Source organism: Melanotaenia boesemani, chromosome 3, assembly GCF_017639745.1.
Source record: "Melanotaenia boesemani isolate fMelBoe1 chromosome 3, fMelBoe1.pri, whole genome shotgun sequence".
In the NCBI taxonomy this organism is placed as follows: Eukaryota; Metazoa; Chordata; class Actinopteri; order Atheriniformes; family Melanotaeniidae; genus Melanotaenia; species Melanotaenia boesemani.
The window spans coordinates 39,952,924-40,013,871 of record NC_055684.1 but is presented as its reverse complement, the minus strand read 5'-3'; the positions used below and the strand labels follow the sequence as shown (position 1 = coordinate 40,013,871).

Genomic DNA, 60,948 nt, shown 5'->3' with positions numbered 1-60,948 from the left:
TGTATGCCAAATATGTTGCACAGTTGTATTTAGAAAGAGATGCATCAGCATTTCAAACTTTCTTATACATGATGATAGGTTTTTATTCAAAGTGACTTTTTAGTTTCACACCATAGAAGTAAAAGTATATGTAACGTGCAGCATACAGAATGTATCCAAGTGATTACACAAATGTCAGGAATACTATTGATGTTTCTCAGTAAACACTCAGGAACTGACGGCTGAAAGTGTCTGAAGTGATCCTGGAATTTGCCCTGAAGTCATTCATGTTTATACAGCTATGCACTCTGCAGGGGACAAAGACAAGTTGCAGGATTTTTTAATCTTCTTAAACCAAATAAATAGCTGTTAAAGACAAAGTGAGGTAGGCTAAGACAGACACACACTTTGATACAAATACAAACAAATTTCATACAAACAGTGTGAGTTTAAATTTAACGACAAAATAAAATGGTAATGAGTGCTGGGAGAGTAAAGTCATTCAGTTTGAGCCCACGGAGATAAGCAACAAACAAACTGGGCTGGAAATGGTTCATCAATTTGTCTTTGGTGTTATGTATTAAAGACTAATCAGAGAATTTAAACACAGGATTTAAGTCAGTGGAAACAAATCATGCGTAAATATTCCCACAATTTCTCCTGAAGAAATGTGTTGCTGCACAACCTCAATCAGCTGAAACTGCCTCCAAACCTACTGACTGCGTAACTGCAGGCCTGGGTTTGGTTTCATGCTGTTGTGAGAACACTTTCAGCTCTGAGCCCAGTCTAACCAGTTTTCAAAACAGCTCAGTGAGATGATTACACCAGGACTATTTATCTAACTCTGAAAGGAGGAAAAAACTTCCACCGGCTGCACAACTGTTTAAAATGACCAGTAATTCATTAACAGAGTTTTTGATCTTTGTGTTGATTGTTGTAAAATTATGTAATTTTGTACAGATTACTTAGTCTGCTTTCTATAAGTTGTAGTTCAAAAATGTAATTTCTCAAACAAAATATAAACCCACATTTTCTGGTACCCTCATGAGATGATCGTCTTCATTGGTGCAAAAAAGGAGTCACATTTTCAGCCAGCAAAGCAGGTGTTGCCTTACAATTACACAAAACACATGTGATGGCACGTGATGAGAAATTAGAGGGAAATGCTCCTCCCTTGCCTCTGTGGCATCCTCTAAATACTCTTCTGTATATAAAGCCATTCCAGGCAGTAATCGCAAGAGAAAAGAAAGAGGAAAAAAAAACCTTACACGGTCTCCTCATACCCGCAGCTTTCAGTCATCAGAGCTAGAATGGGAAAAGTTCATCAGGGTGATTACGATGGAAAAGAAAAAAAGACCGCAGAGTTCAGTTTAGTGCGGGTCAAAGGGACATGGAAGAGCAAACTGGGGAAGAAGGTCAATAAGGCTGCAGTTGACTGTGTCTCAGCTGCAAAAATGTAAGTAAAACTTTATCTTCATACTCAGAAAATACAGCTGGATAGCTCAGTTGGCAGGGCAACTGTCCCAAGTGGGAAACCTGAGTTTGAATCCCACAGTGGACACATTAACACCTTCCAGCTGGGTCCTTGAGCGAGACCCTTAACACCACTGCCGACCTAAGCTTAGGTGTAAGACGCTTTGGAGAAAAGCATCTGCTAAATGACTATAACATATATTAATATTATAATTTAAATTACAAATAAAAATAAGAGAGTGATCATTTATTTTTATTTGCAGACATATGTGAGTTTTATTCATTTATCCAAAGAAAATGTGACTGTGGTTCTCAAGACCTGAAAGCTTTAAATGGAATAGTTACCAAACAGGAACTGTCTGCAGAGTCAATACGCAGAAAGCATACAAACGTTTCACAATATCTGCTTCATGCATGATGAAGGCAGGTTTAAAATGAACTGACGCTAAAAAGTCACAATAAAAACTCATGCAAAAGTATGACTTAGAGAAAAGTTTTCTAAATGAAATGGATAGAAATGTGCTGGCTTCGAAATTCTAATTAAAGTCAGATAATGAATGGCTGTCAGAGAAAGCCGGGGACTTCCAGACCATACCCATCCTGGAGAACAGTTTATGTGTAAATACCAGATGCAAACAAAAGTATAAAAAAAACTCAAAACTCTAGTTAATTTAATTTAGATCTTAGCCACTCACCTTAGCATAGAGTCACCTGTATGACTCTACCGGACACTGCTATGTCCCATAAAGTTGTGATAATGACTGAACAAGAGATAGAAACCTTCCAAAAGTTTAATTAAAATGTGTGTGTTTGTGACTCATCAGCAAAATGCAGTCCTGGAGACGCATACGATAGCTGGAAGAATGGGTGTGGGTTTTTCAGTGAATCTTCTGGTTAGAAACACACTGAAGAGTAGTCTAGATTTCCTTTCCAGGAATTGCACACACACCAGGGAATTCAAGTGTTACCTTATAAGTTTTCAGAAGTACAAATGTATTTCTGCGAACCTGAAATTCAAGATTCAGTAGCATATAATTCATCTAAATGCATTTCTTATCGCTGCAGTGCAACCATGGCTCCAGTTCACTTTAGTCATTCATTACTGAATATTAATAATTAATCCATTCATTTTAATAGCTTATGATATGGATCAAATTTTCCTACTCATGCATCACACGGACTTGTGCTGTTGAGGTAGTTCTTAGAAATCCTGCTGCTTGCATCTCAACAACCTTTCTGGTGACTCGGAGGAAGAATACTACATGCTTGTGCTGCATCCAGCTGTAAGCAGCCATCAACGTTAATTTAGAAAAACTAGAAAACAGCATTTCATATGTAAGCTTGATGAGACAGTGCATGTGAGGCTGCTTGGTGACGGAGGCTGATCAGTGTTTTCAGCCCAGCAGCGGATGCCAGAGGATGGGAGGGGATGCTTCACCACTGCTGACTCACATTTACTTCCTTGTGTTAGGGGCTGTGCGTTGGAAACTTGGAGATAATTTAGCATATATTCACATATTTGGAGAGTGAATAAAGATCCTGTGATGAGGAAAAAAGATCACCTCTTATTCGATGCATATGGCCACTCCTTTTTAAAGACAAAGACCTAAAGGTTGCTGCTGGGTTCATAGTGAGGCGAGACATGGAGGTGAGGAGCTAGGGGTGGGGTGTTACATAAGCTACAGGATATGACAGAAAAAACCCATTATCATATAATTCTAATTTTGAATGGAGGGGGGGTCATTCATTCAAGCTGCCGTGACTTGGTCTTAGAGGGATCCAAACTGCCTCAAGTTGCCCTCAGATTATTTCTCTGGTGCCTCTTTAGGATCACAGAAAGCTTACCATCATGGTTATGCAAACCAGGAAATTTCACTCATTCCATCCCATGTTTGTTATGTGAGCCGTCCACTTCGACCTGCAACCTTTCACCTTTGTGCTGGTCATTGTTTACACTCTGCAAACAGAAGAGAGGCTTGCTCTGAGCCCCCGCTCAAGAACAAATAACCAGGGATCTCAAACATAAGCTAGGCCGAATTTGGTTAAACATTCAATCTAATAAATCACTTTAAATAAAAAACTGTTTTTGAAGTTAGAAAAACTTGTTTTTTTTTAAACCTTATTTACCTTTTAACTGATTATGAGAAATGATCATTTATAGCCGTGTTTCCCAATCCAGGTCCTTAAATGAATGACTCGTTAACAGGCTGCAAAGAACTGGATGAGGAGGTTCATTAATTTCAATCTGGTGTGTTGGAGTAGGAACACGTCTAAGACATGCAGGGCAGGGGGTCCCGAGGACCTGGATTGGGAAACACTGCTTTATAGTAAATAAATTCATGATGTGTCTTGTGCTGCAGCTATGAAAGCATCACAGAACAGGGCACCTCTTGGACCGTGGTCAGCCCCATCACCTTTACCTACAAGGTGACCGAGACTTGTGGCTTGCTGGATCCAAGCAACGACACCCTCCTGCTGGGCCACATCACAGACCTGCAGCAACTAGAGGACATTAAACAATCTAACAAGCCAATCAGGCGATTCGTAGTGATTGACCAGGAAGTCTACCAGATCTACGGTCCCAAGCTAGCTGAATACTTAGAGGCTAACGATGTGGTCTACAAGATCCTGGCCCTTCCAACCACCGAGGAGAACAAATCCATGGAAACAGCCCTGAAGATCCTTGATGAGATCAACAACTTTGCCCTCGACCGCCGCACAGAGCCCATCATCGCCATCGGTGGGGGAGTGTGTCTCGACATTGTGGGACTGGCTGCTTCACTTTACCGGAGGCGCACCCCTTACATCAGGGTCCCAACCACGCTTCTTTCCTACATTGATGCCAGTGTAGGGGCGAAGACCGGGGTTAACTTTGCAAACTGCAAGAACAAGCTGGGTACCTACATTCCACCTGTTGCTGCCCTGCTCGACCTGTCATTCATACAAACTGTTCCTCGAAGACACATCTCCAATGGGCTAGCAGAGATGCTAAAGGTAGAGTTCTTGCACATACAAGGCTGATGAAATGCTAAGAAACAAAGAACTTGTCCCATTTAAGCCTACCAGAGTGGTTTAGAAAGTTTTTTTCTAGGCTCAAACCTTCTTTAAATGTTGGCCTTGTATCTTCTGCCCATTTGCAGATGGCTTTGATGAAGCACAGGGGCCTCTTCGAGCTTCTGGAGGAACATGGCTGTATGCTGTTAGACACTAAATTCCAAGCAGACAACACTGTATATGGGCACAGCAGGTTAAAGGCGGCATCACAGGCAACACGTATAGCCATCACTACCATGCTGGAGGAGTTGGCCCCAAACCTCTGGGAGGACGACCTTAACAGACTTGTTGACTTTGGCCACCTTATAAGTCCGGCATTAGAGATGGTAAGTTATCCATCACAGCAGGTGTGCCTACCAGCTTCCTGTGAAACAAACCTCATACAACCTCATTTTTCCATGTCCCATTCAGAAAGTTCTTCCATCTCTGCTGCACGGCGAGGCAGTGAACATCGATATGTCTTACATGGTATACGTGTCCCAGGAGAGTGGTCTATTGACAGAAGAAGAGAAGAAAAGGATCATCAGCTGCATGGTGGGCCTGGAGCTCCCTGTCTGGCATGAGGAGTTTACAATGGAGCTGATACAGAAATCCCTTCAGGACAGGCTGAAACATTCGGGGGGTCTGGTCCGAATGCCTCTACCTGTTGGTCTTGGGGAAGCTGGTAAAAATCATAACTGATTGCACCAAAAAAAGGTTTTGTGCTTATGTTCAGTAGAACCTCAAACATGCTGTCTTTGCTCTCCTTTCTTTGCAGACATTTTTAACAACACATCATACGACATCCTGCACAGAGCTTACACGAAGTGGTGTGAAGAGCTGAGCGTTTCCTCTGACAGCACCTGCGACGTCTAGTCCTCCTTCATCTGCCACAGTGCAATTTTAAAAGAATTCTGTTTATATTTAGCTAACTGCATCTAGTATAAGGGGTTGCATGGTTCACATGGATGGGGAAAACTGTTGTAGTTACAGGCTGAACTAAAAAATGCTCATATGGTATTTTCAGGAGTACAGCCGCCGAGCCCAGGAAGGTGGCAGCTGTATTTACACTGGCAGTATTTCCAGAGAAAAGCTTGTGGTTGGATAGAAAAGCCTGATTTCTGGAAAAAATCTGTCAGCTTGAGTTCTTATGATGATTTCTCTGTGAATGGTGGTTAAAACGGTGCTAATACCATCTTTATTTTACATGGTTGCCAAACAGATTGAATATATTTTTTAATAGTTCAGAACCTGCTGAACTGGTTTTTAATCATGAAAATGCATCAGCAGCAAGCAGGTAGGTGAGACACGGCTCGCTTGCTGCATGCTTCTTACTTACGACTGTCAAATATGCTGAGTGTACTCTATTAAAGATTTTTATTGATGATCATGAAGTGTGTGTTTTTAATAAAATGACAACTGCTTTTTTAACATTTAGTACATCCACACACTAATAAAATGTAATTTAACACGACAAACTATAAAAATGAAAACATATGTTGAGTTTCAACGACAAACTTGATACATTTAAGAACATAAACACTTCCCCGTTTCTCATTAAAAGGTAAATGTGTAATGAGCGACAGCCTTTAGCAGTCAGAGGGCTCTCAATTTGGAGAATCAGATGCTTTCATGGTAGTTGAGCTCAAGCTAACCAAAACAGAGCTAAATGAATCAATTAGGAGCAACACTGGATTTTTAAACCATATCACTTCTTCATCGGACATTTTTCTGCAACAGCGTCTGCAGCATGTTGTGGCAACGTGACAAACTGTCTGATGAATAATTCAGTAAAACAGGCAAGAAAACGTAAACTTCTCAAACCCCATTACAAATAATAAAAACAACCCAAAATTCCTTTTTAAAACAACAGATCTTTTAACAACCAGATTTGAACAAGTCCTCCATGCCTTCCTCAAGCGCTCTGTGAGGACTTTGCAGACCACTTTAGAAGTGAAATCAGTGCTATCAGATCCAGTCTTTTATCTCAACAACATGTTGATTTTAACAGATCTGAAGCTTTGATTTTAAGCTTTGAAAGATGCTTGGTCCAATTTTCTCCCAACTAAAACCACAACCTGCCTTTTAGACCCAATTCCCACATCACTTTTAAAAACATTTTATGCTTTCTTTCAGCTGGACACATAGAGTGTGTCTCAAACCGCGCACTTATATGAGTGCACTGGAAGGTAGTGTGTAGTGCGCACTAAGCACTACCTTCTGTAGTGACACTATCGTGGGTAAGTCCTGATCCAAATTGAGCACTAACGTTTTGCACTTACCGGTAGTGACGTACCAGCTTAGCAGTGCCGCTCCGTTAATATACCTTTATTTTCTCCAAAATCCAAAATCACGTCAACATACGTGTTTGCATGTCATACTTTTATGCTATTAAACGCCTTTTAAAAGGCCTCATTAGTGAAACAAAGAACCGTGGCCTCCACTGTATTAATCTATCTCAGTAGATAACAATAGAAACCATCAGCACACGTTTATGTGTCTTTGCATGTCTCCCACATACCTTTTAGTATAAAGTCCATTTTAAAACACTAAAAAAACAGCTTTTAAATAAGCAAAGATATCTTAACTGAATTAAAGTACTTTACATTATACATGTGTTTTAATTGGTGTTTACACTGATACGTTCACGTCTGGCAACAGGAAACCGATTTTACTAGAAACCATCATTTAAAATATGAAATGCAGTAATAAAGACGCTAAAACAGGGATGCAGAAAACATTTTATTTAAACTTTTTATAAAAACATTTCTCTTTTGCCGCCACCTCATCTCCACAGCAGTGTCCTAGCCTGCACGTGGTAAATGCCTCAGTGCCACTGCTGGCTCAGTAGTTTGATGCCACAGTGGCCTACGGTGAACACAGAATGGCAGGTTATATAAAAGCAAACATTATTATTATTATTAAAGTGATGTACAATCAGCTACGGCTTCGTCAGCGGTACCATGGAAACGGGCCGGTTCTCTAAACCAGCGGTGTTTCTTAATCAGTTTTCAGATCAAGGACCATTTCGTTTACGCCAGAGACCCCGCAGTGCTTCATCTGGAGGTTCAACAATCATGAATAAACATACGGAACATATAGTATTAATCATTTTTAACTCTTATAGCCCATCTACATCCGCGAAATCGGCTATAAAACTGCTAACATTTACGTTGCTAACTCTACTGCAGCCTCCAACAAATGATCAGATCCATAACTGTCATCAGGGATAGAAGAGATAAGAAGCATGCTGCAGTTTATATTAGAATTATGATCAAATATCTTCGTACTTACAACAGTAGAAAACACCCTCCCCCTGCATCGGTACCGCTGAGTCGGTGGCTGCCAGCTCTGAAAAACTGGTTGAAAGTCCCTCCCCTTCCGCTACGTCAGCAAGATGGCGTCCGTTTAGTGCGTGTAGTGTCCATCGTTTCGCACTAGATTTTTGGCCGAGTTTAGGGCAGCATCCGGGTACTTTCAGTGCACTGAGTTTTTACTGAAATTTCTGTGTCAGCGCACTAAGCACTTAAATGTAGTGTTCGAAGTATAGAAGTGCGCGGTTTGGGACACACCCATAGTAAATGACTCTCTTCAGACGGGTGTTTTCCCTGCAGCCTTTAAAACAGCAGTGGTGAGGCTCCTTCTGAAGAAGAGTCATTTAGATCCAAACATTCTTGATAATTACTGACCTGTATCCAACTTACCGTTTTTAAGTAAAATGACAGAAAAAGCTGTTTTTATTCAACTTCATGAGTTTTTGAATAAACACACGATTTTAGAAAAATATCAGTCTGGTTTAAGGACAAACCACAGTACCAAAACGCCCTTCTAAAGATTATTAATGACCCCAGATTTAACTTTGACTTACAGAAACTGTCTGTCCTGGTTCTACTGGATCTTAGTGCCGCCTTTGATACAGTAGATCACCAGATTTTATTAGACAGACTCAGAAGTCTCGTGGGCCTCTTAGGTACTGTTCTTAAATGGTTTTACTCCTATCTCACAGATCAAAAATTCTTTGTAAGTATGGAAACCTGCTCCTCAAGAATCCATGAAGTCAAGTGTGGGGTTCCCCAAGGATCGATTTTAAGGATCGATTTTAGGCCCAATACTTAATTTGTACATGGGGATGTCATCAGGAGACACGGCATTGACTACCACAAGTATGCTGATGACACAAAGCTTTACATTGCTGTCTCCTCATGACCTGAGCCAGTTAACGTCCTTTTAAACTGGATTTTGGATATAAAGTCATGAATGGCAGAGAACTTCTTACAGCTCAATCAGGACAAAACTCAAGTTTTAATTATCGGTCCTGAAGACAAGAGAGAGATCACTTTAACAAAACTACATAATTTCAATCCCTCTGTGTGAAAAACCTAGGTGTTCTTTTCGACTCTGAGCTGGATTTTATTCCAAACATCAGAAATGTCACAAAGACAGAATTTTATCATCTTAAAAACATCAGCAGAGTCCGCTGGTCTTCCCAGAAAGTCCATTTCTAACCTGCAACTACTCCAGAACTCAGCAGCAGAGTTCTGATGAGGACCAGAGGGAACAGTTCACACCAGGTTTGAAATCGCTGCATTAGCTCCCTGTGTGTTTCAGGATTGATTTTAAGGTTCTTTTAGTAGTTTATAAATGTCTTAATGATCTTGGGCCTCTTATTTATCTGACTTGCTTTTAAATTATGAACGGACCCTGAGGTACTCTGGTACCGGACACTTAGTTGTTCCAAGGGTGAGGACCAAGGCATACAGCGAGATTATATAATCTTTGTTTCAACTCCAGTGTTTTCCTCATGGGGATCTTCCACGCTGGGGGTTTTGCCTGCTTAGTCTGGGGGTTGTTGCTGCGGTGATCGCCCTTGTCTGGGTGGCTGGGGCCCCGCAGTGCAGCCCTATGACTGTGGTGTGGTGTGGTCCACGGTCTGCCCTGATTGGGGTGGTTGCTGTGGGAGCGGCAACTGTAGGACATGGGTGGACTGGCTCCTGGTGTGGATGGATCCCCATGAGATTGTTTCCTCACAGCGGCATCAAGACAGATGTTTATCACTTTTAGTGTTTTGTACATGCGTGTGACTGTGTGAAAGATTTTAATGAGTGTTTTTTTTTTTTATTATTGTTATGTAATTCTATCTGATGTATGTAAAGGCTTGTTTTATTTTTAATATGCATGAATGAAATAGGCTTGAACTTTCATGTAAAGCACTTTGTGTTACCTTTAGCATGAAAAGCGCTTTATAAATAAAGTTGAATTTCATTTGATGTAGACTACAGCTTAAAGCTAGATTTATACTTGTGTGACATCTGCATACTGTAGGGTCAGTTTAGCTGATGGTGGTGACATGTGCTCTTGGACTTGAGTATAGTCGTGTTGCAGTTTCTCTCCTGCGGTTACCTCACAAATTCAGCAAGACACTCCAGAAATCCAGAAAAACGTAATCCCAAACCGACCAGTCACAAGTAAGTACTGCCGTGTAATCGTGCTGCAAGCAGGGGTGCAAACCCGGTCTGGAAGAGTTGCATCAAGCCTCCATGGACCCACACGGAGCAAACAGCAGTGACGCCGTAACCGACCTCACGCAGACGCTGACGAGTATAACTCAAGATTAAGAGCAATCTAACTGCTGTACAGCCCGCAAGGCAGTGACTTCACATGAGCACAACACCACTTTACAACTAAGAAAGACAAAAAAGAAAAAGAAGGAACATCACTTTAATATCTTGAAGCTCAGAACATCACCAAAGACCCCACACACCCCCACCATGGTCTGTTCCACCTGCTGCCCCCTGGGAAGAAGTTCTGCCAGGGTCTGCAGCACTTTCATTTTCCTGCCATTGGACTCGGTAAATCGGCCATCCTCCTCTTTTCTGCCCGCTCCTGTATTATACTTCACTGGACTATCATCTCAATGTTACTGTACAACATTATTTATTTCATATTAAAAAACACGCAAAAATGCTTTAGTTCATGTTTTTACACTGTACATATTTTTCTTTTTTCTATTTTAGTATCTTGTTATATTTCATGTTGTTCCAGTTCGAGGCAAGTTAATGCACCAAAATTTCTTTCTCAACATGCACTAACCCAGTGGTTCCCAAACTTGTTCTGCAGGGCCTCCCTGCCCCAAGTGGGTTCATACTGTCAGATGCTGACATTTTGAGACTTTAGACACACTGAGGTCTCTCTTCATTACCCACCAATATACTGGTCAGGCCCAGGACAAGATAGGTCTCGTCATATTTTCTTGTTGATTCATCATAGTTTTTTTATTGACACTTTCACAAATTTCTCCATGTTTTGCTAGAAGTGTGTTAGTCTAGGGGTGAAAGGGTAGTAACACACAGTGGAATCAGGATACTTATAATAAAACTAATTTATCTACAACACTAAAATAAAATATACAATGTAAACCAAACAGGAAATAAGGAATTCAGTATACACAAAAGAAAAGAAGTGTCCCCAAAAAATGTAACTCAAGGTGTCCTGCACACAGGTTTAAAGCTCCTACTGGCGATTAACAGTTACCCAAAAGAACCCAAAAAAGAAAGACAGCTGGGGTAACGTACCGCATCTTACAAAATACAACCAAAAAGTTTTCAGCCAACCAAAAAGACTACTAGTCACTGTAATTAGTCTACAACAGCCAACAATACCCACACAGGGTAGCACACAGCAATACAGCTAAGAGTTCAGTCCCAAGTGGCAAACTGTCTCAAAGGTACACAGCTGCCTTAAATGATGACAGTCCACAGTATATGAAGGCAACGAGTCATCCTGAATGGCCAGGCACCAATAGGTCCGAAACAGCTGGCGACCAATCCCAATGGAGGAGGGCGGATCCAAAGTCACAAGTCCCATAGCCAATTGTTTGGAAGCACTGACACAGTCATATTTGCATAAACTGCTTCAGGCTGAGAGGCCGGGGGCCGTAACACTCCTTCCCTTAAAACATGGACTCCCATCCATGTTCTATTCTACAGCTCCTTCAAATACTGAAAAAGAAAACATTTATTTCAACAAACAGTTTAAACTTGACACAGGGCATTGGCGAACAAATTATCGGACCCTTTTTATGCTTGATTTCTAAGTTGTACTCTTGCACAAAGAGAGCCCAACGCATCAACCTCTGATTGTGGTTGTACATGTGTGCAAGGAATGTCAACGGATTATGATCTGTGAACACCAGGGTGGGCGCAGGAGTAGATCCACGTATATATTGAGGTGTTGTAGTGCAAATAACAACGTTAGCGTCTCCTTTTCAATGGTGGCATAATGTAGCTGATGCACATATTAAAAGATATTACAAGAGTGATATAAAAGCTTTTATTTATTTATTTATTTATTTATTTATTTGAGAGCATAGTAGGGCAGCAGTTGGCGCATCGTGGGACCTGGTTGTGACCAAGGCCCCATCATCCTCCCTGTGCTATGGCAGAGGAGCTGCAAGTTATCCGGGCGAGGGTCCAGCAGTAGGAGCAGGACACTGCACGCGCTGGGTTTAGTGCATGTGAAGCTGCAGAAGCTGGATCAAGTACTCGCAGGGTGTCGGAGAACAATGGGACAATTGATCGTATCATCTATCTGCCCAGGGAGCAGAAATGTCCCATCTTCAGAGGAACTCATGGTATTGGGGTTGAGGAGTGGGAAGAGGAGGTCCGCGCCAGCATGCGAATCAAGCATGTTGGGCCCACAGATCAAGCTGTCTTCCTCTTTGATCATCTCGAAGGTGAGGCACGGGATGAGATTAAATATAGACCAGTAGACCAAAAGGACCACGAACTGTATGGTTGTCAGGACTTATATGTTTCCTTACAGAAAGATTTTTTTTTCGAGGAGACAATTAGATGGTGAAACTTTGCAGGAATTTTCTCACTCGTTTTGCTTAATGGACAAAGTTAAAGCTAATTCGCCCCATGCCATAGCAAACTCTGATATTCTGCTGCAAGACCAGTTTACCCAGAATTTACATAATTCTGATCTGCGTAGGGAGTTAAAGCACTATGTTCGTGAAAATCCTGTATGTACTCTTTTGGATGTTAGAGCTGAGGCAATTACATGGGAGCGTGAATGTGGGATAGGAAACAAAAATGTTGTACCTTCATTTTGTGCAGTACAGAGTGCCACTGTACCTCCTCAGGTTGTTCTACTGCTTCACAACTTGCCACTCTGATTGAACAGATCACTAAAGCCCTGGCGGCTATACAGTAGTCTCCCATGCCCAGGTCTTCTAGTTCCAGTAGCATAATTTTCATAGGTGTCAGCAACCCGGCCACATTGCCCATCACTGCGCTGTCCACTATAGGTCTCCACGTCCAAGTAGCTCCTCTCAGATGCGAGCCAGCATTAGCCCTCTGTTGTCGGAAAACTAACCCCCCCCCCAATGTTAGGAGCCAGACATTAGGAGGAGTTGGTCCAGGTTCATTGGGTCCGAAAATGGATGAAGAATCAAGGGAGAGTTTAACTGCGCCTTGCCCCCAGGTTACTGTCAAATTATCTGGGGTGCCTGTCATGTGTGTTCTTGATGCAGGTTCTATGGTTTCCACTATTTCTGAGAGCTTTTTCAGAGAACATTTACCAGATTAGCTGAAGGCGTGTCATCGGTTGGAGTTGAGGGCTGCCAATGGTTTAAGTATCCCTTATCTATTACCTTGAGCCGGATGTATCTCACCTGTGGATACAACCAGGTTCCAGTGGAGGAAAGTGACCGGCCGGAGACCACTTTCTGCATGTCGTTTGGCCTCCTCAAATTTAACCGCATGCCATTTGGGTTGTGCAATGCCCCAAGGACATTTCAGTGGCTGATGGAGAGGATGTTCACTTATCAAGTCCTCAAGTCCAACTTTCTGTTCTATCCAGCTGTTCTATCATATAGTATCTCCAATCATGTAATGTTGTCACGCTTCAGCAGACTGGACCCAGAAAAGTCAGAGACCCAAGGATCGGTGTAAAGAAAGTTTTTATTGGGATAATAGACTGTAGTCTGGCTGGAAGCGTCTGGTTCCTTTCTGGCACCTTGTCGGAGGAAGTGAAGGGGTCCACGCGGCAGCTTTCTCTGGGAGAGAGGACAGGAGCAGCCAGAAGGATTCCCACCACGAATCTGTCAAACAGCTGAACTTAGAGAAAGTTAGAATGGGACCAGGTTGTTGGTTGCTTTGTAAGAGCTCCAGATAGATCCTTCCAAAAGGTAATCCAGAGGGGTCCTTCCAGAAACAGAGGTTAGGTCCGTAATCCAAAATCCAAATCCTAGAGACAATCCAAAGAGTCAGAGTTCCAGAATAATCCAAATGACAGAGCAGAATTACCAGACTGGGGCAGGCAGAATCAGAATATCCAGGTCAGAAACAGGTCGAAGGTCAAAACAGGCAGGCAGGCAGAAGAACAGGGCTGGAAACGTGCAGGGAATAAACCAAGACGATATGGCAGAGAGAAGTTGTCACACACAGGTATATAAAGGGCATAGCACAGGTGGAGCGCATTAGCAATCAGAGCAGAGCTAGAGGGAGGATGCCTTCAGGAGTAGCTGGCAGCATCTGCTTTGGCTGCTCTTGTGTCTGTTCGGACATGCATGATGTTTTAGCAGAGCAGCTTGCTAATCGTTTGCCTGCCTTGATTATTTGATTAAAACAAAAGTGAAATTAAGTAAAATCCAGAGTTTTCTTCAGAAATATGAGCTAATATGGAGCAAAGTGAGCTAACTTATATGAACAAAGTTTAGGAGAGACAACAAGCTGATGTTCAACAACTTTCCATCAGATGAGCTAACTGACCACCTCGCCTCTGAAACAACTGGGTGACGTACTGTCCACCCCTCTGTTCTCTCTCCAGTCTCAGCTTTTTCTTTTCTTTTTAAACTTCCCTATTTTTGGAGCATCCTGCCGTCTTACCATCCACTCGCTTTCTGTCTGTTGCGCTGCTCCGCAGCTGAAGGAGCAGGTGGACTGAACCATTTAAGTGAAATATAGAGGGGGGGAAGGTGTTCAGAAATGTTTCCAAAACAAAGAAACTTAGTGATACTATTGCATTGTAACTAAAATGTTTGTGTGACTGTAGGTTTATCATTGCGTATTAGATAATTTTGTTAGTATTACAATTGCACTAGGGGACCTTCTGGGCCCCCTGTCAGTCATGGGCCCCGAGAATCCTTCCCCTTTACCCCCCCTTTTCGGCGCCCCAGCCTGTATGCCACACCACACCTCCCGAGTGTTGTTGCTGGACAGGTGGGACTCTATGCGCATCCTGTGGTCCGCCTTGGCTCTTTTTATGCCTCTTTTCAGGTCAGCTCGAGCAGCACTATACAGTGTTCTGTCCCCTGACCTGAAGGCAGCGTCCCGGGCTCTGAGGAGTGCGCAGACCTGGCTGGTCATCCAGGGTTTCTGGTTAGGGAAAGCCCTGATGGTTTTGTCCACAGTCACATTCCCGATGCAGAACTGAATATAGTCCAGTACCGTTCCTGTGAGTGTCTCCAGCTCCTGTTGTTCAAACATGTCCCAGTCTGTCTGTTGGAAACAGTCTTGGAGTTTGGCGAGGGCATCTTCAGGCCAGGTTGTTACAGTTTTTGTGGTGGGCCTGTTCCTACGTCTGAGGGGGGTGTAGGCTGAGGGAAGCAGGAGGGAAAGATGGTCTGACTGTCCAAGGTGGGGGAGGAGTACAGTCCTGTATGCATGCTTGATGTTAGTGTAGACATGATCCAGGGTGTTCTCCCCCCTTGTAGCACACTTAACATGCTGGTAGAACTTCAGGAGTACAGTCTCTAAGTTGGCCTTATTAAAGTCCCCTGCAATAATGTGAACATCGTTGGGATGGGCCCGCTGTTTTTCGTTTATGGTGTTTAGCAAGAGAGAGAGCGCCGTGTTTACACTGACGTCGGGTGGAATATACACAGCTGTGACGATAACAACAGTCAGCTCTCTCTGCAGAAAAAAAGGCCGACATCTAACAGACATGTACTCTATGTCCGGACAACAGTGTTGGCCTATGATTGTCCCGTTGTTACACCAGTTGTCATGCACATAGATACAGAGCCCCCCTCCTCTGCTCTTACCAGAGTCCTCAGTCCTGTCCCAGCGTAGCAGAGTTCGGCCTGCGAGCTGCACGCTAGCATCGGGTATGTCCAGGCGAAGCCAGGTTTCAGTGATAATCAGTACACAACAATCCTGGACATAGCGGTTTCCAGCGAGTAGTAATTCCAGGTCGCCCGTTTTATGTACCAGGGATCTGGCGTTGGAGAGATACAGGGGTGGCTTGTGAGGTTGTTTTCTTAGCCGTAGCATAACGCCGGACCAGCAGCCCCGCTTCTGCTTCCTCTCCCTCCTCCGTCTGCACCGCCTTCCAGGCCCGATGACAATCCACGGAGAGTCCGGTGGTCTCGCTATGTCGTCTGGAATGTTGTGCGTGTGGTGAAAGTCACTCGAAATAGATATCTGGTGTTGGTTTCCGATATCCAAAAGCATCTGGCGGGTGTACGGGATGTTCGCATGACCAGTTGTGCACAAAAGAAAGAAAAACGACAGAAAAAGGAAGAGAAAAGAGCACTGGAATGGGGAGCCGTTAGCCGCTGCATCCATGCTCGCCACCATTATGGCTGTGGGTTTTCCGACCTGATGCGCAGCCGTGAAGGCATCGCAGGTTGTATTTCTGCTTCCGCTCCTCTGCTTAGGCTCATCAGGAAGAGTATAAACAGGTGCGGTTGGTAGACAGTCTTCCTCTACCTTTGGCTGTGTTGGCAGCGTTACGGCATGTGTCGTCACGAGCTGGTCACCATGGTTTGTTTGCTGGAGCCAGGTGGGCTGGATTCAATGGGTCACGGTTTTTCCCCAAGGCTTGCTGGTGAAGGTAAATGCTAGCATGATATTGTAGGATGCATATTATGTATACACCAGGCTAATGTGTATTCTTCCACACTAGACTTCCACACTAGACTGTCCTGCTGGTGTTTCCAGGGTGGTGTTCGAGTAGAGCTACGTTGCTCAGGACGGAGCTATGGATAAGTCTGTAGGAGATAATGGCTGGCTTACTGGTTAGCATGTATTTTGGCTAACTCTGTGTTCTCTCTGTGAAACAGATTGCCTCTGCTCCCTATTGTGCTCTCAGTTAGTCTCGATTTTGCCCTCATTTATCTTATGCGCTCTGCCTTTGTTTTCATTGCTCCCTACCTAGTTTCAACCCTCCCATTAAGGTCACTTTAATTGTCTGCACAATGCGTTTTTAGGGTTTGGTAATTTGGGATTTATTTTGTTGGCTTAGTTTTGTTATTATTTTAATAACCTTTGGTTTGTTTGGTTATTATTTTTGGTTGCAGTGGGTTTTGTGTTAATGCCAAATTACTCAAACATGTTTTATTGTTGTGTTGTTTTATAAATTGTTTTATAAAGTACAGCTAATTTTCTTTTTTTTTTTTTTTTTTTTAACTTGTCCTGTTCAGCATCATAGGAAGCAAAATGATAATCTGTTTGCTGTATCGTGCTGAACAAATTTGCTCTGCCAAGGGGAGGCCTATGGGTAAGGCTCCTCTTGATAATCTGATTCATTTATTTATTTATTTACTTTGAATCACGGAATCTATGTAATCTTGCTGAACCTGACCGGAGGGGACAGAAAAAGATGGAAAATAGCAAAAAGAGCAAAAGGGAAAGAAGAAAGGAGACAAAAAGATCACAGACAGAAGGAAACGACCCTTCAATCCACACCATCACCAGACAACAAACTGTTACACCTGTACATGAACACACCAGAAAATTTCCTACAACTTTTACAAAAGCAGAAACACACACACAGAAAAAACAGGGCTGCTAGTCATTAAGAGTTTTTAAATAATAACCAAATCAAAAAGACATAACAGCGACCAGATACTAACTCACAGGAAAAATAAAAAAATAAAAAATAATAATTATCGCTTAGTATTAAAACCCACTGGACAACTCAGTGACTGTGTCAGCATGCAGAACATGAGAAACAAGGAGTGATCAGTGAGGAAGAGTGGTGAGTGAGATCATGCAAATGCGACCACGCCTCCACGGAGGCCAGAGACAGACCAAGGCCTGGGCCGAGCCCTCAGCAGCAGACCCGGAGCACCAACCCAAGCCACCCCACCACAAAGACGACTCCAGCCCCACCCGAAGGGCGGCAGAGGAGAGCCCCAGCAAGAGCCCCCCACGGTCCCGGGGCACAGACCCCAGTGGGCCAAGATCAGGAGCCGCCGGCCCCGCCAGGGACCCGCCACCCAGGGCAGCCCAAGCGAAGTGCCCAGGGCCCCAGGAGCCCAGAGGCAGCCGCCCCACCCCCCAAAGGCAGAGGGCCCGCAACATGCCTAGGAGGACCAGGCCCCCCAGACAGCCACCCGGCGCAGGCCAGCACACACCCCGATGTTCCAGCCGCACACCCCGTGAACCAGGGTGCTATCGGCCCCCTCCCCCCACTCCCCACCTACCTCAATCTGCACCCCACATAACCCCACACTCACACCCTCCCCCACAACCACCCACCACCACACAGCCACGCCACACACAACCCACCCACCATGCCCCGTGGGGGACACCCCAGGCGGACCAGCGGACAGCGAGCCCCAAGCACCCCCCTTGACCCAACCCCCACAGAGCCAGCAGCCCACCAGCGCAGCCACCCCGGAACCCGGCCCCGGGGCAACCACCCCCCTCCCCCCCGCCCGCCCCCAGCCACACACAGGGGGAGCAGGGGTGTGAGAGGACCCCAATACCCTCTCCCTCCCCGCTCCTGACTGTTTATGTAGTGTGTGTTGTGTGCAATTAAAATTGAGGGGCAGTGACTGCAATGAGCCCGCCATGCACCGCATGCCATGCCCCCCAGGTGTTGTTTGTGTGTTGTGTTTCTTGTGTTTTGGTGTCTCGGTGCAATTAAAACTGAGAGGCGAGTCGCCACGGGGTACATCCAAGGAGACCACTGAATGGTCTCCTCCGTTCCACCCCGCATGGCTTCACGCCTCCCAACTCCCTACGTGTGTGTGTGTGAGACAGAGAGAGTGGGAAGTAAGAGGAGTCCGGGGATGTACGTCCAGAGGGAAGCAAACTTCCCTCCGGATGATGAGCCTTTAGTGGCATTAGGCACCCCTGCTCCCCAGGAGGCCCCCCAGGGCAAGACAGGCCAGGAGAGGCCGCCCCCCCACGACCGGGCCACCCAGGGAGCACAGCCAGTGAGCCATCACCCACCCCAGAAAATACCCACCCTCCCACACCCCTAATGAGAGGATGGGGACAGCGGCAGACCCACGGCCCACCACCCCCAGGCCCACCCAGGTCCCCCCCCACAAGTGCACTTAACCCCGCCCCAACCACACACAGAAACACATGCACACACCTATTTCCTTGCACACTCCTGCTCATCCTAATTCATATACGCCCTCTCAGCCCCACCCAAAAAATATAAACACTCACACAGCATCCAGCCCTCCCACTCTCACTCCCCAGACACACCCCCACTCATTCTAACACATGCATACACACACAAACATACCCCCCCCATCCACACAAACATCATTCAAAGTATAGACACACACAACATACAAGCATCCCTGTCTCACACCCCAGCACCTCCCCCTATAATCCCCTGAATCCCACTCAGCCCTCCTTCAAACCCCCACACCCCCCCTGCCCCCGGGCCATACCCTGGGTCCCAGGGTGTCAACCAAACACCAGGGCATTCACCAACCCACACCACGGCAGCATATCCGGGCAGGCCCAGACCCCTGGCACATACGGAGCCCACCACCCCGGAGGGAGGAGGACCACCCCCGGGCACCAGAGCCCAGAACCCCAGCCCAGCCCGCCCCGGAATAGCGCGGCCGCCCGGCCCAGGACCGACGCCCACCAACCCAGGCACCACCAGTGGCCTCACCCCCCGCCACGAGGCGACTCCAACCTCTGGCCCCCACAGCTCCCGACGGGGCCAGATCCAGAGCCACCCCCACCGCAGAGCAGCCCGGTCCAGCACTACGGGCAATAGTGATGCGCGGGTCGGGTTTTTTTCTGACCCGCGGGTCCCGCTCTTTTAAAAAAATTGGACCGCACCAAACCGCCCCGCACCTCCGCTTCTATTTTTTTAACCCGACCCGACCCGCCCCGCCCCATTAAAACACATGTTATGATATTGACGAATGCTTTTATTTAGTCTGAGAAAGGTGCATATGGTCTCCTAAATTGGCACTGGAAACTGGCAACACAAAATGTATTTTCATTTGAACGTTAAGCCTATAAACATAAATAGGCAAATAAATAAAGTGTTTTAAAGCGTTTAAGTGTTATAAAGCACATAGCCAATGCTGCTGTTGTTGTCTGCACTGATTACCTCGTTGAACCTGTCCCAAACCTGTGATTTAGCCATTTGACCCTCTTTCTTCTTTTCAAGGACGTAAACTCCCGAACGAATGCTATTCAACACTTCTTCTTCCATCTTTTGTTGCTTGTCTGCTTGGCGCTTTCTGCACGTAGCCTGCGTAGCCTACTACGCACCTACGTGGACATTACGTTACAAAACGTGACCTGTGTTTAAATAACTGATAAATATTTTGTCTTACATATTATAGTAACAAAATGTAGACACTGATTAAGGTCTTTATTTTCAGTTTGACAAAAAATAAAATTAATAGATAGAACTAGATATTTCAGAATAGTAAACCACACCAAACCGCCCCGCAGTGAAGCGAAAATTCTTTGACCCGCCCCAACCCGACCCGCGGGTAACCCGCGGGACCCGCAGGTTAGGAGGTGGCCCGCGCATCACTAACGGGCAACCACAAAGAACCCGCAACCACCAGTCACTCCCGGCCATTTCTCAAACCCCCATAGCAACGAGGTCACAGTCCTTCACCTACACTAAGTGATGGAACTAAGCACAGGGGACCAGAAGGAATGAGATTCAGCCAAATAGTTCTTTGAGGAGGCAGACATTGTCTCACTACTGATGTGGTCAACTAAGAGATTCCTAAACTGCTGAATACACCGATTATTTTTGTTTTTCCAGTTCACAAGGATAGTTTTCTTTGCGATGCACAATGCTGTGCGTATCATGTGTGCAGAGTTAATTGCCATATTAATATCACCCAAGTCACCTAGTAGACATAGTGCAGGGATTGTAGGAATATTACATTTAAACCATGTTGACATGTCCACACATACCTGAAGCCAGAACCTGCGGACAGGTGTGCAGGACCACAAGGCATGGAGATAGTTGTCTGGTGTGTTTTCATTGCAGTGTGTGCAGATGTTTGATTGTGACAGACCCATCCTGAACATCCTTTGTCCTGTATAATGAGTTCTATGCAGAATTTTGAATTGTATTAGTTGCATATTTGAATTTTTAGTCATTTTAAAGGTGTTTAAACATATTTGTGACCATTTATCTTTATTAAAGTTACTGGATAAATCACCCTCCCATTTTGAAGTTGGAAGACAGATTGAGTCTTCTAGTTTAGATAATAGTCTATATGTTTTTGATAATAGCTTTGGGGCATTGAGATTCATGAATTCTGCCACCCTGATAGGTAGCTGTAAGTTTAATTGATTAATGGTATATTTTTTACATATAATAGATTTAAGCTGGTGATATTCTAAAAGTGTTTTGCTACTGATTCCATATTGTGAAGTGAGAATATTAAATGATACGAAGTTTCCATTTTCTATTATATGTTCTAACTGTTTTATTCCTTTATTTTTCCATTGAGTAAAATTGATAAGCTTTTTGTTTTGCAGGATGTCAGGGTTGTTCCAGAGGGGTGTAAACTTACATGGAAAAAGTGAGGATTTGGTTATTTTTAGGAAATCCCACCAAGCCACTAAGGAGGAACTGATATTGATGCTTTTAAAACACTTATGTGTTTTCATGGTTGAGCTGATGAATGGCAGATCAGAGATAAACACATCCTCACACAATGCTTGCTCTACATCTAACCATGATTCATCCAGACTGCTAGGTTTAAGCCATTTGGAGATATACTGCAGCTTGTTAGCTAAGAAAACATGATTAAAGTTGGGTAGCTCCAATCCGCCTCTATCTTTAGTCTGTTGTAAAGTCTTTAGACTGATACGTGATGGCTTATTTTTCCATAAAAATTTAGATATATGTGAGTCCAGTGACTTAAACCAACTGGAGGATGGTTTAGTGGGTATCATTGAAAACAGGTAGTTTACTTTAGATAGAACCATCATTTTAACTGTGGCAACCCTCCCCATGAGTGATATGGGTAAGCGCCTCCACCGTGAGAGATCATCCTCTATTGCTTTAAGTAGCTGGACATAATTTAGCTTTGTTAGTTCTGATAACCTGGGGGAAATGTTTATGCCTAGATATCTAATGTTTCCAGACTGTATTGTAGTATTGGGTGTGTTTTGTAGGTCACAGTTGATGGGCATAATAATAGTCTTAGACCAGTTAATAGAGTATTCAGATATTGATGAGAATGTGTTAATAAGTGTGATTGTCTGGGGGAGAGACGTCGGTGAGTTCTGGAGAAAAAGTAATACGTCATCAGCATAAAGACTTATCCTATGTTCTACATTTTTGGCATGGATTCCTTTAATCTCTTTATTTTGTCTTATGGCAGCAGCTAGGGGTTCAATAAAAATAGCAAAGAGTGATGGAGAAAGCGGGCAGCCCTGTCTGGTTCCTCTCTGCAAACAGAAGCTTGGAGAAGTTTGATCATTGGTCTTCACACATGCATTTGGGTTGTTATATAATATTTTTATCCAATCTATGAAAGAAAAGAAAGAAAGTATAGCTAATTTTCCCACTGTCTCGCTTCTATCAATCTGTAGCCAGATATAATCTGCATACTCTGTAATAGGGAGCCCTAGACCATTCTTTGAGAATTGGGTTGGTCTACCAGTGGGCTCTCGTGGTCCCGTCCTCAGTTACGATCCTGGCCACATCCCCCGTGTTACACTAGAAAGCTCTGAATGGTTTAGGACCAACATACATCAGAGACCTCTTGACCCAGTATGAACCTACCAGAACCCTCAGGTCATCTGGATCCAGTTTCTTATCAGTTCCAGAGTCAGAACCAGACATGGAGAAGCTTCATTCAGCTTCTATGCTCCACATGTCTGGAACAAACTCCCAGAAAGCTTCAGATCAGCTGAAACACTCAGTTTATTTAGATCCAGGTTAAAGACCCACCTGTTCTCTGCTGCATGGAGCTAGTTTTTATTTACAGTCCAGATCTGCAGCTGGTTCTTTTATGATGAAATCCTAACTTTATTTCTTTATCTGAGCTTTTTCTTTCTGTTTTTATGTAATCAATTTCATCTTTTTTCATCTTAGTTTTTCTAATGCACTTGTATTTTTTTTCTGCACCTTGCTGTAATGTTTTTATGTTTTATGTAAAGCACTTTGAATTGTCTTGTACATGAAATGTGCTATACAAATAAACTTGCCTTGCCTTCTGTGTCCAGATGAATGCATGTAGGCTATTGGCTGTGCAGGTATTTGTCACAATGCTAGTAGCATGCACGGCAAAAGCCATGAAAATGAACAAAAATACAGAAAATATAGTCACCACATTTGGTCTGAAGAAGGATGTTTGAGTTGAAAAAAAGAGGTAAAAGACCAACATATGACACAGGAGGCAGGTTTGATGAGCAATAGATGACCTTAAACTCATCAGATGGGACTAAAGTCAAACAGAATAACAAAATCATGAGAAATGGGGTGAGGCAGGTATCCTGGTCAAAGTTTCCAAGGCAAAGTTCCAAAATGAGCTGACAACTAACATGGAAATGTCACCGGGGTTAAGCTGCTCCTCCAGTAATAGTGGGCTGTTAAATAATTACAAGGTCGACAGTTCGATTTCCAGGCCACACACATGCAGAACTGACCTTGGACAAGACGTTGAACTCTAAGTTGCCCCCTGTGGCAGCTGATCACCTTACATAATGGATTTTACATGCATACACATTTTTATCTTAAAGTCAAAAACCCTCCTGATGACCCAAGAACAAAGCAGCCAACGAAAATAAACACTGATGTTTCTTTCATAATATGTGACATTTAACTGTTTCCACAAATATGTAGTTTACTATTTAAGGACATTACTGTCAGGAATATAGCTTCATCTCCAAACTATGGCACTATTTCTCATTTGAACATAGAGAAACATACTGTCAGATGCTGACCTGCATGGAGACACGTGGGAGAGGGGACAGCTCCATATGTTGACATAAAAGACTGCTAAATGTGACAGAAAAAGGCAAATGTTTAATGGACAGACAATAACATGGAAAACCTGTTTTTGTCCAAGAGCACGTACAGCGGTGAAGTTTAAAAGTTAAACTGTTTCCCGTTGCCAGCAGCGTACTCAGCTTTGTTTTTGGGTGGAGCTCTTTTAATGAAATACTGATGCATCCTCTTCTTCTGCAGATGGAAGAATAGCACCACCTGCTGTTTATCTGCAATATTACACACTAACGCTTGCACATTTTCTGGAAACTTGATTCAAATATCTGATGTATTAAAAGCGATGAAATAAATAAAGAGAGAGCTAACATAAAAACTGAAATAAAACATAACTATAATACTACTACAACTACTACCAATGATATTTATAAAAAAATTGAAATAATTCTGATAATAAATGAGGAAATGAATATAAAACAGCTACACCTAACTGAATATCAATTTGATGTAACCAACGTAGAAAATGTGCATTTTGGTTGGCGTGATGACACAAAGCAAACGTTTAAGCTTTGCAGAGAGGAGCTCACGTGGAGGCTGAACCTCGACCCCTCATCACAGTCAAAGCAGCCTTTCCTTAGACCGTAACCTTTTTCTTTTAGAAATTTTGTTGTTGCAGTTTTGTTTAGTTCAGGCAACAAACCAGCTGATCAGACATAATTTGGATTACAAAGACAGACTTCCTGGAAAGAAAAAGGCTGCATAATATAAAAGTTGCTCCCAGAAAAACATTTACTGCATTCTGACCAAGGACTATAGTGACTTCTCAAGTTTCCTTAGAAGTGATCGTTGAAGAAATCTTACATGTTTTAGTTCATTATGTGGGCCTGTTTCTTTAGAGTAAAATGTTTCTGGTTGAAATAAACTTCCCAACATGAACCGTGTGGGTCAGAAAGCTGCCAGCAGAGCGAACACCTCCGGGCCTCGGCGACAGAGTCTGAAAGCAACTCCATTAGCCAGGTCTTCTTTCTGAGCTCCATATCACTCTGTCAGGGTTCTGCTTGAAAATTATACATCTCTGCAAAATATTTCAATCAAAGGATTATATCTGAACTTCATCCCTGCACAGACCAGAGAACAGAGTCAGAGAAGTTTTACTTCCCAAAAAGTTCATTTTGCTCCAGTTCGTTCTCGCAGTCCCGCGATGAAAAGTCTGACGTACACGTTGGCTTTAAAAAATAAATAAATGAGAGAATAAAAATAAGTAAATAGTAGAATAAATAAATGAAATCTCCCTGTGGTACAAAACAGTCTCTATTGTTAAATTAAAAAACAAAAAAAAAAAAAAAAAAAAGAATGAAAAGGAATCTGTGTTGAATATTTATTCATCTTTACATTTTATAAACGAAGTAACATAAATCATGTTAGTATAAAGTTAAGCAAGCAGGACATATCTATCTATCTATCTATCTATCTATCTATCTATCTATCTATCTATCTATCTATCTATCTATCTATCTATCTATCTATTTATCTATCCATCCATTCATCCATCCATAATAATAATAATAATATTAATAATAATAATAACGATAAGCTCAGTAGTAAATCTTCTATTGTTTCTGAGTGTATTAGGAGTATGGAGCAATAAATAATATGAATTTAATATAATTATAACTTTAAGTTATATGAAAACATTTCGTCTGCAGTTACCTGCTGCCTGAACATAAAGTGGCATGGATTAATTTGTACATACAGCGTTGTAGTTTATTTAGTGCTTAACAGACTAAACTCTAAACACCAAATAAAGTTATAAATGGTCTGTACTTATATTGCTCTTTTATCTAAAGCGCTTTACATGTACGTCACATTCACACACTGATGGTGGAAGCTGCCATGCAAGGTGCTCAACCACAACCCATCAGGAGCAATCAGGGGTTTGGTGTCTTGCTCAGGGACACCTCAACATGAGCTCAACCGGGTCAGGATCGAACTGGCAACCATTGGGCTACAGAACAACCATTCTACCCACTGAGCCATGCCGCCCCATAAGTTATGAAGATGCTCCTTATGTTTTTCTGATCTGTCCATCTAGAAGCCTTGAAGGTAGAAGGACTGCATAAACACAACGTACAGACGGGAACTCGAGTGTTCAGCAATGAAATGACCAATAATATGAAAAAAAATGCAATGAAAATAACTTGAGAGTTCGTTCTTCCACTGGTCACGAGGAAAACTTTAAATGTTGGTGTAAAAGGAAGTGTCAGTGCTAACAGCCGTGGTCTTTCTCTTCCATGCTGGAGCTGGAACTGTGGTGGCTGCTGACGCTGTTGGAGACGTCTGGAGACATGGAGGACAGCAGGGGGTCGCTTGGGGAAAGCGGCCCGAGGGTGTTGTCCCTCACCAACTCCTTCATTTTACAGGTCCTGGAGTTTCCGTAGAGGCCAGGGTCCCTGCTTCCGTCTACAGGAATCTGGTCAAAGGTGATGGTGCCGTTGTTAAGGTCCAGCGTGGTTGGAGGAGACATGTCAGGAGCTGAGCAGTGCTGGTAGAGCTCAGACGGGCAGTCGCCGAGGATGGGCTCCTGTTTAATGGCTCGAGCCATCAGCTCAGATGTGCAGACAGATGTGGATGGAACCACTGTCAGACCATGAGCCCGGGCTTGGATCTCCAGCTCCTATGTAAATATAAAACATGAAGCATATCACTTTTTAGAGAGATGGAATGACATGCATTAATAAATTTCCAGTAATGAAAGCAGGAACTAATTTTTGCAAGCTTTTTCCTGCTACAGAAATGTGCCCAAATAACTCAGCTAACAGCTCTGATCATGTGCAGATAACTTTATAGTTAGCTTAGCCAAGTAGCAACACTGGAAGCACTGGAAAACATTGTTTAGAGAGAAGAAAATCTGCCTACAAACAAAGAAACTCATTAAATATTGTTACTAAATGCTGCTAGATTTACACCCTCTTGATTAAATCTGTACAAATATGAAGGACTGAATCTGGCAAAGTTAAACACTGCAAACACCACAACACTAAAGGTGCAGATTGACCAACAAACACCCAGAACATCAAAGCCCTGCAGGGTTACAGGGAAGGTTTGAGTTACGGGGAGAGTGAATCTAGCTGCTCACGGCAGTTAAATCTGTTGATGTTAAACGCTCATATGGGAACGAGGATGTTAAAACGAGGCCACTGCAAAAGAACAGGAGGTTAATGTTTGAAAGCTTCTGATCATCAGCTTCCTTGTTGGGATTTGCCATTTGGGGCTGAAATTTTGAGGAATCGTGACAGGTGATCTGGTAGAAAAGGTCTTGATCCGTCTCTGCAGTGGTTCAGTGCAGTGCTGCATCCCAGCTCATATTAAGTAGACTGACTGCAGAAATCTTTTTGGCATTGATTACCTTTAAGTGTAAAATAATAGCCTCTTCATCACCAGTCCACATCCCCACACTGTGACCTACACTGGCCAGTGGACAGGAATGACCCACCTGTATCCGAAGCAAGAGATGGCGGTTTGCATGCTCCAGCTTCCTCTGTCTGCATTCCAGCTCCTTGGCTCTCTGCTGCTCCTGCTGCAGCTTCCTGATGTAGTCCACTGAGGCTTTGAGAATGGTGCCTTTATTCCAGCGCATGTCTCTGGGGAATACAGGAGACAAAGGTCTGCAGTCAGAGACCACTGACCAGCTGACCAGAACAACACCGGATTCTTTACGGCTCATCTGAGCTAATAAGTCATGCACCTAAAGGATGCACATGAAGAGGAGGACGTTAAAAATGAAGTTAATGATTAAATAACTCAGGCGGCAGACGAAGAAGAGGTATGCTTTCTTTCTCACTTCATTAGTTTCTCATCTGAAAATGATAAATATCTTATGAAATATCATCGCTTTAACTGTAAAGGCATGAAGGTAGAAATTTCATGCTTATTTTATTGAGCAAAAACGGTTAAAAATGACTATGGATCATAGAAATAATTTTATTAAAAATACCTCAATTTAAAGGCCAAGAAAAATGTACAAATAAAAAATGAACCCGGTTGCAACCTGATATGTAAAATTCAGGCTTCACTCCAACAATTAAAGATGAAATTGTTAGAACAGATTAGTCTTTAAATAACCTCACATATTCCAAAGCAGAGAGTCAACACGTCTCTCTCTCCGAACAGAACATTTTCGTTCTCCACTGCAGGGTTTTACTTTCAACATTAGAAAAATGCAGGAACACTCACGGATCGTTTGACTTGGGTATTAAAGTTCCCAGCTCTTTAATGCGATCGTTGATGTTGAACCTTCGTCTTCGTTCGACTAACATTTGAGAAAAAAGAGAGAAAACATTAACCGGGTAATTAATTTAATAAAGTTTTTTGTTATTATGACTAAGAAAATAAATTTTAAGTGACGTTTGATGCACACACAGAAAACAGGAATAAAGCTGACGGACTTACTTAAGTTGTGATTGTCCTTTTTCTGCCTCTCTTTAGCAAGAGCGCGAACTTCCGCCTCTGTGAAGCCAGAAGGATTCATTAGGCCCGAGCACCGAAGGCGGTGCGAAGGCCTATTGTAATGCAAGCGTTTATTCTTATTAGGCCCGAGCACCGAAGGCGGTGCGAAGGCCTATTGAAATGCAAGCGTTTATTATTAGGCCCGAGCACCGAAGGCGGTGCGAAGGCCTATTGTAATGCAAGCGTTTTTTCTTCTTCTTCTTCTTATTAGGCCCGAGCACCGAAGGCGGTGCGAAGGCCTATTGTAATGCAAGCGTTTTTTCTTCTTCTTCTTCTTCTTCTTATTCTTATTATTCTTCTCAAAACTCAAACACATTTTTGGGGTACTGCCCATGCTCGAAAACTCACCAAATTTTGCCTACCCCCCCAAAGGAATGCGTAAATTTACATATGGTGGGGTGCTCGGGACTGTTCGGGCAAAATTGAACGAGAGCGCCACCTATTTATGGTGCCCCGCCACTGCATGTCATCAATCTTCATGAAACTCACTACACATGTTCTAAATGCTCAGGCGAACAAAAAATCCTCTTGGAGAACTGCTCTAAAAAAAACAGGAAGGCGGCCATTTTGGGTCAAAGTCGCCATTTTGGCGTTTTACTGACCTCGCATTTGAACGAACTCCTCCTAGAGATATTATCGTATTGACACCAAAATGGCTGAGGATGTTCAGAAGCCATGTGTGATCAAAAGTTATGCAAAACTCTCTCAAAGGAGTAACGGCGTACAGGGGGCGTGGCCTCAAAGTTTGATGTCTCGCCATGAAAGACGAAATTGATATAACTCCCACATAAAACAACTTTTCTGACCCAAAATGGCCTCGTATGATACTAGTCCCATCCTCAACACATCTATGTGGTCATTATGGGATTATGAATAGGCCACGCCCCCTGGCAACAGGAAGTCATGTTTTTTACTCGAAGACCCACTTCTCTGACGTTTTGAACACAACCGGAGTCAAACTGCATCAGACACCTGAAAACAAGTTGGGGATGATATCCGGTGAAGACTGTTGCTCTACACTGCAAAGCAAGACCGTGGCGCCATGGCGAACTTCGATAAGACGCCATGACATCATCAATCAGTATAACTCCCTCATTTTTCACCCAATCACCATCAAACTCACAGGGCTTAGTCATGGTCCGGTCCCGAACAGACCCATATGACCACTTCCGGTCTAGCCCTAAGCCCCGCCCACTTTCAACAGGAAGTGCTTTTTTGCAGTTGTCGTGGTCCTTCTCCTCAGGCATGAACCCCAGACACTTGAAAGTGCTTCACAACAGGTCAAACCCTTTCATGATACTACAATAAAAATCTCAAGTTCCTTCGCCAAACGTAACCATGGCGAATCTTGGTCCGACGCCATCAAACAGGAAGTACTTGTAACTCACCCGGTGTATCATCGATCTCCACCAAACTCGGCAAGAAGGATCGTATTCAGACGTGGAACTGAGCCAAATTGACATATGCTGGAATAGTGACATAGTGGCTCTATAGCGCCCCCTACAATATTTTGATCAACCAGCCTCGCCCCCTACGTGGACCGACATGCATGAAATTCACCACATTGATTTACTATGCCAGGATGCACAAAACTGTCCATTACACCTTTTTGCTAATTTCAACAGGAAGTCGGCCATTTTGTAAAACGTGTCATTTTCAGGGTCATTTTGGCCTGTTTCTTGCCATTGCATTTGAACGAACTCCTCCTACAGATTATATCGTATTTACCTCAAAATCACTCTGAAGCTTCCAGAGGCATGTGTGATCAAAAGTTATGCAAAACTTTCTCAAAGGAGAAAGGGCATGGCGGGGGCGTGGCCTCAAACTTTGATATCTCGCCATGACAGACGAAACTGACATAACTTACATATAAAACAACCTATCTTGACCAAAATGGCCCCGTTTGATGTCATTTCCATGCTGACCACATCTACATGTCCAGATGTTGTCACCTGGACATTGCTCAACGCTGCATGGCCAGACGGTGGCGTCATGACAAACTTGGATAAAACGCCATGACATCATTAATCAGTATAAATCCCTCAATTTTCATCCAATCACCATCACACTCACAGTAATTACTCAGGGTCTGTTCCTGAACAGATACATTGAACTACTTCTGGTCTTGGTCTAAGCCCCGCCCACTTTCAACAGGAAGTGTCTTTTTCAGACACTGGGGTCCCTCTCCTCAGGAATGAACTCCACACACTCAAAAGTGCTTCAGATCAGGTCAAACTCTTTCGTGATACTACCGAAAACAATCCTCAAGTTCCTTCCTCAAGCAAAACCATGGCGAATGGCGTTCATCGCCATGAAACAGGAAGTATTTGCAACTGACCCATAGTACTCCCGATCTCCACCAAACTCGGCAGGAAGGACAGTGGTCAGGCCTGGAACTGATTTAAATAGACATATGCTGGTTATGTGGCTCTATAGCGCCCCCTATAATTATTTATTCTATCAGCTCCAACCACTGCTTTGACTGACATTCATGAAATGTGGCATATTTATATAACATGCCAGTACAAACCAAAAAGCCTCTTCATGTCCTGATGTTTTCAACGCCATAGCCCCGCCCCCTGGAAACAGGAAGTACCCCTTTTATCCCATTGAAAACCCTACACACCTACTCAAACTCATCAATATTATCCTTGATGAACACATGACTCACAATATAACAAACTGCTTACACCATCATGAATAAAATGGCTGCCTGTGAGGTTTCTGTCCCTCGCCATCAAACAGGAAGTGGCTATAACTCTGGACTCGGTTGACCCAATGACGTGATACTTGGCAGTTGTCATTAAAGTCCGAACCTCAACATGTTAGTACAAGATCAAACACTATAGCTCCACCTACTGGCCATGTTGATATCTGCAGATCTTAAAAGCATGATTGTGTTTGGATTTGTTTCACACTATTGGTCAGAACAAGGTCATGACCACTTCTGATGTCATTATTAGGCCCATTGATGTATGAGATGATGGTCAGAGAGAGACAATGACCACACGAGGCAGAAACATGGGGACGACTGAGCGTACGGCTGCCAGCCAGAGCGAGCTTGCTTGGGGAGGGAGGTTGCAGGCCGAGGGGGCGGTGCAATAGGCCAGAGCGGCGCCAGAGGTGCGAGGGCCTTCATCGCTGCTTGCAGCTTTAATTAGGCCCGAGCACCGAAGGCGGTGCGAAGGCCTATTGTAATGCAAGCGTTTATTATTATTCTTATTCTTTTTCTTCCGTCAAATGAATTGCATTTTTGGGGGTCTCAACATACCCCAAAACTCACCAAATTTTGCGTACCCCCCCAAAGGAATGTGAAAAATTTCATATTTTGGGGTGCTCGGGACTGTTCGGGCAAAATTGAACAAGAGCGCCACCTATTTATGGTGCCCCGCCACTGCACGTCATCAATCTTTATGAAACTCACTACACATGTTCTAAATGCTCAGGCGAACAAAAAATCCTCTTGGAGAACTGCTCTAAAAAAAACAGGAAGGCGGCCATTTTGGGTCAAAGTCGCCATTTTGGCGTTTTACTGACCTCGCATTTGAACGAACTCCTCCTAGAGATATTATCGTATTGACACCAAAATGGCTGAGGATGTTCAGAAGCCATGTGTGATCAAAAGTTATGCAAAACTCTCTCAAAGGAGTAACGGCGTACAGGGGGCGTGGCCTCAAAGTTTGATGTCTCGCCATGACAGACGAAATTGATATAACTCCCACATAAAACAACTTTTCTGACCCAAAATGGCCTCGTATGATACTAGTCCCATCCTCAACACATCTATGTGGTCATTATGGGATTATGAATAGGCCACGCCCCCTGGCAACAGGAAGTCATGTTTTTTACTCGAAGACCCACTTCTCTGACGTTTTGAACACAACCGGGGTCAAACTGCATCAGACACCTGAAAACAAGTTGGGGATGATATCCGGTGAAGACTGTTGCTCTACACTGCAAAGCAAGACCGTGGCGCCATGGCGAACTTTGATAAGACGCCATGACATCATCAATCAGTATAACTCCCTCATTTTTCACCCAATCACCATCAAACTCACAGGGCTTAGTCATGGTCCGGTCCCGAACACACCCATATGACCACTTCCGGTCTAGCCCTAAGCCCCGCCCACTTTCAACAGGAAGTGCTTTTTAGCAGTTGTCTTGGTCCTTCTCCTCAGGCATGAACCCCAGACACTTGAAAGTGCTTCACAACAGGTCAAACCCTTTCATGATACTACAATAAAAATCTCAAGTTCCTTCGCCAAACGTAACCATGGCGAATCTTGGTCCGACGCCATCAAACAGGAAGTACTTGTAACTCACCCGGTGTATCATCGATCTCCACCAAACTCGGCAGGAAGGATCGTATTCAGACGTGGAACTGAGCCAAATTGACATATGCTGGAATAGTGACATAGTGGCTCTATAGCGCCCCCTACAATATTTTGATCAACCAGCCTCGCCCCCTACGTGGACCGACATGCATGAAATTCACCACATTGATTTACTATGCCAGGATGCACAAAACTGTCCATTACACCTTTTTGCTAATTTCAACAGGAAGTCGGCCATTTTGTAAAACGTGTCATTTTCAGGGTCATTTTGGCCTGTTTCTTGCCATTGCATTTGAACGAACTCCTCCTACAGATTATATCGTATTTACCTCAAAATCACTCTGAAGCTTCCAGAGGCATGTGTGATCAAAAGTTATGCAAAACTTTCTCAAAGGAGAAAGGGCATGGCGGGGGCGTGGCCTCAAACTTTGATATCTCGCCATGACAGACGAAACTGACATAACTTACATATAAAACAACCTATCTTGACCAAAATGGCCCCGTTTGATGTCATTTCCATGCTGACCACATCTACATGTCCAGATGTTGTCACCTGGACATTGCTCAACGCTGCATGGCCAGACGGTGGCGTCATGACAAACTTGGATAAAACGCCATGACATCATTAATCAGTATAAATCCCTCAATTTTCATCCAATCACCATCACACTCACAGTAATTACTCAGGGTCTGTTCCTGAACAGATACATTGAACTACTTCTGGTCTTGGTCTAAGCCCCGCCCACTTTCAACAGGAAGTGTCTTTTTCAGACACTGGGGTCCCTCTCCTCAGGAATGAACTCCACACACTCAAAAGTGCTTCAGATCAGGTCAAACTCTTTCGTGATACTACCGAAAACAATCCTCAAGTTCCTTCCTCAAGCAAAACCATGGCGAATGGCGTTCATCGCCATGAAACAGGAAGTATTTGCAACTGACCCATAGTACTCCCGATCTCCACCAAACTCGGCAGGAAGGACAGTGGTCAGGCCTGAAACTGATTTAAATAGACATATGCTGGTTATGTGGCTCTATAGCGCCCCCTATAATTATTTATTCTATCAGCTCCAACCACTGCTTTGACTGACATTCATGAAATGTGGCATATTTATATAACATGCCAGTACAAACCAAAAAGCCTCTTCATGTCCTGATGTTTTCAACGCCATAGCCCCGCCCCCTGGAAACAGGAAGTACCCCTTTTATCCCATTGAAAACCCTACACACCTACTCAAACTCATCAATATTATCCTTGATGAACACATGACTCACAATATAACAAACTGCTTACACCATCATGAATAAAATGGCTGCCTGTGAGGTTTCTGTCCCTCGCCATCAAACAGGAAGTGGCTATAACTCTGGACTCGGTTGACCCAATGACGTGATACTTGGCAGTTGTCATTAAAGTCCGAACCTCAACATGTTAGTACAAGATCAAACACTATAGCTCCACCTACTGGCCATGTTGATATCTGCAGATCTTAAAAGCATGATTGTGTTTGGATTTGTTTCACACTATTGGTCAGAACAAGGTCATGACCACTTCTGATGTCATTATTAGGCCCATTGATGTATGAGATGATGGTCAGAGAGAGACAATGACCACACGAGGCAGAAACATGGGGACGACTGAGCGTACGGCTGCCAGCCAGAGCGAGCTTGCTTGGGGAGGGAGGTTGCAGGCCGAGGGGGCGGTGCAATAGGCCAGAGCGGCGCCAGAGGTGCGAGGGCCTTCATCGCTGCTTGCAGCTTTAATTAGGCCCGAGCACCGAAGGCGGTGCGAAGGCCTATTGAAATGCAAGCGTTTATTATTATTCTTATTATTCTCCCGTCAAATGAATTGCATTTTTGGGGGTCTCAACATACCCCAAAACTCACCAAATTTTGCGTACCCCCCCAAAGGAATGTGAAAAATTTCATATTTTGGGGTGCTCGGGACTGTTCGGGCAAAATTGAACAAGAGCGCCACCTATTTATGGTGCCCCGCCACTGCACGTCATCAATCTTGATGAAACTCACTACACATGTTCTAAATGCTCAGGCGAACAAAAAATCCTGTTGGAGAACTGCTCTAAAAAAAACAGGAAGGCGGCCATTTTGGGTCAAAGTCGCCATTTTGGCGTTTTACTGACCTCGCATTTGAACGAACTCCTCCTAGAGATATTATCGTATTGACACCAAAATGGCTGAGGATGTTCAGAAGGCATGTGTGATCAAAAGTTATGCAAAACTCTCTCAAAGGAGTAACGGCGTACAGGGGGCGTGGCCTCAAAGTTTGATGTCTCGCCATGAAAGACGAAATTGATATAACTCCCACATAAAACAACTTTTCTGACCCAAAATGGCCTCGTATGATACTAGTCCCATCCTCAACACATCTATGTGGTCATTATTGGATTATGAATAGGCCACGCCCCCTGGCAACAGGAAGTCATGTTTTTTACTCGAAGACCCACTTCTCTGACGTTTTGAACACAACCGGGGTCAAACTGCATCAGACACCTGAAAACAAGTTGGGGATGATATCCGGTGAAGACTGTTGCTCTACACTGCAAAGCAAGACCGTGGCGCCATGGCGAACTTCGATAAGACGCCATGACATCATCAATCACTATAACTCCCTCATTTTTCACCCAATCACCATCAAACTCACAGGGCTTAGTCATGGTCCGGTCCCGAACAGACCCATATGACCACTTCCGGTCTAGCCCTAAGCCCCGCCCACTTTCAACAGGAAGTGCTACTTTGCAGTTGTCGTGGTCCTTCTCCTCAGGCATGAACCCCAGACACTTGAAAGTGCTTCACAACAGGTCAAACCCTTTCATGATACCACAATAAAAATCTCAAGTTCCTTCGCCAAACGTAACCATGGCGAATATTGGTCCGACGCCACCAAACAGGAAGTACTTGTAACTCACCCTGTGTACCATCGATCTCCACCAAACTCGGCAGGAAGGATCGTATTCAGACGTGGAACTGAGCCAAATTGACATATGCTGGAATAGTGACATAGTGGCTCTATAGCGCCCCCTACAATATTTTGATCAACCAGCCCCGCCCCCTACGTGGACCGACATGCATGAAATTCACCACATTGATTTACTATGCCAGGATGCACAAAACTGTCCATTAGACCTATAGGCTAATTTCAACAGGAAGTCGGCCATTTTGTAAAACGTGTCATTTTCAGGGTCATTTTGGCCTGTTTCTTGCCATTGCATTTGAACGAACTCCTCCTACAGATTATATCGTATTTACCTCAAAATCACTCTGAAGCTTCCAGAGGCATGTGTGATCAAAAGTTATGCAAAACTTTCTCAAAGGAGAAAGGGCATGGCGGGGGCGTGGCCTCAAACTTTGATATCTCGCCATGAGAGACGAAACTGACATAACTTACATATAAAACAACCTATCTTGACCAAAATGGCCCCGTTTGATGTCATTTCCATGCTGACCACATCTACATGTCCAGATGTTGTCACCTGGACATTGCTCAACGCTGCATGGCCAGACGGTGGCGTAATGACAAACTTGGATAAAACGCCATGACATCATTAATCAGTATAAATCCCTCAATTTTCATCCAATCACCATCACACTCACAGTAATTACTCAGGGTCTGTTCCTGAACAGATACATTGAACTACTTCTGGTCTTGGTCTAAGCCCCGCCCACTTTCAACAGGAAGTGTCTTTTTCAGACACTGGGGTCCCTCTCCTCAGGAATGAACTCCACACACTCAAAAGTGCTTCAGATCAGGTCAAACTCTTTCGTGATACTACCGAAAACAATCCTCAAGTTCCTTCCTCAAGCAAAACCATGGCGAATGGCGTTCATCGCCATGAAACAGGAAGTATTTGCAACTGACCCATAGTACTCCCGATCTCCACCAAACTCGGCAGGAAGGACAGTGGTCAGGCCTGGAACTGATTTAAATAGACATATGCTGGTTATGTGGCTCTATAGCGCCCCCTATAATTATTTATTCTATCAGCTCCAACCACTGCTTTGACTGACATTCATGAAATGTGGCATATTTATATAACATGCCAGTACAAACCAAAAAGCCTCTTCATGTCCTGATGTTTTCAACGCCATAGCCCCGCCCCCTGGAAACAGGAAGTACCCCTATTATCCCATTGAAAACCCTACACACCTACTCAAACTCATCAATATTATCCTTGATGAACACATGACTCACAATATAACAAACTGCTTACACCATCATGAATAAAATGGCTGCCTGTGAGGTTTCTGTCCCTCGCCATCAAACAGGAAGTGGCTATAACTCTGGACTCGGTTGACCCAATGACGTGATACTTGGCAGTTGTCATTAAAGTCCGAACCTCAACATGTTAGTACAAGATCAAACACTATAGCTCCACCTACTGGCCATGTTGATATCTGCAGATCTTAAAAGCATGATTGTGTTTGGATTTGTTTCACACTATTGGTCAGAACAAGGTCATGACCACTTCTGATGTCATTATTAGGCCCATTGATGTATGAGATGATGGTCAGAGAGAGACAATGACCACACGAGGCAGAAACATGGGGACGACTGAGTGTACGGCTGCCAGCCAGAGCGAGCTTGCTTGGGGAGGGAGGTTGCAGGCCGAGGGGGCGGTGCAATAGGCCAGAGCGGCGCCAGAGGTGCGAGGGCCTTCATCGCTGCTTGCAGCTTTAATTCTTATTATTCTTCTCAAAACTCAAACACATTTTTGGGGTACTGCCCATGCTCGAAAACTCACCAAATTTTGCCTACCCCCCCAAAGGAATGCGTAAATTTACATATGGTGGGGTGCTCGGGACTGTTCGGGCAAAATTGAACGAGAGCGCCACCTATTTATGATGCCCCGCCACTGCATGTCATCAATCTTCATGAAACTCACTACACTTGTTCTAAATGCTCAGGCGAACAAAAAATCCTCTTGGAGAACTGCTCTAAAAAAAACAGGAAGGCGGCCATTTTGGGTCAAAGTCGCCATTTTGGCGTTTTACTGACCTCGCATTTGAACGAACTCCTCCTAGAGATATTATCGTATTGACACCAAAATGGCTGAGGATGTTCAGAAGCCATGTGTGATCAAAAGTTATGCAAAACTCTCTCAAAGGAGTAACGGCGTACAGGGGGCGTGGCCTCAAAGTTTGATGTCTCGCCATGAAAGACGAAATTGATATAACTCCCACATAAAACAACTTTTCTGACCCAAAATGGCCTCGTATGATACTAGTCCCATCCTCAACACATCTATGTGGTCATTATTGGATTATGAATAGGCCACGCCCCCTGGCAACAGGAAGTCATGTTTTTTACTCGAAGACCCACTTCTCTGACATTTTGAACACAACCGCAGTCAAACTGCATCAGACACCTGAAAACAAGTTGGGGATGATATCCGGTGAAGACTGTTGCTCTACACTGCAAAGCAAGACCGTGGCGCCATGGCGAACTTCGATAACACGCCATGACATCATCAATCAGTATAACTCCCTCATTTTTCACCCAATCACCATCAAACTCACAGGGCTTAGTCATGGTCCGGTCCCGAACACACCCATATGACCACTTCCGGTCTAGCCCTAAGCCCCGCCCACTTTCAACAGGAAGTGCTTTTTAGCAGTTGTCTTGGTCCTTCTCCTCAGGCATGAACCCCAGACACTTGAAAGTGCTTCACAACAGGTCAAACCCTTTCATGATACTACAATAAAAATCTCAAGTTCCTTCGCCAAACGTAACCATGGCGAATCTTGGTCCGACGCCATCAAACAGGAAGTACTTGTAACTTACCCGGTGTATCATCGATCTCCACCAAACTCGGCAGGAAGGATCGTATTCAGACGTGGAACTGAGCCAAATTGACATATGCTGGAATAGTGACATAGTGGCTCTATAGCGCCCCCTACAATATTTTGATCAACCAGCCTCGCCCCCTACGTGGACCGACATGCATGAAATTCACCACATTGATTTACTATGCCAGGATGCACAAAACTGTCCATTAGACCTATAGGCTAATTTCAACAGGAAGTCGGCCATTTTGTAAAACGTGTCATTTTCAGCGTCATTTTGCCCTGTTTCTTGCCATTGCATTTGAACGAACTCCTCCTACAGACTTTATCGTATTTACCTCAAAATCACTCTGAAGCTTCCAGAGGCATGTGTGATCAAAAGTTATGCAAAACTTTCTCAAAGGAGAAAGGGCATGGCGGGGGCGTGGCCTCAAACTTTGATATCTCGCCATGACAGACGAAACTGACATAACTTACATATAAAACAACCTATCTTGACCAAAATGGCCCCGTTTGATGTCATTTCCATGCTGACCACATCTACATGTCCAGATGTTGTCACCTGGACATTGCTCAACGCTGCATGGCCAGACGGTGGCGTCATGACAAACTTGGATAAAACGCCATGACATCATTAATCAGTATAAATCCCTCAATTTTCATCCAATCACCATCACACTCACAGTAATTACTCAGGGTCTGTTCCTGAACAGATACATTGAACTACTTCTGGTCTTGGTCTAAGCCCCGCCCACTTTCAACAGGAAGTGTCTTTTTCAGACACTGGGGTCCCTCTCCTCAGGAATGAACTCCACACACTCAAAAGTGCTTCAGATCAGGTCAAACTCTTTCGTGATACTACCGAAAACAATCCTCAAGTTCCTTCCTCAAGCAAAACCATGGCGAATGGCGTTCATCGCCATGAAACAGGAAGTATTTGCAACTGACCCATAGTACTCCCGATCTCCACCAAACTCGGCAGGAAGGACAGTGGTCAGGCCTGGAACTGATTTAAATAGACATATGCTGGTTATGTGGCTCTATAGCGCCCCCTATAATTATTTATTCTATCAGCTCCAACCACTGCTTTGACTGACATTCATGAAATGTGGCATATTTATATAACATGCCAGTACAAACCAAAAAGCCTCTTCATGTCCTGATGTTTTCAACGCCATAGCCCCGCCCCCTGGAAACAGGAAGTACCCCTTTTTTCCCATTGAAAACCCTACACACCTACTCAAACTCATCAATATTATCCTTGATGAACACATGACTCACAATATAACAAACTGCTTACACCATCATGAATAAAATGGCTGCCTGTGAGGTTTCTGTCCCTCGCCATCAAACAGGAAGTGGCTATAACTCTGGACTCGGTTGACCCAATGACGTGATACTTGGCAGTTGTCATTAAAGTCCGAACCTCAACATGTTAGTACAAGATCAAACACTATAGCTCCACCTACTGGCCATGTTGATATCTGCAGATCTTAAAAGCATGATTTTGTTTGGATTTGTTTCACACTATTGGTCAGAACAAGGTCATGACCACTTCTGATGTCATTATTAGGCCCATTGATGTATGAGATGATGGTCAGAGAGAGACAATGACCACAAGAGGCAGAAACATGGGGACGACAGAGCGTACGGCTGCCAGCCAGAGCGAGCTTGCTTGGGGAGGGAGGTTGCAGGCCGAGGGGGCGGTGCAATAGGCCAGAGCGGCGCCAGAGGTGCGAGGGCCTTCATCGCTGCTTGCAGCTTTAATTATTCTTATTATTCTCCCGTCAAATGAATTGCATTTTTGGGGGTCTCAACATACCCCAAAACTCACCAAATTTTGCGTACCCCCCCAAAGGAATGTGAAAAATTTCATATTTTGGGGTGCTCGGGACTGTTCGGGCAAAATTGAACAAGAGCGCCACCTATTTATGGTGCCCCGCCACTGCACGTCATCAATCTTTATGAAACTCACTACACATGTTCTAAATGCTCAGGCGAACAAAAAATCCTCTTGGAGAACTGCTCTAAAAAAAACAGGAAGGCGGCCATTTTGGGTCAAAGTCGCCATTTTGGCGTTTTACTGACCTCGCATTTGAACGAACTCCTCCTAGAGATATTATCGTATTGACACCAAAATGGCTGAGGATGTTCAGAAGCCATGTGTGATCAAAAGTTATGCAAAACTCTCTCAAAGGAGTAACGGCGTACAGGGGGCGTGGCCTCAAAGTTTGATGTCTCGCCATGACAGACGAAATTGATATAACTCCCACATAAAACAACTTTTCTGACCCAAAATGGCCTCGTATGATACTAGTCCCATCCTCAACACATCTATGTGGTCATTATGGGATTATGAATAGGCCACGCCCCCTGGCAACAGGAAGTCATGTTTTTTACTCGAAGACCCACTTCTCTGACGTTTTGAACACAACCGGAGTCAAACTGCATCAGACACCTGAAAACAAGTTGGGGATGATATCCGGTGAAGACTGTTGCTCTACACTGCAAAGCAAGACCGTGGCGCCATGGCGAACTTTGATAAGACGCCATGACATCATCAATCAGTATAACTCCCTCATTTTTCACCCAATCACCATCAAACTCACAGGGCTTAGTCATGGTCCGGTCCCGAACACACCCATATGACCACTTCCGGTCTAGCCCTAAGCCCCGCCCACTTTCAACAGGAAGTGCTTTTTAGCAGTTGTCTTGGTCCTTCTCCTCAGGCATGAACCCCAGACACTTGAAAGTGCTTCACAACAGGTCAAACCCTTTCATGATACTACAATAAAAATCTCAAGTTCCTTCGCCAAACGTAACCATGGCGAATCTTGGTCCGACGCCATCAAACAGGAAGTACTTGTAACTCACCCGGTGTATCATCGATCTCCACCAAACTCGGCAGGAAGGATCGTATTCAGACGTGGAACTGAGCCAAATTGACATATGCTGGAATAGTGACATAGTGGCTCTAATAGCGCCCCCTACAATATTTTGATCAACCAGCCTCGCCCCCTACGTGGACCGACATGCATGAAATTCACCACATTGATTTACTATGCCAGGATGCACAAAACTGTCCATTACACCTTTTTGCTAATTTCAACAGGAAGTCGGCCATTTTGTAAAACGTGTCATTTTCAGGGTCATTTTGGCCTGTTTCTTGCCATTGCATTTGAACGAACTCCTCCTACAGATTATATCGTATTTACCTCAAAATCACTCTGAAGCTTCCAGAGGCATGTGTGATCAAAAGTTATGCAAAACTTTCTCAAAGGAGAAAGGGCATGGCGGGGGCGTGGCCTCAAACTTTGATATCTCGCCATGAGAGACGAAACTGACATAACTTACATATAAAACAACCTATCTTGACCAAAATGGCCCCGTTTGATGTCATTTCCATGCTGACCACATCTACATGTCCAGATGTTGTCACCTGGACAATGCTCAACGCTGCATGGCCAGACGGTGGCGTCATGACAAACTTGGATAAAACGCCATGACATCATTAATCAGTATAAATCCCTCAATTTTCATCCAATCACCATCACACTCACAGTAATTACTCAGGGTCTGTTCCTGAACAGATACATTGAACTACTTCTGGTCTTGGTCTAAGCCCCGCCCACTTTCAACAGGAAGTGTCTTTTTCAGACACTGGGGTCCCTCTCCTCAGGAATGAACTCCACACACTCAAAAGTGCTTCAGATCAGGTCAAACTCTTTCGTGATACTACCGAAAACAATCCTCAAGTTCCTTCCTCAAGCAAAACCATGGCGAATGGCGTTCATCGCCATGAAACAGGAAGTATTTGCAACTGACCCATAGTACTCCCGATCTCCACCAAACTCGGCAGGAAGGACAGTGGTCAGGCCTGGAACTGATTTAAATAGACATATGCTGGTTATGTGGCTCTATAGCGCCCCCTATAATTATTTATTCTATCAGCTCCAACCACTGCTTTGACTGACATTCATGAAATGTGGCATATTTATATAACATGCCAGTACAAACCAAAAAGCCTCTTCATGTCCTGATGTTTTCAACGCCATAGCCCCGCCCCCTGGAAACAGGAAGTACCCCTTTTATCCCATTGAAAACCCTACACACCTACTCAAACTCATCAATATTATCCTTGATGAACACATGACTCACAATATAACAAACTGCTTACACCATCATGAATAAAATGGCTGCCTGTGAGCTTTCTGTCCCTCGCCATCAAACAGGAAGTGGCTATAACTCTGGACTCGGTTGACCCAATGACGTGATACTTGGCAGTTGTCATTAAAGTCCGAACCTCAACATGTTAGTACAAGATCAAACACTATAGCTCCACCTACTGGCCATGTTGATATCTGCAGATCTTAAAAGCATGATTGTGTTTGGATTTGTTTCACACTATTGGTCAGAACAAGGTCATGACCACTTCTGATGTCATTATTAGGCCCATTGATGTATGAGATGATGGTCAGAGAGAGACAATGACCACACGAGGCAGAAACATGGGGACGACTGAGCGTACGGCTGCCAGCCAGAGCGAGCTTGCTTGGGGAGGGAGGTTGCAGGCCGAGGGGGCGGTGCAATAGGCCAGAGCGGCGCCAGAGGTGCGAGGGCCTTCATCGCTGCTTGCAGCTTTAATTATTATTATTTTTATTTCGCACATTCAATTGCATTTTTGGGGGCCTGAACATGCTCCAAAACTCACCAAATTTTGCCTACCCCCCCATTGGAATGCGAAAAATTTAATAATTTGGGGTGCCCGGGACTGTTCGGGCAAAATTGAACGAGAGCGCCACCTATTTGTGATGCCCCTCCATTGCAAGTTATCAATCTTCATGAAACTTTGTACACAAGTTCCACATTGTAGGGCGAACAAAAAATGAAATTATAGTATAGGTCTAAATAGAACAGGAAGTCGGCCATTTTGGGTCAAAGTCGCCATTTTGGCGTTTTACTGACCTCGCATTTGAACGAACTCCTCCTAGAGATATTATCGTATTGACACCAAAATGGCTGAGGATGTTCAGAAGGCATGTGTGATCAAAAGTTATGCAAAACTCTCTCAAAGGAGTAACGGCGTACAGGGGGCGTGGCCTCAAAGTTTGATGTCTCGCCATGAAAGACGAAATTGATATAACTCCCACATAAAACAACATTTCTGACCCAAAATGGCCTCGTATGATACTAGTCCCATCCTCAACACATCTATGTGGTCATTATTGGATTATGAATAGGCCACGCCCCCTGGCAACAGGAAGTCATGTTTTTTACTCGAAGACCCACTTCTCTGACGTTTTGAACACAACCGGGGTCAAACTGCATCAGACACCTGAAAACAAGTTGGGGATGATATCCGGTGAAGACTGTTGCTCTACACTGCACAGCAAGACCGTGGCGCCATGGCGAACTTCGATAAGACGCCATGACATCATCAATCACTATAACTCCCTCATTTTTCACCCAATCACCATCAAACTCACAGGGCTTAGTCATGGTCCGGTCCCGAACACACCCATATGACCACTTCCGGTCTAGCCCTAAGCCCCGCCCACTTTCAACAGGAAGTGGTTTTTTTCAGTTGCCGGGGTCCTTCTCCTCAGGCATGAATCCCAAACACTTGAAACTGCTTCACAACAGGTCAAACCCTTTCATGATACCACAATAAAAATCTCAAGTGCCTTCGCCAAACGTAACCATGGCGAATATTGGTCCGACGCCACCAAACAGGAAGTACTTCTAACTGACCCAGTGTTCTATCGATTTCCACCAAACTCGGTAGGAAGGATCGTAGTCAGACGTGGAACTGAGCCAAATTGACATATGCTGGAATAGTGACATAGTGGCTCTATAGCGCCCCCTACAATATTTTGATCAACCAGCCCCGCCCCCCACGTGGACCGACATGCATGAAATTCACCACATTAATTAACTATGCCAGGATGCACAAAACTGTCCATTAGACCCATAGGCTAATTTCAACAGGAAGTCGGCCATTTTGTAAAACGTGTCATTTTCAGGGTCATTTTAGCCTGTTTCTTGTCATTGTATATGAACGAACTCCTCCCACAGATTTTATCATATTTACCTCAAAATCACTCTGAAGCTTCCAGAGGCATGTGTGATCAAAAGTTATGCAAAACTTTCTCAAAGGAGAAAGGGCATGGCGGGGGCGTGGCCTCAAACTTTGATATCTCGCCATGAGAGACGAAACTGACATAACTTACATATAAAACAACCTATCTTGACCAAAATGGCCCCGTTTGATGTCATTTCCATGCTGACCACATCTACATGTCCAGATGTTATCACCCGGACATTGCTCAACGCTGCATGGCCAGACGGTGGCGTCATGACAAACTTGGATAAAACGCCATGACATCATTAATCAGTATAAATCCCTCAATTTTCATCCAATCACCATCACACTTACAGTAATTACTCAGGGTCTGTTCCTGAACAGATACATTGAACTACTTCTGGTCTTGGTCTAAGCCCCGCCCACTTTCAACAGGAAGTGTCTTTTTCAGACACTGGGGTCCCTCTCCTCAGGAATGAACTCCACACACTCAAAAGTGCTTCAGATCAGGTCAAACTCTTTCGTGATACTATCGAAAACAATCCTCAAGTTCCTTCCTCAAGCAAAACCATGGCGAATGGCGTTCATCGCCATTAAACAGGAAGTATTTGCAACTGACCCATAGTACTCCCGATCTCCACCAAACTCGGCAGGAAGGACAGTGGTCAGGCCTGGAACTGATTTAAATAGACATATGCTGGTTATGTGGCTCTATAGCGCCCCCTATAATTATTTAATCTATCAGCTCCAACCACTGCTTTGACTGACATTCATGAAATGTGGCATATTTATATAACATGCCAGTACAAACCAAAAAGCCTCTTCATGTCCTGATGTTTTCAACGCCATAGCCCCGCCCCCTGGAAACAGGAAGTACCCCTTTTTTCCCATTGAAAACCCTACACACCTACTCAAACTCATCAATATTATCCTTGATGAACACATGACTCACAATATAACAAACTGCTTACACCATCATGAATAAAATGGCTGCCTGTGAGGTTTCTGTCCCTCGCCATCAAACAGGAAGTGGCTATAACTCTGGACTCGGTTGACCCAATGACGTGATACTTGGCAGTTGTCATTAAAGTCCGAACCTCAACATGTTAGTACAAGATCAAACACTATAGCTCCACCTACTGGCCATGTTGATATCTGCAGATCTTAAAAGCATGATTTTGTTTGGATTTGTTTCACACTATTGGTCAGAACAAGGTCATGACCACTTCTGATGTCATTATTAGGCCCATTGATGTATGAGATGATGGTCAGAGAGAGACAATGACCACACGAGGCAGAAACATGGGGACGACTGAGCGTACGGCTGCCAGCCAGAGCGAGCTTGCTTGGGGAGGGAGGTTGCAGGCCGAGGGGGCGGTGCAATAGGCCGGAGCGGCGCCAGAGGTGCGAGGGCCTTCATCGCTGCTTGCAGCTTTAATTGTTATTGTCTTTGTAGGTTTTAATTATAGTACAATAAGAAATCCTCTCTGATGGAAAAAAGTTGCTAAAATTAACTTTGCAGTTTTTCTCATTTATTTTATTTTCTATTGTGTGCGATTTAGTCATACACAAAATACTTAAAACACAGCTTGTGAGAACCAGAAAGAAGACATCTTCATTTCTCTTTGCTTACCTACTGGAAAGCCCTCTGGCCTTTGATAGCTTTCATACTGGCCACAGGATCCAGGCTTGTCCAGTACTTGCTTCATGCCAGGAGCTGGAGTAATTATTTGGGCAAATCATTGACTTGGCAGTATCTTATGCACTTCCAAATTGCACACAATATTTGCATTTGTGAACAATTATCCTGTCACTTTCAATAAATGTGAGTTTCCTTCTTCTTTCAGCAGGATTTGTGTATCAGTGAAAGTTTCCTGAACTGACTGTCAAATGTTTTTTAACAACTCTGTGTGCACAGGTAAAAAAAGGCTAATTACCTGTGAACTCCCTTTTAATGTTGGGCGCACAGGAGCTGCTGATGGAGAGGCCGGGGAGTGGAAGCCCCTGGTTGTTATACACATCCAGCAGGCTACCGGACACGGGGAGCTGAAAGATTACAGACACTTCATTCTGCATTTGACTTAAACCAGAAGACAAAATGAGCATTAGACGATTTATTCTTTAAGATAAACTTTAGATAAATTACCGGGCTGTTGATTTGCAGTCCTTGGTCCATCAGTCCAAGAACATCTTCGTTGTAGCTGGACTCCAAGCTGATGATATCATCAATGACGTCATCCATCTGTGTGACACAAAGAGCCTGTTTTATTTATTGCTTATGCTCTTTCTAAAATGGGGAAGGTTATAGAGAGGAACAGGTATACCTCCTTCTCACAGTTGGAGCTGAGGGTGAGCAAAGCCATGGGACTGTTGGGAGCGCTGCCGGGGGGCATGCTGTGCTCAGGGGGCTGACTGGGGCACTGGCCGCCTGCCTTCCCACCCAGGGTGGAGGACAGATACTGCCTCACCTGCTGCCTCTGAGCCTGCTGGATGTGGTGCTTGCTTGGGTTTTCTAGGTGGGACTGCACCTACCAACGAGACGAAGAAGAGATCCAAAAGCATAATCCTCAGAAGTGTCTGCGTGGTTTTTAATTATACTCATTTTCTCACCTAGCGGGATAATAATTATTCTTCTGCAGTCAAATGAATAAATTTTGTCCTGTTTTTCTTATTAAGTGAGTCGACCCGTTGAAAGTCCCCTTTTCTGTCCTGATTGACGACTTTGTTTAGTGTAAATTTGATATAATTTGAAAAGACAAAGATTTATTTCCCTTTAAATAAAAGAACACAGCAGCTACTTTAAACTGAGTCACATGGTCTTCGTCCCCCCAGCTCCCCCCCAAAAATATTTATAGCAACTTCTTCATAACTCATGCAGGAACAAAAACTGTTTCCAACTTTTGCTGATGTTTAATTGTGTTTCTAACAATAAGCAAGTTGTGGTACCAGTCTGTAATTAAAATAAAAACATCCTTTCAGAGATTTTTGGTCACATGTGAATCCATCTGTGTTTTATCTGAAAAACGCCCACGTTTGCATGAAAATTCCATCCATGCCTCTGTCCAATGACTTTTTTGTTATATATATCATGTAGTTAAGAATTCGGATCCACATTTAAAAGAATGAAGCAGAAAAGAAAACTCATCTTACCTGGTAGTGATTGTATTCAAGCATCTCCAGCATTTTGTTACCACTTTCCAGTAAAGTGATAAAGAAAATAACATATATACAGTATATGTAATCCCTTTGTCTTTAACAGCAAGCTAGCTCATGCAAATCTGAGCAGCGTCAATATTCCTGCTTCATTTATCCAGGCCTCATTAGTTATGCATGTTAAGAGATGGAGGAGGACATCAACACTCGTCCTCCCATTGCTGTGTTGTTCCAGATTAAACTATGAATTTATGTCTTTATAGAGACCATTTGACGTCACGACCTCCAGCTCACAAAGGAGTCTTTCTACTGATTGGCCAGTAGTCTGCAAAACGAAGTTTGCTTAAGGCCAACTAACATTTAATCTTTAGTTCTGCTCATCTAGTATAAAAAATCATTTGTTCTGTGCAACAGAAACACCATTGACACCCCTGTTTCACTATAAACCAGCCATATGAAAGCCTGAATGTAAACTGTTTACTAACCTCACCCAGTTTTTTGGACATTTAAAGGTTAATATTTATATTTAGGCATCTACTGTTATGCAGGCAAATTTGCAGTTTAAAGAATGTGAAACAGCTTGATTTGAGCAAAAACTCTTTTAAAGGGAGGGTTTCTATTCAAGCTTCTATTAAAAGGAGTTTATCTATTGAAGCTTTTGATAAAGTTTTATTTAAAATGTTGATCAAGGCACTGAAGAGAGCGGGCCCTGAGGGTGTGGCCACTGACTTGGAAAAAATGTTGTGGCCAGAGGTGCTTGGTGGAAGTGTCATACTGGTGGAAACTGCTGGCCTTTCCTCCAAAAACCAGTGTAAAATGTGCAGTGACAGACACTCACACGCACACACATGCACACAAAAGGAAGATGGATTGAAGGCAGTCTGGAGTCGGAAATGGATCAAAAACATTTTAATATGCAAATAGTTGCCTGGGGTGGAGAAGTAATGGAAACAGATGTGTTTTTGAACTTTCTCATGTTATCAGAAATCCTGATTTATAGTAATTACAGAAACTGTAAGAAGCCTAAATGTCAGTGAGTTGTTGGATGCCATGAAGATGTTATTAGTCTTAGTAGCATCCTGAATTAATCTCCTGAAAACTTCATGCATTGACTTTCTTTTCTTACTGAAAGTGATATTTAATTCCAACAAGAAAAGTCCAAGTACAGAATCCTGGGAGGCAAAGAAAGACAGCAAAGGTGAGCTGGAAAAGGCACCAACTCAGAAACATACAGCTGTTGCTCGTAGCAACAAGGATGATGAGTTAATACAACTCAGTAAACTGGAGCTCTTAATAATGAGGGACTGATTAAATGGTACCGGATGAGCTGATTGGATAACTCGGAGCAAGGTGATGTGCAATGCTGTCAAAACTATTGATTAAATACCAAGCAAATCCAGGCTTAGTGATGCTAATGCATTTTATGTGTATTGCACTTTACATTTAGGCAAAGTGCAACTGAGTAAAAAAACAACAACATAAAAAAAATACAAAAAAAAAATACAAAAAAAAAAAAATCGCTGACATCGTACTAATTTCCTTTTTACTTATAAAATCTGCTTATTTGGAGTGTGCTTGATTTTTATGGATTTCTTTCTTCGTTATTTATTGTCATTATCATTAAAATGCTAAAAATCAGTACATGTTCATTTGAATTAAATGATTTCTGCTTTAAAGCATTAATCAGTCCAGCAAATCAAATCAAATCAAACTTTATTTATAAAGCACTTTTCAAGCTGGGGCAACACAAAGTGCTTCACATGAAAAAAATCAATTTATGCAAATTAAAAACATAACGAGCCAATGCACACATCAAAAGAGACTAGATAAAACAAATAAACAAATGAAAAAAATTATTTAAAAGCAAGTCAGATAAATAAGAGGCCCAAGATCATTAAGACATTTATAAACTACTAAAAGAACCTTAAAATCAATCCTGAAACACACAGGGAGCTAATGCAGCGATTTCAAACCTGGTGTGAACTGTTCCCTCTGGTCCTCATCAGAACTCTGCTGCTGAGTTCTGGAGTAGTTGCAGGTTAGAAATGGACTTTCTGGGAAGACCAGCGGACTCTGCTGATGCTTTTAAGATGATAAAATTCTGTCTTTGTGACATTTCTGATGTTTGGAATAAAATCCAGCTCAGAGTCGAAAAGAACACCTAGGTTTTTCACACAGAGGGATTGAAATTATGTAGTTTTGTTAAAGTGATCTCTCTCTTGTCTTCAGGACCGATAATTAAAACTTGAGTTTTGTCCTGATTGAGCTGTAAGAAGTTCTCTGCCATTCATGACTTTATATCCAAAATCCAGTTTAAAAGGACGTTAACTGGCTCAGGTCATAAGGAGACAGCAATGTAAAGCTTTGTGTCATCAGCATACTTGTGGTAGTCAATGCCGTGTCTCCTGATGACATCCCCATGCGGCAACATGTACAAATTAAGTATTGGGCCTAAAATCGATCCTTAAAATCGATCCTTGGGGAACCCCACACTTGACTTCATGGATTCTTGAGGAGCAGGTTTCCATACTTACAAAGAATTTTCGATCTGTGAGATAGGAGTAAAACCAATTAAGAACAGTACCTGAGAGGCCCACGAGACTTCTGAGTCTGTCTAATAAAATCTGGTGATCTACTGTATCAAAGGCGGCACTAAGATCCAGTAGAACCAGGACAGACAGTTTCTGTAAGTCAAAGTTAAATCTGGGGTCATTAATAATCTTTAAAAGGGCGTTTTGGTACTGTGGTTTGTCCTTAAACCAGACTGATATTTTTCTAAAATCTTGTGTTTATTCAAAAACTCATGAAGTTGAATAAAAACAGCTTTTTCTGTCATTTTACCTGGCCTGCAAAGGCCTGTAAAGTCCTCACATGCAGCATATGATCTAGGCATGGAAGACTTATTAAAACTTGTGTTTATTAAAAGATTTATTGTTTTAAAAAGAAATTTGGGGTTATTCTTCAATAAGATTGGAAATATTAAGTGTTCCGACTTGTTTAACTGTTTTATTCTAGGTTTTGAGTTGTTCCTTAAAAATTTCTAAATAAATGATTAATTTTGTTTTCCTCCATTTCCTCTCTACTCTCCTACAATGTCTTTGATTTGCTCATTCCTCCATGTTGGTAAGGGTTTGGATTTTATTATTTTAGTTTTGAGAGGAGCTACAGCATCGATAGCTCACTTAAGTTTGCTGTTAAAATGATCCACAATAAAATCACATGATGCAGGTAAAATCTGAGCAGGAGTTTCATTTGAAATTACAATAAAATTTACATCCACTTCAGAAGTAATATATCGTTTCCTCCCAGTTCTCACTGAGGCCTCCTGTTGGCTAAAAGTGGTGATGTTAAAAAACACACAGTAGTCGTCTGATACAGCCCGATCAACAACAGAGGACACACCAGTGGACAGACCATAGGTTAGGACCAGGTCCAGGGTCACACCAGTGGACAGACCATAGGTTAGGACCAGGTCCAGGGTCCCACCAGTGGACAGACCATAGGTTAGGACCAGGTCCAGGGTGTGTCCTATGTTGTGGGTAGGCTGTGTGACATGTTTCAAATCTAAACAGTTTAAAATTGTAAAAACTCTTCTGCAAGCCCATCAGATCTGTTGTCAATATGTAGGTTAAAATCACCAGTTATTAAAATTTTACTGTATTTTGTGTGTATTAAAGTTAAAAAGTCAGAAAATTCTTGTATAAAGCAGGGGGGAGGCTTGGGTGGTCTGTAGACTGTAACAAAACAAGTGGGTCGCTAAAAACAAAAGCATGATGTTCAAATGACGAGTAATTATCAAACAACAATGTTTTTGCTAAGATTGATCCTCGAGCAATTGATGCAGTTTCACCCCCTCTTCTGCCTCCCCTGGTTGAAAATAAAAAATTAAAATTTGGGGGAGAAGCCTCAGTGAGGATAGCTAGAGCATCAGTATCAAACCAGGTTTCAGTTAAAAAGAGACAGTCAATTTTATTATCTGAAATCAGATCAGTAATTATAAAAGATTTGTTTAAAAGAGAGCGGATATTTAGAAGTGCCTTGTTAAAATTCGTAGGTGAGTTCTTTTGCTGAATAACGGATCCAGAATTTGTAGGGCTATGGGAATGGGACGGAGACATTGAATGATAGAGATATGTGACTGAGGGTGTTTGTAATGCCCGTTGGTGACGAGTACTGGTATATGATGGTAAAGAAGGTCGGGTTGGACTGGGCATGTGTTCTGGCTGTGATGTCAATGTGAGAATAATTTGCAGGAGTGGAGTGTGTGTTCAATATTCATGGAAAAGAGTTGTAATCCTGTTTGATTTGGATGAATGCCATCTGATTTAAAGAGGTATAGTCTATTGTAAAAGGATGAGAATATGGAATGTTGATGGAGTTGCAGAAACCTTTAAGCCAGATATGGAGCTGCTGCAATGCGGCTGATTGTGACATCTCCAAAACGGCGGAAGGGCAGTGGTCCGGAAATTATACTTTGTTTGTTTAAATGTTTAATGCTGTGGATGAGGTGAATGAAGTGTTCTTTAAGGGTCTCTGACTGCTGTAGTTTCATGTCTTTGTACCAGCATGGACAATAAATGTGGAAACAGAGGGGTGTTGATGGGAGCATGTGGGTGGAGTCACTCATGTCATTAACAAGTGCACCTGGATAACAGAATGTGAGGCACTGTTGACTCGAATATGCCTGTCTATAGATGAACCCATGATGAAAGTGTCTGGGCTTTGGCCATTTGACCTGGTTCTGACAGCTGACACATTCCTGTCAGCAGCCGAATACGTTCTGGAGGCCCCTGCAGCAACAGCAGAAAAGGAGGCAGGCATCGGGGGAGAAGGGCAGGCGGTCTTTGCTTTGGATATCCCTGCTGCAGGGGATGCAGCAGAGGCAGGCGCAGCAGAGGAGGACACAGTCTTCGCCACAGAGCTTCCCGCTGTAGGTGTCATGGAAGAGGAGCCGGCGGTCCCCCTGGTGGAGATCCCCGCAGCAGGAGCAGAGGAAAACGTGCTTGTAGCCCCCGCAGATGAGTAATGCTGTGCTCCAGAGTGTTCACTCACCGCATCTCTGAGGAGCTTCCAACGTTTTGCTGAAGATGACCTCCGGAGCTGGAACTCTCCATTTGGGTGAGCCTGGATGGAAGCAGTGGCCGGTCGCTTGTCACTCGGTGCCAAGTCCCCACTTCAGGCGGCCTCCAGATCACAGTTGAACGACATGGCGGTTAACCCCCCGTTGGACACAGGTGCCGATATGGTATTAAAGCGGTTTGACAGGACAAGGTTGCCACAGTCCAAGGCCCTCTTCCTCCGGCAAACAACTTCGGACCAGAGCAGGCTTTTGGGTGTTGAGCTCAGAGACCGAGGTGATGTGTTCTGTTCCCAAGGTACCGTGATCTGCCTGTCATTGTTTGAATGTTCCAGTTTCTCGGTAGCGGTAGACAGAAACTGAGGCATTTAGTCTCCACCGGTGTCTAGAGACACGGGTTTCATGTGTAAAATTTTAAAACGGCTTCAATAAAAGCTATAATACTGGTAAAAACAATTAAAAGCAGTAAAGAATTGTACAAAACAATACTGTATAATACTGTCAAGCAAGGCCATGCTAAATCCATCCAGAGTTTTTATGGAAACAAAAATATCTATTAGAAAAATGAACAGAACACTTTTCAGCTTTTTATTTACATTAACAAATTGCACATAATTATGAACTGATGAAAAGTCAGAAAAAATCTTGGCGTTTGGTGCCAAAAGCCCTCTCATGTCCCAGGAAACATTCCATCAAGCCCATTTTTGGGTTGTTCCCTGTAGAGAAGAGAGACTGACCCTAAAGTATTGATCCCTACAACATTAACGTTGGTGTTCCTGTTATCGATATTTTAATCAATCTGCCCACTCCTTTAAATATACCCTGAAGTCATGTTTGATTGCATGTCATTCTCAGGTGTTTCAGGCTCAGACACCATTCCAACAAACAATTGTTGAGAAAAGATGGAGTACATAAACACCTGTCTTTCTTGTCTTTTCTATCTGGAACTTGCCATTGGCTTTGCTGGACCCAGGGTATTGTTTGTAGTTTAATTCATAATGTGAAGTTAACTTTGTTGTTTTTTTGTTTTTTTTAATGGATTAAGTTTGAATGCTCAGGAAAAGAATCATCAATCCCCATGATGCATTGATTCAAATAGAAATGCAGGTGTTGAAATCTAAATGAGACAAATTTACTTAAAGGTTTGGTTTTACTGTATAAAGGGTTTCTTGGCTCTAGCAGCCTTTAAATGACAGTAGCTGGACAGGTTATGGGTCAGACATGCAGCAAATCGCCTCAGACAGGATTCGAGCTGTGGCCCAGCACCATCGAGGAGCTGCAGTCTCTGTCTACAGGGCGGTTTTACATTTTTCACTGTCAACAGTTAAAAAAACACTTTACAACTTTTTCACCATCACCTCACTAGACTACATTTTAACCTGGTTGCCATGGAGACATGTCAGCCCAGCAGTCCCCGCACCAGGACAGAGAACCAGGGCAGGTAATTGATTGCTGTGGGAGGGCCCCATTTATCAAATGAATTTTGACTTTTTAAGAGAATAAATTCCAGTTTAATAATTTAATATTTTACCTATGTCGAAGTAGATTAGGTATAGAATATAATAAAAAAATTTGGTTTTTTTTCTATTGAAAAAAAAAAAAACAAAAAACAAAAAAACCTTCATTCATGGACCAGATTTTACACAATAACCACTCAGATGTTTCCATCAGGCTCAGGCCGCTCAGCAACATCCACATCCCAGCCAGAGGAACCGTGGAGGAACGTTCAGTAAGCTTCCACATCCCAGCCAGAGGAACCGTGGAGGAACGTTCAGTAAGCTTCCACATCCCAGCCAGAGGAACCGTGGAGGAACGTTCAATAAGCTTCCACATCCCAGCCAGAGGAACCGTGGAGGAACGTTCAGTAAGCTTCCACATCCCAGCCAGAGGAACCGTGGAGGAACTCTCGGTAAGTTTCCACATCCCAACTTGAGGAACCGTGGAGACAAATCATGAACCCAGGTTTCCTTTGCCCTGACGTGGCTCACCGGGGCCCCCCTCTGAAGCCAGGCCTGGACATGGGGCATGGAGGCGAGCGCTTGGTGGCTGGGCCTTTGCCCATGGGGCTCGGTCGGGCTCAGCCCGAAAGGATGACATGAGCCCCCACTCCTGTGGGCTCACCACCTGCAGGAGGGGCCATAGGGGTTGGGTGCAGTGTGAGTGGGGGTGCGGCCAAAGGCGGGGACCCTGGCGGTCTGATCCTCGGCTGCAGAAGCTAGCTCTAGGGACGTGGAACGTCACCTCTCTGGCGGGGAAGGAGCCTGAGATGGTGCATGAGGTTGAGCGGTTCCGGCTAGATATAGTTGGACTCACCTCGACACACGGCTTGGGCTCTGGAACCACTGTCCTTGAGAGGGTCTGGACCCTCTTCCATTCTGGAGTTACTCCCGGTGAGAGGCGCCGAGCAGGTGTGGGCATGGTCATTGCCCTCGACTTGGCACCTGTACATTGGGGTTTACCCCGGTGGACAAAAGGGTAGCCTCCCTCTGCCTTCAGGTGGAGGGACGGGTCCTGACTGTTGTTTGTGCTTATGCACCAAACAGCAGTACCTGTCCTTCTGGAGTCATTGGAGGGGGTGTTGAAAAGCACTTCTTCTGGGGGACTCTCTCGTTCTGCTGGGGGACTTCAATGCCCACGTGGGCAATGACAGCAAGACCTGGAGGTGCGTGATTGGGAGGAATGGCCCTCCTGATCTAAATCCGAATGGTGTTTTGGACTTCTGTTCTCGTCATGGATTGTCCATAACAAACACCTTGTTCAGGCATAACAGTTTCCACATGTGCACTTGGCACACTTGACACGCTAGGCTGAAGTTCGATGATCGACTTTGTAGTCATATCGTTGGGCTTGGGGCAGCATGTCTTGGACACTCGGGTGAAGAGGGGGGCTGAGCTGTCAACTGATCACCACTTGGTGGTGAGTTGGCTCAGATGGTGGGGGAGGATGCCAGTCAGTCCCCTGTCAGAAAGCATTACAACTCCCATCTCCTCAGTGGCAGGGTCCCGGGGGCGGATTAGGTACGCCCAGAGTTCCTTTAGGCTCTGGATGCTGTAGGGTTTTCTTGGCTGACACGCCTCTGCAGCATCGCGTGGACATCGGGGAAAGTTCCCCTGGACTGGCAGACTGGGGGGGCGTGCTCCAACTACAGAGGGATGACACTCCTCAGCCTCCCTGGTAAGGTCTATGCAGGAGCATGGAGTGCCGGACCACCTTGTATAAGTTGTTCGGTCCCTGTACGACTGTCAGAGCTTGGTCTGCATTAAATCACAATCGTTTGATGACTACTGTACTTTTTCATATCATCATTATCCTATTTTCTTTATGTATCATGTAGTACTGTGGTAGTTTATATTATTTTCTTGTGGTGTGTTTTAGGCAGCCTAGACAACTGTTATTTACACATTTTAATCCTGTCCTTTTCTCCCTTTTTTCGCTCTTCCTCGATCTCCCTGTCAGGTTCGGCACTGACATATAAAGATAAAAAAAAAATAAGATTACAATAAAAATAATAAAAATATCAAGGACCACCATTCTGTATGTTAGGACAGGGTTAAAAAAAACAAACAAACAAACAAAAAAAAAAATTTGAATCGTTTCCGGTGAGGGTTGGACTCCCACAGGGCTGTCCTTTGTCACCGTCGCCTTACTGGTGTCTGAAGGAAATTCTTTATAATGTGCAGCCATGGATTACTTGTACATTACTAATGCATCACCAACAAGCCTGATGTTCACATATTGTTTTAGTTGCATACCATGCACCTCATTAGGGATGGGAATTGATAAGAATTTAGCAATACCGATTCCATTATTAATATCACTTATCAATTCGATTTCTTATCAATTCCCTAAATGATTCTCATTGAGTTAGGGGAAAAATATATTACAAATGGGTTTAGTTGCAATAACTCTTTGATTCTAAGCATGGACCAAATTAAAGCTGTCTTAGCTTAAAAAATAAAAATTCCTCTTTTTAGCATATAATTAGTTTGCAATTTCCAACTGTTGAACTTTAACAGTTTTTGTGCAGAAAATTCATGTTTGCCTTTTCAGGAAGGCTACGAGATCTTTCAGGACTCGAGGTGTCTCCAACTGTGGAGAACACCCTCTCAGATGGGGTGGAGGAAGCTTGGACACAGAGATACTTCTTAGCTAAAGTCGACAACATTGGCAGTGTGTCTTTTTTCACCCACCGCCAGAGGATGGCGCTGTCCTTGGTTGGAATGGAAGGAAGACTTTTATATAGTTGGACTTCTTACTGCCCCTGCAAAGACAAAAACTCACTTTCCTCTTCTTCAAAAAGTTCTTTTAGGGCTGTCTTTTTTGCTGGTTTATGGATGGCGTCTGACATTATACACAAATAGAAATTGTGATCTCCAAAGTTCAATTTGAAATTAAATAGTGTAATAACCCATGCTATCTGTCATCCTTTACCAAAAAGAGCAAAACTCACATAGTCATCTTCATACTTTCTGCCTGGCTCTGTTTCTCCCAGTTCTGACAGCTTAAAAAATATTCAGCATGAAAGAACCAGTGAGCAACAAAAAAGGTCTCAGAATGGAAATCTGCTGCAGTCAAAGCTATTTTAAAACTGAAATACATTTTCTATTGCTGCTGTGTGTTTGCTGCCACAGCTGCAGCCCTGACCCTGTTCCAGATTTCATCCCCATCAATTCTGGATTTAAGTCTGTGGTCTAACAGTTGCTTCCACCAGGAATGTTATGATATTCCCATCCTGAAGTTTAAAATGGAGGACCAACAATAAAAATGTAGGGAAAAAGGAGATTAAATATGAAAGAGCTTTGATATATGCATATATATATGTGTGTGTGTGTGTGTGTATGTATGTATGTATGTATGTATGTATGTATGCAATTACTGGCTGGGATAATAAGTTGGCCAAAGGAGGAAGTTCAGGCCACGAATGTTAAAAAAAACACAAGAGGCTGTTTACTGTGCATGGAGGGTTCCACCCCAAATCCAGAGGCATACACTTAGCCCAAAGAGGGTGGCCAAGGACTAGTGAGCATCAGGGCCACTATCCAGGATGAAACATCCAAGCTCCATGAATACATCAGGAAGATGGCCTCAAGGGATGAAGCACTGAGTGAAAGTCTCAGCCAATGGAACCTGGAGGAAAATGAAATGGAGGAACCATCATGGAGGACAAGCTCTGCATGGGATGCACCACCGACAGATAGCAGATAGCCATACCACACAGGACCCCAGGTCTACCACACCAGGCAGGATCCCAGGTCTACCACACCACACAGGACCCCAGGTCTACTACACCTGGCAGGACCCCAGGTCTACCACACCAGGCAGGATCCCAGGTCTACCACACCAGGCAGGATCCCAGGTCTACAACACCACACAGGACCCCAGGTCTACCACACCACACAGGATCCCAGGTCTACTACACCAGGCAGGACCCCAGGTCTACCACACCAGGCAGGATCCCAGGTCTACCACACCAGGCAGGATCCCAGGTCTACCACACCACACAGGACCCCAGGTCTACCACACCACACAGGATCCCAGGTCTACTACACCAGGCAGGACCCCAGGTCTACCACACCAGGCAGGACCCCAGGTCTACCACACCAGGCAGGATCCCAGGTCTACCACACCACACAGGACCCCAGGTCTACCACACCACACAGGACCCCAGGTCTACCACACCACACAGGATCCCAGGTCTACCACACCAGGCAGGACCCCAGGTCTACCACACCACACAGGACCCCAGGTCTACCACACCACACAGGATCCCAGGTCTACCACACCAGGCAGGACCCCAGGTCTACCACACCACACAGGACCCCAGGTCTACCACACCACACAGGACCCCAGGTCTACCACACCACACAGGATCCCAGGTCTACCACACCAGGCAGGACCCCAGGTGCAGACTGTGCAAAGAGGCCCCTGAAACAATCCAGCACCTTACAGCAGGGTGAAAGATACTTGCAGGCAAAGAATACATGGAACACCATAACCAGGTAGCCGGTGAATTTGGACTGGAGACCCCTAGGTCACAATGGGAAACACCTCCCTCTGCCACAGCTGTCCCTGTCTGTGAGTTGTAGACTTTTCCCTTATTCTGACCTTCTCTGGCATAGTGCAATGTTACAATGAGGTAATGATCTTGAGTAAAACCTGTCCATCCATCAGCTGTGATGGCTGCCTCTGTGACTTGTTTCAGGTCTGAGATCAGATTGCTCTTTTCAACCTCACACTAAGCAGGGATCAAATGGTTTATTAAACTCTCTGCTTGGGGGTGGTATTTTGAGTTGACAGTCTTTGTCATCTCCCTACAGAACATGTCATGGGAATCTATAGAGCCAAGCTGTAATGCTTAAAATAATATTTTGACTATTCTAATTTTCAGTTGGGCTATGCCCGACAATATGCAGCAAATTATCCTACCAAAACTCACAGGCTTCCACTGTAGCAAAAGGGTGCTACCCTTTCACCACAAACCTAAAGACTTCACACGTGTGGTCAAATGTTTCAGCATGTTGGAGGTGCTGCCCCCCCCCCCCCCCCCCTTTGCGATCAAAGCTCTGCACTCGTTGCAGCTGGTCCTAGTTTTTGTAAAATAAAGTCATACTTTGGAGCGCTTCTGTCTTGACGCCATCTTGGCTATGTTTTCAGCCAAAATACACAACGTGTCTGACGTCATCGCGCAAATGCGTCAGACACTAGCGGAAGCTTGATCGTTAGACAGACCAACAATTCCAAGGAACAATACTGGGAGCTGGTTCTCTTTAAGAACTGGTTTTTGGTTCCCATCCCTACACCGCATCTAACTGGATAAAATGTCTCTTAATAATTTTAACACTGTGCTTAATCACAAAAGACTGTTGGATTTAATTGATTGAATTAACAGAATAACTTGTTCTTTAATAGTTTGGAGTTTTTAAGTAGGACACAGGTCCTCCCAGCGTTACCACAGAGTAGGCAGAGTGTTGCCAGTTTTTGTGGGATTTGTTAAATTGTTAAATTGTACACAGTTAAGATACAGATACACAGTTAAATTGTGTATCTGGTTTACTGTCTCTGCTGTTTTGTAGTAAACTATTCAGTTAGGTGAAGACAGTAAACTCAGTGCCACGGTTGTTGAAAATGTTGCAAGAATGCAAACCCAGAAGCAGATAACATGGAGGACTGAGGAAGGGATAACTGTTTTATTATAGTGATGAAGACTCGGCTTGATCTTGGTCCAGGAAGTCTTCACTAAGAAGAGGAAGAAGACTAATGTGGATCTGGGAAAAGAATAAACAGAGACGAATAGAAACGCTTACTGTAATCCGGATGAAAACGGACTGACAACACTGGCTTGACTTGAGACACATGGAAAGTGGGATGGATACGCAGTGTGGAAGGAAGTCGAGACGAACTGCAGACTAACTGAATAGCGGGTCGATCACATAAGGGCCAATGAAAGAGCTAGTTTAGGGCAGCTTTGTGGTGGGAGGGGCTTACGTGGTCATAGACAGTATACACCAGGGGTGTCAAACTCTGGTTCTCAAGGGCTGCTATCCTGCAGGTTTTATTTACTTTCTTGCTCCAACACACCTGAATAAAATCAAATGGATCCAACAGCTTCTTGTCAACGTCAACAATAACCCACTAATTTCAGTCAGGTGTCTTAGTTCAGGGAAACAATGAAAACCTGCAGGATAGCGGCCCTCGAGGACCGGAGTTTGACACCCCTGGTATAGGCCCATTCCCTCAACAGGTTCGGCCAGGACGGGACGGGTTGGTTTCCTCAGGCAAGAAGAGGAAAATATTAAATATAAAGTAAACATTTCCAAATGAAAATGTGAAAAAAATGATTGCTTTTTGTATTTTAGTGATTTTAGTTTTTGGAAACTATAAACCAAAATGAAGCCATTTCACATTTTTGTTAATTTATTTTAACAGTGAAAAGGAAAAAAGATCCACGACCCTGCATGAATAAATGACCGCTGATGTACTTTTTGGAAGGACAGTTTTGATATTAGGCACAGTAGTTATTAGGCACAAACTGGCTTTAATAGGAAATTAAATTATGCATATTTTGCAACATCATCTCAAATTTACCTTTACAAAAAGATCTGGTTGGAGATGAGTAACTATGTGTGCTTTTATTCCACCATCACAATAAGCATAACTTTTCTCTAATGGCACAGTTTGAAAGCCCTAAGAAGGAAAGCATCGATGTCATGCCAGATTCTTTTCCAATCAGACTCTGGTCCTGTTGAGGATGCTGCCACAGTGCTGCTAGTTATTAAAACACAGGAACGACATGAAATGTTTTTCTCTCAGCACGGAATAACTGCAGCATCGATTATTTAGTTTTATATTATTTAATCACTGCGGATGATGTG

General features: G+C 43.8%; 2 protein-coding genes across 3 annotated transcripts; one reads left to right on the top strand and one right to left on the bottom strand.

The window, feature by feature from the left end:
- Positions 1–1,171: 1,171 nt before the first annotated feature.
- eevs (2-epi-5-epi-valiolone synthase) lies at positions 1,172–5,870 on the top strand. Its single transcript, XM_041981487.1, has 5 exons — positions 1,172–1,435; positions 3,813–4,446; positions 4,593–4,832; positions 4,918–5,170; positions 5,264–5,870. The coding sequence occupies exons 1-5, from the start codon at positions 1,290–1,292 to the stop codon at positions 5,359–5,361; spliced, it is 1,371 nt and encodes a 456-aa protein (XP_041837421.1). The 5' UTR covers positions 1,172–1,289; the 3' UTR covers positions 5,362–5,870.
- Positions 5,871–25,564: 19,694 nt separating this feature from the next.
- On the bottom strand, positions 25,565–47,613 carry mitfa (melanocyte inducing transcription factor a). 2 transcript variants are annotated; one of them, XM_041981711.1, is made up of 9 exons: positions 47,497–47,613; positions 46,671–46,874; positions 46,493–46,606; positions 46,284–46,392; positions 45,980–46,063; positions 28,078–28,134; positions 27,862–27,937; positions 27,122–27,269; positions 25,565–26,302 (listed from the first exon to the last, which is right to left on the bottom strand). In XM_041981711.1, the coding sequence occupies exons 1-9, from the start codon at positions 47,527–47,529 to the stop codon at positions 25,895–25,897; spliced, it is 1,233 nt and encodes a 410-aa protein (XP_041837645.1). In that variant the 5' UTR covers positions 47,530–47,613; the 3' UTR covers positions 25,565–25,894. The 2 variants fall into 2 exon arrangements, with proteins under 2 accessions (XP_041837645.1, XP_041837646.1); XM_041981712.1 differs by having other exon boundaries at positions 46,493–46,588.
- Between the last annotated feature and the right edge of the window lie 13,335 nt (positions 47,614–60,948).

Excerpts from the sequence above, each read along its gene's own strand:
- eevs (XM_041981487.1), top strand. The coding sequence starts at position 1,290 with ATGGGAAAAGTTCATCAGGGTGATTACGATGGAAAAGAAAAAAAGACC. Across the intron at positions 1,436-3,812 it reads TGTGTCTCAGCTGCAAAAAT|CTATGAAAGCATCACAGAAC; the intron begins GTAAGTAAAACT and ends CTTGTGCTGCAG. Across the intron at positions 4,447-4,592 it reads GGCTAGCAGAGATGCTAAAG|ATGGCTTTGATGAAGCACAG; the intron begins GTAGAGTTCTTG and ends GCCCATTTGCAG.
- mitfa (XM_041981711.1), bottom strand. The coding sequence starts at position 47,529 with ATGCTGGAGATGCTTGAATACAATCACTACCAG. Across the intron at positions 46,607-46,670 it reads GCTCCAACTGTGAGAAGGAG|GCTCTTTGTGTCACACAGAT; the intron begins GTATACCTGTTC and ends TAAATAAAACAG. Across the intron at positions 27,938-28,077 it reads AAAGGACAATCACAACTTAA|TCGAACGAAGACGAAGGTTC; the intron begins GTAAGTCCGTCA and ends CTCAAATGTTAG.